General features: G+C 33.6%; 1 protein-coding gene across 1 annotated transcript; it reads right to left on the reverse strand.

Moving 5' to 3' along the window:
* Nucleotides 1-2441: 2441 nt before the first annotated feature.
* On the reverse strand, nucleotides 2442-59885 carry ERO1B (endoplasmic reticulum oxidoreductase 1 beta). Its single transcript, XM_031966946.1, has 16 exons — nucleotides 59537-59885; nucleotides 53251-53370; nucleotides 40743-40826; nucleotides 34517-34558; nucleotides 30378-30460; nucleotides 27565-27638; nucleotides 21605-21725; nucleotides 21438-21484; nucleotides 18421-18432; nucleotides 16821-16847; nucleotides 15700-15792; nucleotides 14958-15204; nucleotides 12478-12547; nucleotides 9281-9367; nucleotides 7702-7835; nucleotides 2442-5358 (listed from the first exon to the last, which is right to left on the reverse strand). The coding sequence occupies exons 1-16, from the start codon at nucleotides 59633-59635 to the stop codon at nucleotides 5298-5300; spliced, it is 1401 nt and encodes a 466-aa protein (XP_031822806.1). The 5' UTR covers nucleotides 59636-59885; the 3' UTR covers nucleotides 2442-5297.
* Between the last annotated feature and the right edge of the window lie 12204 nt (nucleotides 59886-72089).

The following is a 72089-nucleotide window of genomic DNA, read 5'->3' on the forward strand; positions in this document are numbered from 1 at the left end:
TATATATCTAAAAATATCCATAAAACAAAGACTGATAAACTTACACACTAAACCAAGTCAGTTTCTTCCCTCTCCATGAATTTTAAAATTTTGTCTTCATTTTGAGATCCACCTCTGACTGATCTTTGCAGTAATCCTAGTTCCAGACACAAGGAGGGACCTGTTAGGAACATAGCCTCAAAAAAAGATTTAACAGATCAGGGATTTAGACTTGGAAGGAAGGGTAGAGTCCATTTAGTCCAACTCCTTTTAAAGACAAGAAAACTGGGGCCCAGGTTGTGACCTTCCAAGGGGCCTCAGAAATGGGATTGAATCTTCTGGCCCCAGACCCAGCATCCTATTTAAAAAAAAAAAAAAAAAAAAAAGTCCAAAACATTCAAATAATCCTTTGCCTCTTTAACATGAAGCAGGATGTGTTTCATCATTTGTTTAGGAGGACTTCTATGAATTTTTATAAGTCGACTTGATGGCGTCTTCTTTTCTGGTATCAGAGAAAAACACATGCTTTGGAATTTAGATGACCTGGATTTAGAGCTGGATTGTGCTCCTTATTCTGCTGTTCAGAATCCCATCAGACTCTGATTTCATTTGGGGTTTTCTTAGCAAAGATATTAGGGTATCGCCAACTCATTGACAGATGGGGAAATGGAAGTAAGCAGGGTTTAGTGACTTGCCTGGGGTCACGTAGCTAAAAAGCATCTGAAGATGATTCTTCCTGTCATTTAGGCCTAGGACACTATCTAGTGCTCCACCTAGCTGCTCACCTATTGCCTCTAACACTAGTCAAATCACCGTTTCCCTGGGTCTGTTTCCCCATCTGTAAAATGAGAAGGTTCTAGCTTAAATGTTTATGATTCTCTGTTCTCTATTATTGACATTGCCCAGGACTAGGAATCTCCATTAACCTAGCAGTACAAAATGAAGTACTCACTCCATAATTTGTTGAACCTATTACCAGCACTTGTGTCCAAGTTCTTTTAGTTTCACTGAAGCTTTTTCATGGATTTAGATGGTACTTAATCTGCTAATGCTAACCATGCTAAGTAGATATAGTATTCTTGGCCCAATCTGTTCCCTTCTATGCATACTCCAAGCCAGATTTTTCCATTTGAATCTCCACTACCTATTCACCTCCTTTATTTGAAAACTTTATAGACTAATATTGGGTATTGGGTAGAAAAGCCCAGAATTTATGCCCTCCTGCTAGCAGAACCCTTGATGTCACACTGCTCATCTCTTGCTATTTCCCTGATCTTAAAGCCTCTACTTCTCACATGCCCTTTTGAGTTCTGATGATATCCAAAATTCTACTATCTAGAATCCAAACCTTAATCACTTCCATGGGTCACCCTTGCCTTAAGGCTTACCTCTTAAGAGTTCACCTGAAACAACTTTGGGCCAAGAACCTGTATTATTTTCCTTTGGGGCCTAAATTTGCAAAATTTGGTACCTCAAAAGACGGTAAATTATGAGTAGTTCTAAAAAAGTATCTAATTCATGGTAAACTATATTTTAATAAGAGGAAATATGAATATTAAAGATGTAATTCATATCTGAAGATTAGGCTGTACAATACTGTACAGCCTACTGTACTGTACTATACAATTTTTTGACAGTACTGTAATTCTCTTAATATCACAGCTACTTAAGACCTAGAAAAGAACGTTCTTGCTCCCACAAGTCCTTGGATCTATCAATAAGAATAAAATTAGAAAGAAATATCTTTATCGATAAAATTTAAAGAATTTACTTTGCTTCCAGATCCTAAAAATCATGGAACATTTACTTCTGATTTGCAGGTAAAACCTATATATGTTCTCTCTCCCATTAAAGTGGGAACTCCTTGAAAACAGATAATCTCTGCTTTTCTCTTTGTATTCACGGTGTTTTGTACATCCTAAGAACTTAATGCTTTTTGATTGACTGTTTCTCTTAAAAAACCAATGAAAACTCTCATAAGGAATAGCACTGTTTTTTCTTATTAGCCAGAATCAAACAAGTAGAGAAGTAGAAAGTGGTAAAAGAAACTAATGTACAAAACATTTGAGTTTTTGACAGAATAATCCTACCCTTCCACAAAACATGTGATTTTGTTGAAAGAATTCTAGACTAGATGGTTCATATTTCTGAAACATGGTAGTCTTATGCTTATCATTATGCCTTTTTAACAACTCAAAAGATGTAAAAATAATTGAGTCTCTTTTATGTGATAATTTAATACTCCATGCTCTATGATAATTTTGTTTGTGTTGCAGAGGGTCAGAATGTTGTTGGGGGGGATTAATTTTAAATTTCTCCCTCAAAATTTTTATTACACTAATTTAAAAACTGATGCTAATGTAATAGCACACATTTTCTGAAAGCCACTGGGGGGGGAAAACAAATATTCATCTCAAAAAAAAAAAAAAAAAAAAAAGGAAACTAGTCTTTTAAACACAAGAGACACTGCAGAAACATTTACTTTAATTCAGATTTTACAGAGTCAAGTGGAAACAACAGCAAATAATACCAGTATCATGTTCAAAACCAAAGGAGTATACTCAGGGCAGAATTTTACAAGTTTGTGATTTATCATAGACACGAGTGGTGCAAATTTAGGTACTTTAGCTACAAGATTTATTGTGAATCCCTTAAATTTTCACATAGACTAAAGTGGTTGCTGATGAAATTTAATAAAGAATTTTTCATACTCAAAATTATATCCAAAGTTCAAAAATGGCACAATATTTCACATATGCCCAGTAATCATACATGACTATTGGATAAAATCACAATGCTAAATGCCAAATAAAATGTTTTGATTTATCAAGTTTCTAAAATTCAACTCAAAAAATGGTTGAGGACTCTCAAATTTACAGTAATGTTCACGTAAGACATCACTCAAAAAAGTAACAAACTAAAGTCAAGGGAAGAGGCCTACGATTTCCCTTCCTTTCACATTTTTATTACTTTATCAACTGGTACAATCATTTCTGTCAGTTACACCATCAGGGCAGTATTTTTTATTAAGTTATGAAATAAAATAAAAAACTGAATTTAGGCAAGCATAAGACCTTGAAAATGGTTTAGAAAATAATCAATAATGCTGTCAATGCCTCACAGAACTAGGCAACCAAAGGCCTCAGAAAATTGCCTGGCATGTGAGTTGAAAAAAAACTATACCATTAGGTTCACAGAATAAAGATTTTCACAGGTAGCAAATGCCAGTAATAGTCTCCTAAAATTAAACATGGCGAAGTGAACACTATCACCCCATTATTTTCTAATGACAAACTACTATGCTGCATATATTCTTCTGCTAATGAGTAATAGTTAAAATTTAGAAAACAATTTTCTACAACTAGAAAGGTATAAACCAAACTTTCATTTTCAAGAATTCTAACATATACCTGTCTCTTTTTAAAAACACTAAAACAAATCACAGGAATTAAGAAGGGTAATTGTCCATAATAAGCAAGAATTCACCCCTCCCCCCACCAAGTAGATTAAACGTTTTTGTCTGTAAGAGATTCTGAAATAACATTCCTGAAAGGAAAATTATCTTAAAGATTACTGTGCTAACACAATAAAAATGCAATATTATTATCAGGTTAAATTAGGCTTTAAGCAGTAGCTTACAGAGAAACTGATATTGATTGTTTGACCATACTTAAACCAAGAAAATTATTAATGTATTCAGTTTTCAAAGAAGCTTGCCTTAAGTTTTCTTTCCATATACAATACTTTCAATACTAAAAGAAAAGGCTGCAATCAAATCTATTTAATAATAAAATTAAATACCACTGTCAATTGTAAAGTGATTTTATAAAAATTAGAAATTGGGTTTGGAAAAGAAACTAGTATACAATTTCACCCGTCATGTATAAAGGGTCCAATGGTAGAGCAAAATTTGATTTAAACAACTGGTTCCACTATATCATTATTAAACACATTTCAGACTTTGGCAGGCTAAGTATGGGCTTAAGGGCACTTGTTATTTACTTGGTAAAAAATTGAAGTTCTAATACACAAAAACTTTAGGACTTACCCGCATTACTACCACACATATACAAACTTCCATATTGAACACCAACATTACAACTACCACAGTTTTAAAAATTATCAAATACTAATCCTGGCCAAGTGTATTTTAATTCTGGATTTTAAAAATGAAGGTTTATTACTTCTGAGTGGTGTGGTGGCATAATGTCCAAGTAGACCACACAAAGTATCACATATATACAGTGAATTTACATATTCTTATTAGCATGTTTATATAATCTATCTAAGAAAGTTAGGCTGATAGTAATTAGGGGATTGCATAGATAATTTTTTTAAAAATAAAGTTCTTTAAAATGGTTTTTCTTTTTTCTATTTAAAACAAATTTTTGGCCTGTAACATTTGAAAACAATCTCATAAATCTACAACAGAACCTGCTTCAAGAAGTTACCTGCTAGATGCTTATTTAGTACTCTAATAGAGCATATGCACTATCTATTATTTTTCTTTAACGAAAGGGAAATGCATACATCTGTGTCTTGGTATAAGTTGGGCAAATTTTTAAAAAGAGAATATTTAGGTTCTAGGAATAAGAAAATCCTTGGACCAACTAAACAGACAAACAGATGGCTGGGAATTAGAAAGAAAACATCTGTCCAACTCTAATAAAGGAAATTCCCTTATCAATGAAGAGAAAAAGCAAATAGAAAGAGGATCTTGAATACACTTAAGAAATTCCTTGAATTACACATTTAAAGGACTCCCCATTTGGGGGCATTTCTTCTGCCAAAGAAACAAACGAGTTAACACAAAGTTAGGCACAAGTATAAAAAGAAAGGGGAGAAGACATGGAAAAATTTCTTATCACAGTATCAGCATTTTTCTTTAGTAAATTTGATATTGTTCCCTAGTTCTCTCTCTCTCATCATAGGGGATTATAACAATGCTATTAGACGGCTACATAATTTAAGGTTAGACAACTGCTTGGGGAAGTGAGACAACAAAATGAGAAAAACAAACTCTAAATAAAAGAAAGCACACTAGAAACATTCAACAGATGAAAAAATACATGAAATTAAACATAGAATCAATATAATTTACATGTTCCAAAACTATATACTTCATTCATAAATAGCTCTAATTGATAATTTCCTATTTTAAGGATTATAAATATTCAAGTTGGTGTCTGAATGTTTCCTTCAAGGGTTCAAATTCTTGAAGGGCAGGAAGATCAGTCTCATTTTGTTGAATGTCCAAGATCAAAAGTCTTTACACAATCATTTTATAGATACCTTTAACAAGTGTATAAAAGTCTTTATTATCTATTATGTTTCAATAAAACTTTAAAATTCTGCAACTCTATTACACTTGTAGAGAGTCTGTAAGAAAAAAGAATATGTGTTAGTAAAAGTTTGATGCATTGAAATTTTAATTAGTTATGTGTATATATATATATATATATATATATATATATATATATACACACACACACACACACATACACACCTATATAATTTTACATTGATATCATGTACTTTAAACAGTCTTGTTTAGAAAAATAAAACTCTTCACATTGCAAGTTCACAAAGAATTTTAAAAGAAATCTCTTTTCCTCCTCAAAATACATATGTTTCCATGTTTTACTGCCTCAGTAAGTATCCATGGAGCCCAACACAACTCCTTATACATAGGGGGTATTTAATAATAGAAAAATTTTGGATTATACTGGAAACATCTTCCTCAGTCTATCCTGTCCACTCAATACCTGTGTCAAAATACCACATTGTCAATATCTTCCCTCTCCAAATGAAGGAACATTTTCCCATGCTTCTTGACCTATATTTTTGTCTATGATAATTACCTATGTGTATTTGTGGGAATGGGGGCCCAGGCAGGATGATTTTTAAAAATGGATATTGGAGGCAGCCCGGGCAGAGAATAAGCCAAGAAGAGCAGGATTCAAATCCAGCCTCAAACACCTACCCTGACAGTGGGTAAGTCATTTAAACTCTCCAAGCACATTTTCCCATCTATTAAATGAAATGAAAATGTCTCTAAGCAAAAGCCTCAATGGACTCTAAGGCTCTAACTAAAAGGCCAACTCTAACTATAATGCTGTGATATGGCTGTGTGGTGCATGTCAGTGGAAGGCCTCTACACACACGTTGTAGTTGGTAGATCTCTCTATATGTGGTGAGTCTCTATGTTTATGGAACAGATGACAGGCCTTTGGATTATGGGGTATCTATTCATGGAGAAGGATTCAGGGCACTTAGATGAATGGACCATGAGCTATTGGGAGACTGGGGGAACAGGAATGTGTGCTCATGTATATCTCTAACTGGTCAGGAAAGACTGTGCGTGTGGGTGTTGCTGCCTTACATCCTTGGTGTCTGGCAAGTTGAGGGGTCCAGAGTAGTAGTAAAAGGAAACAAGAGGTAATTGTACAAAGTAGAGCTAGTTTCCACATCTAAAATATACATGCTTAAATTTGTAAGTACCTTCCATAACCAACTCTTTCTAGCTTCTTGGTGATGGTTTGTGACACTCCTCCTTAGTAAGAATTCTACCTACTGGCTTCTGCTCCTGATTTGTCTTCTAAATTCTACTGATTAAAGCTTCCCTTGATGTTATTTTAAGCAAACTTTGTCCATATTTAAAAAAAAAAAAAAAAAAACTTTGCTTGGTAATTTACCCTAGCCTTTAATTATTGGATATCTCTTTGAATCTTCTGCTCTTATCTTTCTGTGTATTTTTTGTCTTCATTTCTCCCCACTTATCTCCATCAACAGACTATAGATAGAATAAGCACTTACTGATCACTTACCAACTGCTAGGGATGTTGCTAAGTGCTAGGGATACAAAAACAAAAAGTAAAATAGTTCCTATTCTCAAGAAGTTTATTTTACTATTTTATTCACTGAATAGAGATTTGAGTTTCTTGTTCTTATCTTAAAATTGGATAAAGGTAATGATATGGATAGATTTTTTTCTAAAGGAAAAAAAAAAAGTATTTTTTATTTATGCAATACGTGATTCTGCTCCTCCCCCCACCTACCCCGTACATTAGTATCCCAGGAAATGGTTTCCCAACCCTGGTTTATGGCAAAGAAAGAAATTTTAATTTAAAAAAAAAAACAAAAACACACACACACTGGAAAATAGATCAAGTAAAACAGATGAAAGGAAAGTCATTGGACTGATGAAATAAACATTAGTTTGAGAATCTTTAAATGATCTCTATAAAGCTTTAAAGAGCTATAAAGCTCTAAAAGCTATAAAGCTCAATGATTATCTGACAAAATATAATGGAATTTGGTGAAGTGAAAAAAAAAAAGTTTCAATTTATTTTTATATGGACTTTAAAATATATGCAAAATAGCCCATATTCTACATTAAACATGCAACTGTACTTCTATTCACTATTTACTTTCCATCTCAGTATGAATTTACTGAAAACATGAAATAAGTTGATTAGGAAGTAGAGATCATGTGAGGCAGAAAAATATCCTTTTATAGTCCTGCTTTTATAGGGTAGATTCTGATAAATAGTTGCTCTAATAAACTCTAATCTTTGGGATGTACCTAGATATCAAAATGATATTGGATCTAGAAAAAAATGGTTTAGTTTAAATTACTGTACTAGAAATTATCACTTTTACAGCTCAAACTCAATTAGAAGGTGGCATAAACAAGATCTGTATCATGAAGATTATTCTTACCTTCCAAATGCATTTAAAAGAGCAACTATTTCTTGACGAGTGAGTTGAAAACCTTTAGATGGGCTATTCTCTGGAAGATTCTGAATTTCTTTTTCAGAAAAGAGTATCTTCAAAGCAGTTCCTAAACCCTGAGTCTAGGAGAAAAAACATTTTAATTTTATTTTGGATACAAATAGTATGTGCTTAGACTTTTAAGATAAATTTCAAGTTCCCATGATGACATTCAACAAGTTGGTGCCTAGTGGGATTAGTTTTCACTTAATTAATAAAGATAACCTCTACAAAAAGCAAGCATTTCACCAGTCCACATATTTTAAACTAAAAAGTACAAACCAGCAATGAGTAATAAGCCAAAACACTTAAAAACTTCATTTTCTACTTTTTATTTATCTACAGTTTGAGTTTACCTATGCCCTTATGGATAAGCTCAATATAAACATATAAAATTTAAATATATAAAAACAATTATCCTACATACAGGCAAATGTTATTGTATATAAGTATTTTGTTTACAACATACATACACACAAAACAACCAATAAAACTTTCAACCTAAAACAGAAAACATTTCTGAAAGATAGTTTAGAAGATGCATAAAGAATTGCATATTTGAAGACTTGCTAGATGCAATGTACAACCTTACAATTACTTTCGTAAGGTAGTTCCCTGGCACAAATAATAGTGAAATTCTCTGCTTTTACATTTAGTTCTATTTCAAAATTTGGGTTTGGTTTTTTTTTTTTTTAAGTGCCTTACTATCTTATATTTTCCCCTAAAAAATTAGATAACATTAATTTAGTATCTAAAAATAACTCAAATCTATATAGTACTTCAATATTAGCATAACATTTTACACATATCATCTAAATCACCTGATCTTCAAAACATCCTTGTAACAGCATTGCCATTTTACATATTTTACAAATAAAGCCTTGAGTTTAAGTCTCACTTCTTCTACTGAATAGCTAGTGTGACCCCAGGCAAGTCCCTTATGTATGAATGTACAATAATTTCTCTCAGTCTCAATTTTTTAGTGAGGTTCAAATAAAATAATACATGTTTGAAAACCTTAAAGCATTAGATAAATGTCAGTTATTATTATTTTTTGTTCCAGACCTGTTAATTCTTGGCATGTAAAATGTTTTTCTATTGCAGATCAGCAACTTGCCTGCAACTACCATAGAGGAGCTGCAGAGGTCACTGAGAAGCTAAGGAATTTGCAGTGTTACAAAGCTAAAAAGCTATGATCAAAGACTAATCAAAGCATCATCACCAGGAGCTGCCAAATTTTGCCTTAATTCTCTGGCAGAGACCTTTAAGTCTACTTGTATCATAATGAGGCAGCTGAGTAGGATTTTAGTGAAAGTATTTAACAAGTAAAAATTTCCCTATATGAATACATATGATGTAACACTGTATAGATTCCTCACATGTTCAGACTCATTATCATATTCTTTTACCTATATCAAAGCTCTACTTTGAAAAGAATTTTTAAAATTTATAAACAGCTCTGAACTTCTTAGTGGAAGGCATTCAGTATAATAAAAACAATTCTAAAAATAAAAAAAACAAAGATTACCTGTAGTTTCCCCCATAACCTGCATTTGTCACATCCAACACAGTCCATTATACGTGATATATTCTTGAAATGCAACCGTAATTCTTCCTGACAGATAGAAAATACTTCCATTATAATTAAACTAGACTTTTAAAATATATTTAGCTAATATAACACTAAATTTTCTTTAAAAAAAAAATTGAATGTAAATAGCAATTGTTTCTGCTTTGGCCAAAAACCCTCCCAGATTTATTTATTTAGATTTTTTTTTGCGGGGGGGGGGGGGGGGGGGGGGGGAGGACTAAATGAAAGAGGAGATTCTTTATGTCAATTGCTATCTAGCCTTAATCACTGAGCCAGGAAAAAAGAAGGAAAATCAGGGATGATGTTGAGGTAATTTGGAATATGGAGTTGAAGAGAAGAGATAGCTGGTTTGTGGCACATGGCCTCATATTTTTCAATGAAGCATTTTGCTAGATTCTCTAATGACAGCTGTTTCAATGGGGGTTGTATATTCTTAAGGAAACAAAGAATTTGTCTCCCAGAACTGTTACTGACTCTGAAACACATATAACAAAACATAAAAAGGATTATATTGCAAAACAAATCCAGATACTTTGCCAGTGTATATAATAGTTGTGCTTCTTGAAGACAGACATAAGATGTAGTTATTTCACATACTACAGTCTAGACAAACTGGTGGTCTTAATGATCCTGGACCGTGACATTCCCTAAGCTGTTCCTCCAAGCCCACAACAAATGCCCTCCTTGCCTCAGTTTTACAGAATACCTAGAAGATTTCAAGGGACATCCAGGTAGCAAAGTAGATAGAGTGCTGGTTCTGGAGTCAGGAAGATCTGAGTTCAAGCATAGGTCATTTGCCCTATAAAATGTGAGCTCCTCAAATGAATGAAAAGCATTAATAATTACTTACTACATGCCAAACGCTATACTAAGTCATTGATAAAAATAAGAAACAGCTTAGGACCAAGCAGATTGAAACCTCCTTCCAAGTTGACACTTATTCATGAACACTTGGTTTCACTAGTTAACTGGTTTCTAACTCACTCAATTATCCTATAATGTCTAACACATCTCATAACCTATTCACAAAGATTTTATTAAAAATATTTATCAAATTTTACATTGCTAAAAATCTAAGTAAATGGTAATTATAGCATTCCCCTAGACCTACCATTTAAGTAATACTTTAAAAAGGTGAAGAAATTTAATCTGGAACACCCAAAGAATTATCTGAAACAAAGCTCATTTGATTTTTAAAATATTCCCTTGAAAAACAGTAGGCAAGTTTTACTTTATTCATTCACTTACTTAAAGTGTAACTTCAACTTGCATTTAAAAACAAATGCAACAATAATGCTAATCTAAAATAATTTGAAGATATGATTATTTCCTTACATAAAATGCAAAGACACCAACTCCCAGCAACATAAGACTCAATAAATTTTAGCTTCCTTTGTTTAGGAATATTAGAAACAAATTTTTACACTCAACTCCAAATATTTTTCTGATAACATAAAATAGGGGATATGTTTACCATCATATATACTGAGTCAGAAAAAGCAGATATATCAAAAAACCGTGAATAGCTAAATTAAATTAGTTATTAACAAAAATAGTGCTCTCCTGTTGCTATCACAAATAACAGGTAGTTCCATATTAGTCAATTAGTCAACAAGTAAACAAATTTAGTTTGTTAACCATATGATAGCTAATTTTAAAAATCTAAAAATGAATGGCAGGAAAGTGAAAGGTCTCATATCTTCCAATGTTCTCTTATCAGTAACCCACTGTAATACCATTTTATCAGAACAAATAAAGTTGGGGCAATGGATACAACTCTGATCCTGGGGTCAAGAGAATCTGAATTCAAATCCAGCTTCAGATACTTAATATGTGTGAGCCTGGGCAAGTTGCTTTGACTGCTTCAAAAGAAAAAAAAGTTATGGAATTTATAAGGGTAATGTCATAATAGGTTCAGTGGATGGAAATCCCTCCCCTCCAACATATTTTTCTATAAGGGAAATATACCACAGGGACTCTAGAAATTTAGGAATGCTGGTAATAACAGAAATATGTTAATGATCTATGATATTCTCTCTTCTAATTTTTTCTGTTTCTGGCATCTTCTAAATGTATGGGCACTGGAAATAACAATACTTCCCTAGAACAGGAAGTTAAAAGGCCACTAAATGACAGATATTGAACTTGAAATCAAGATAAATTTGTTCAAAGCATGGTTCTTCCACTTCAGCTGGGTAGCCTTGGCTGTTTCTCAACATCTACAAGTTTCAGTTTATTCATCTGTAACATAAGAGAGGCCGGACAAGATAATCTCTAATATTCCTTCCAATTCAAAATCTATTCCACCACTTGGTGAATTTTAAATTTGTTGTACAAAAGTATATTCGCATGAAAACAAAATGTTCATTTCATCAGAGTTTATACATTTCTCCAATTGGATGAATATCTGGTTTAATTCCCTCCCCCCCCCCCTTTTTAATGATGCTACAAACTATAAAAATCATAATTTCCATTTAACAAAATAAACATAAAGGAAAATTTCTCTTTGGGGAATTTACAACATTTTATATAATATTTTAGAAAAGACAACAAAATATTTGTGACCTTGAAAATGGCTAACTCAGATCACAATATCATAACAAGATGTACTTGCAATAATATAACTTTGAGCTTAAAATGCTCAGCTTTCCAAATCCTTCTGATCATTAAAAAAAAAAGTTTCCATTTTTTAACTGGAAAAGTCAGGAAGAGGAAGATAACTAGTAAAAATGGGGGAGGGGGGAATGTATATTTTCTCTCCTTCTGTGTTTATTAATAGTGCCACAATATACAAAGAATCAGGAAGATGCATCTTCTGGAGTTCAAATCTGGCCTCAGATACTTACTAGCTATGCTACCCTATGAAAGTCACTTAACCCCTATTTACCTCAGTTGCCTCATCTGTAAAATGAGCTAGGGAAGAAACTAGCAAACCATTCCAGTTATTTGCCAAGAAACCCCAAATGGGATCACAAAGAGTCAGACACTACTGAAAAAATCTAATCAAACATTTCAAAAGCAGAGAAAAATATCTGAGAATTAAAAGAACAAAGGTCAATAGGAACTGAAATACGACTAATTTTTAAAATTAAAAATTTGATTTTGAAATGTTAAAGAAATATTACTGACATTACCTTTAATGATTTAGCCTCCTTTTGGTTTCCTGCAAACATGGATTTCTCATCAAAATGCATAGGGAAGGACCTGATCAAATAACAATTTTATAATAAAAGATGGATGAAAATTTACACAGTGTGCATTAAAGCTACGTAATTTTTATTGCAAAAGATAGTTTTAACTTCTAATATGACTTTAAGTTACTAATATCATGGCTTATCCACTAAATAAAAAATGTCAATTTATGTGTGAATTGTCCAATAAAAAACTTGAATCAAAATGATGGATGTACTATTATAACATCAAAACAACTAAATGAAATCATGCACTAAAATGTCATAATGAAAAATAGGTGATTAATTTAAGCCTGATACAAACAAAAGCATTTTAAAATTCTACAAAACAAAAAAACCAAAAAACCAAAGAACTTACAATTTTTCTATCTCAATGTCCAGTAAAGTTAAAAGCCTAAGATTTTTGGACAGGGCACTTCCATTTTATGTAGAAAGCAGAATAATATAACATTGGACTATATATCAGAAGTCCCGATAGGTTAGAATTACTAGGTGTATGAAACTGGGCAAGGCACTGACCTCCCTGAGGTTCAATTTCCTTAACTGTAAAATAGGGATAATAATATTTACATTACGAACCAAGGCAGAGCTGTTATTACAATCAAATCAGTTAACAGATGTAATGTGTTTTATAATAATAAAGTATTATATGAATGTTAGTTACAAAAAGCACACATCTTGGAGGATTACGGTAATTTATCCTAGTTTCAAATTGAAATGCTGGCTAAAAAATACCCTACAAAGTTTTTTTTTTCCCAAATGTTATAGCTTTTATTCTTTTTCTCAATAGTATTTTATTTTTCCAATTAAATGTACAGATAGTTTTCAACGTTCATTTTCGTAAGATTTTGAGGTCCAAATATTCCTCTCTTCTTCCCTTACCTCCCCCTCTCTAAGACAACAAGAAATCTGATACAGGTTATATATGTACAATAATTTTAAACATATTTCCATATTTTTCATGTTGTGAAAAATAAAAGAGAACAAAAGGGAAAAATCGTGAAGAAAAAAAAAAGCAAAAAAAAATAAGACAAAAATAGTATGCTTCAAACTGTATTCAGTCCCTCTCCCCAAGACAGAAAGTAATCTAATATAGATTGAACATGTACAATCCTTTTATATGGAAATATTTGTCATGTTGTGCAAGAAAAATCAGATCAAAGAGGAAAAAACTATGAGGAAGGAAACGCAAACAAACAAAGGTGAAGATACTATGCTTTGAATCATTTTTAGTCTCCATAGTTCTCTCTCTCAATGTGATGAAATCTAGATTTCAGGGTTCCTATTCGATCAGGGAACCAAATGATGAGATTAGATTCAGGGAACCAAAATGATGAGATTAGGGTTCCTGGTGTTTAGGGAGTTAAATGATGAAGTTAGTGGCAGGTTTGAGGTTCATGAGGTTTGGCTCCCCTAAATCCCCTTTAGGATTTGACACAGGATAGGAAGTTGTGGGAACCCCCTTCTGAGGGCGCAGAATGTTTTTCATAAAAATGAACCCAAAAAGCTGGACTGACAAAGAAAAGTTTATTATTGGCGGAAGTCAGCCTTTGCTATGCATGAATAGCAAGGCTGAATTCTTTAGTGGCAAGGTCCCGACTATTTTAAAAGTAAAATAGTGGAAGAGTCCTGGCAGAGAGATATAGAGTCTTGGTAGGGAAACAAGTGAGGATAAAGAGAAGATAGCACTGAAAGAGAATATCATTCCAGCAGGCAGAGGCTTGCTGTTATGCCAGGAAGAGAGAGTTTCCTTGGCATGGCATTTTAGGTCCTCTGCAAAAGGCTGAGTTTAAAATTGGCTCTTTTTATAACAAAAGCCTTAGCTACAAGCTGAGACCTGCTCCCAATGGAGGCTGGGTTTCATTCAGCTTGAGCTGGAATTTGAACAGAATTGAATGAGTCTCTTTAATTCAATGGGAAGCTTAATCAGTAGTGAGTGTTATCAATGGGGGTTGTGCCAATCTCTCAGGACCTTTTACAGAGGCCATACCCTACTAAGTTAAAATAGCCATGTATTAAGTAGAAATTCAGAAAGTGAGCAAAAACTAAAAATAGACAAGGAATGAAAGTATCTTAAAAAGTGAGCATGTGAAACATGACATTCCAGATAGCGAATGGAAAAGTTTCTATGCACAATTCAAATTTAAGAGTTCTATATTTTGAAATAGAAGTAGTAATAATTTCTTAAATGTGAAGCAGTTTCAGGTAAAATATCTAGAAATGTTTTTAAACTCCATTTCCAGAAATATTTTCAAATAGTGATGATATTCTCATGATGCTTTAAAAATCTCATTCTGCCATTTTCCCTCTACTGACTCTCACATTAATCTCCCATTTTTTCATTTTAATTTTTAAAAAGGCTATTGGCTATCTTTTATATAAAGGTAAGAAATAATTTCAAATCACTGAGATTCAATTCTTACTTTGTGTCTTGGAAGATCTCCAACAAAAGGGTTTTTGTCTCAGCATCTTCTTCTACATTTCCAGTGTAAAGGTCAACAATTGAGCGCTCAAAATATGGGGCAACCTTTGACAGAGCTCGGAGTTCAATCAAGTATAAAAAGTAGAGGTTCTTTAATCTTCTAGGACCTTCCCCTTTTGTCTCCACAGGGTCAAAGCGACGCTTAAACTCTTTGATATTGGGTCCCCAACTTGGTTTTCCCCAGGTTTCTAAACAGATAAAGGTAATAATAATATAATAACAACAACAACATTATCCTCTCTATATGGATAACCTATAACATGGGAAACATGTATTTTCTTTCTTTGCTTAAATATTAGACTTTCATGTCTCACTCAGGCTGAACAGCATAGGCTTCTTTTGGGCCTGGTTCCACCACTACCTAGTGCAGATCATCTGAGGGCTGTTTCAAACAGGGGCTGGTTTGCTCCTCCTTAGGTATTAGGTTTAATACCCACAAACTTCCCCCACCTACCCTCACCCCAACTAAGGGCTCAATATATTGATGCTAAACTTAGTGAAAATATACAACTTGCATGACCTGCTGCAGCTGAGAACTCCTGAACTTAAAGATCCAACAGCCTTAGTCTTCCTGGTAGCCGGGATTATAGTCAAGCAGCCCCATACCTAATTCACCCATTTTTCATAATTATTTTATTTAGCATATATAGAATGTAAAATTTAGTATTTAAAAATCTAATTACCTTCCAAAAGGTATTTTGCAGACAGATGTAAATTGATGCTAGCATGAAGCCCAGAAATTAGTTTATAGAATACTCTTTTCTCTAGACATAAACCTATACAGGAAGACATTGTAAGAAGGGGAGAAGAACATATTTTAGAATAATGAAAACAATAATCCATAGAATTTTAAAATTAAAAGTCAATACAGAATCCAAACAACTTTAGGAAAGCAGTCTTCTATTCATATTCTATATATTAGGAAAAAGAACACAGCTAAAATTTATTGCCTTTCTTGATTCATAGTCTCGCTGAGTGGTATATAGTAAGTAGGGGGAGATGGAGATACACACACACACACACACACACTTAAAGAACAATCGATACTGGAAATATGTGCTGAGGGTGGTCAACAGCAGAAGACTCTCTCTTTTTCTCTATATGTATGTATGTATGTGTGTATATATAATGTATACTAGATACACACACATACATACATACATTGAAACATTCATAATAGCCACTTTCATATTGGCAAGAAGAAAATGAAAATTACATAAGTTTTCCCTGACTGGAGAAGAACTGAACCCATGATGGGAGAGAAATATATTGGATTATTACCGTACTTTAAGAAATGATAAACACAAGCAATTCAAATATACATGGTAAAACCGATTGTATGAAATGATGTACAATTAAACAAAGAAAATATATAGAATAACTATAACAATATAAACTTATAAACAATTAAAATAAACCAAACTCTTTAAACACAATGACCAATCTAGCTTCTGGAGAACTGAGGATGAAAAACAGATTCCTTTTTTTCAGTAGGGATGGATTTGAAGGTGGAAAGGAAAAGACAAAAAGAAAAAGACACTTGCTTTGTAGGTACATTTTTGCTTAAATGTTTTCCTACTGAAGTGGAGCATTTAATACTGGAAATTAGTATGATTTTTTAAAAAAAGGTACCAATAAAAAAAAGGCATGGCATCCTTGATCAATTTTTTTTTCCCCAAAGTTTTTTCACAAAGCCAAAAGCAGATGAACTGTTACAGTAAATACTAAATATATATGAGAATATATTACACACACACACACACATACACAAAGTACTGATAAATTATGTTATTTAGTTATTTACCTTCTAGCCATTTGTAGAATGATTCTCCTGGAAAGAGAGATTTTGGTTAAAACTCTTAATAGTCAAACAGAAACTAGACTAAATTAAAATGACAGTATTGAGAGTTGGAAGGGTTCTTGGCTATGTAACAATTTTATTTCATATATAAGAACTCTGAAGCCAAAAGGTTTAAATGCTTGCCCAAAGACATACAGATCAGCAAGTAGCAGAGTTGGGTATTTGAATCCTGGTTCTAGATCTAATGCTTCTAATGAATCTTCTGATAAAACTCCAATTTTAAAATTGTCCAACTTTTACAGTATGCAGAACACTAGGGTAGGTATGGCTACAAACACAAGTAACATTTCTGTGCAATAACCCACAAATAATTTAATTACTTAAATTGGTTAGGAGAATGTTCCTAACCAAATGATTCCTTGAATGTATTAAAAAGTTAAGCCTTTCAAATAATTTGATAGCTTAAATAAAAGTATCCTCTGTTTACCATAAGGTAAACTTCTCTAAGCTAAACATCTAGAGTTCCTTCACATAATTCTTAGGGGCCTCAGTCTCCAGTCCTCTCATTTTCCTAGTTAACTTCTGGAAGTAAACCACTTTGTTAATTTTCTTTGATATTCACTAATGATATAAGGCAAGAAACCAGAAATATCCTGTACTCAAATAAATATATAAAAGATTACATATTCCATATCTAGAAAAGCTAAAGATGTCATAAAGAAAATCATCTAGTGAAGTCAGTTCTCTCTACCATGACTATTTCTCAGAGAAATTATTGGGGAAGGGGAGAAGTTGTAAGAAACTAAAGGTCTTTAGAAGCAATATAATGATAACATGGTCTTTTTAATATATGAAACTAGTCCTTCTTTACTCCCAAAATACAACAGGATAGCTTTATATTGTATCTAGAATCCCAATTTTGGTATGTTTAACAAAAATTCTTTACTCACTGATAAGCAGTTACCTAATAAGAGTATAAAAAAAACACATATATACAGATTATAACTGTATGTATGCATGGGTATCTGTGCATATGTGTGCACGCCTGTGTACACACATAAGCACATATACATACACGTGTGTGTGTGTGTGTGTGTGTGTGTGTGTAAGCTAGGTGGTGCAATAGATAGTGTCATGTCTCATTTTTCTGAATTCAAACTGGCCACTAGCTGTGTGATCCTGGGCAAATAATAAATTACCCTGTATGCCTCAATTCCCTCATCTGTAAAATAAACTGGAGAAAATGACACATTATTCTAGTAGCTTTTTCAGGAAAACCCTAAATGAGGTTATGAAGAGTTAGACACAAATGAAACAACAAAACAATAAATATATGTGTATGTTTACATATATGTATACATGCATATTCACACAGACAAAACTAAGGTGATGATTTAAGAAGGAATAACTGAAGTTTAGTGTTTGTTATTATATATATATATATATATATATATATATATATATGCATATGCATAGTCACACATACACACACACACACACATATACATCAGAAGATATCCAAATTTGGCCTTTAAAAAAGTTTTCTTTTATATGCTGCAGCTCCAAATATTTTCATTTCTTGAAATATCAAAATTTAACTCACCATCATCCTTTCCTGGGGGAGGGAAAAAAAATCATAGTAGTTATTTTAAAATATATAGAACAGTTAAAACTCTATTCCTATATACATTAAATATAAAAAATGAAAACATATACTACTACTGTATGTTATGCTAATAACTTTGGATTAACACAAAGCAAATGATAAGACACCCAAAAATTGAAGAATTGTTTATCCTGAGTTATTATAAAAAGTCCAATGAATAAAATTTAACCCATAATATGAATATATGAAATAAATGGCATTGTTAAGGACATACTATTATCCAGGAACTGTATCAGGTTCTAGGAAAACAAAAATCTAAGAGTCTCTTCCCTCAAAGAGTGTAACTTCTAATAAATGAAATACAACATGTGTACCAATTTTGTATATAATCTATATTATAGGAATAAAAATACTTCCAAGTATGTCATATAGACTAAATTTTCTTATAGAAAGTCACCAACTACAATTCTTCTGGTAGGATGAAGGACCACACATCATCTTACCATGTAACCTGTCATTATAACCTCCAGATTCCTGGCCAAAAAACCTTCATACTCAGAACCACTGGGCTTTTCCATGTTTTCTGCTTCTGAACTCTGTTAGAATCTGAGGTCCTTGACAACAATGACTGCCTTGTTTTTCTCTTTTAAAGTTAAGACTTGGCACAGAGTAAGCGCTTCACAAAGACTTTTTAAAATCAGTTATACATATAGAACCAATAAATTTTACATTCATTTAAACTATTTTATGCTGCAATTCCTTCATCTAATACTGCACATTTTTTTCCCTATCAAAATATACACTCAGAACTTCACTAAAATTAGAGAGTGCAGGAGATGCTCTGGTTGCTATAAATAAGAAGTGATTACTACTTAAGCCATTGCCCTGGCACAAAATAGGTATATATATATATATATATATATATATATATATATATATATATATATATATATATCTGAGAAATTCAGAACACTTGAACAGATATGCACAGTGGTTAATTAAAAAGATGATCAAAGATCATAAATTTAAGGAAGCCACTGAACAGCTAGACTGCAAAGAAGATATCTACTTTACATACCATGCTAGTACTTGTACCCCTTTTCCTTTACTTCCCTTCTCCTATATCCTCTCTCCATTATAGTTTTCTTTCTTGCCTCATTGGTTTCTTTCTATATAAAATGTCCTCCTCCTATATCTTTGTCTCTTGTCTCCGCTTTTTCCCCTTTCCCATTTTTTTTATTCAGGGTACCTCATAAAACAGAGGAAGATACAAAATATAACTTTGTCCTATTGTGGTGTCTTCTTCATGACAGTGGGAGAGAGAGAGAGAGAGAGAGAGAGAGAGAGAGAGAGAGAGAGAGAGAGAGAGAATGTGTATTTATACTTATAGACTATGAAGGGCAGAAAGTGTTAAGAATCACCCATTTTAACATATAATACAAAATAGCTCTCCATCTTGTGGTGACAACTCAATAGAAACAGCAAAAGAAAAAGACCTGAAGGGCTAAGAATTACTTAATCATCTCTAAAAATTAACAACAGTTATTATGTTATGGCAGCTAAGTGGTACAAAAGAATAGAGAACTGGGTTAGGAGTCACGTAAATTCTAAGTTCAAATTTGACCTTGGACGGTTCCTAGATGTGACCCTAAACAGGTCACTAAGTCTCTGCCTGCTTCAGTTTTTTCATTTATAACATTCCAGGGTTGTTGCGAGGATAAAATGTAGAACACTTTGTAAACATTATAGTGCTATATAAATTATATTATATTACATAAATATATATATATATGTCATATCAATGTTATTTTATTATTATGTGTAAAATCCTTATCCAGTTATCAATGGCCACAATTACTGGAGAACTGAAATTGTATCTATCTTGATATCTTTTCCATAAATGAAACCAAGAAATGAGAGCTAAGTTGCAGCTGAATGGGAAGATGGCTCATGTTGTTTCTACATGGTGAGTTAACTAAAGGATTTGGCAGAGTTGGTAAACCTTAACTCGTGATAAGCATTTGTCAAAATAAAATAAAACCAAATACCTATGTAGGGAGTAAGAAGGTAGGAAAATTCTAAAAGAGCCTCCTAAATTAAATCAACACATATATTATTCAAATACTTAATAACTGAAAAGCAAAATTAGATATAAAGAAAGGTAGTGCTATAGAGAAGATAAGGTAGTCTCTATACCTAGGAACTGATGGTTTAAAGTTCCATTCAATTTATAAGTTCAATAGAGATAAGAAACTCTCAAGAAGTAGATTATGAAGACACAAGAAGAAATTCTGAAGAACAAGAGTGGAAATCAAACTGCTATAGTGGAAAAAAAAATACAGAACAGTCCTAATAAGTTGAGTTTAATCCCTAATTTAGAGTAGCAGAGGTAATATTAGAATTTTTCTGAGGATTCAGTATTTTCCTAGTACAGGCCTATGCTGGAAACAGCTGTCTCAGACATATCTATATGTAATTAACTTTATTCCCTATGAATTCTTAGGACTAAGAATAAGCAGAATGGATAACTTGGCAATATCTCTAATTGTCTCAAACTAGTTAATAAGTGGTAACACTTGCCAGTGCAAAGTCTACCCAAAATGGAAATAAAACATTAATTTAATTCAACAAAGTTGGAAATCAGTTAATACCTATCAGAGTTGTTAGGAAGCAAAAATACTTAACAACCTACATGTTTAGGATTTTCAATTTTGTAATTGAATGTAATTTAAGACCATATTCCTATAAAGTTTTTTCAAGATATTTTGCCATCTATCTACCGTGAAAAAAATCTGACCTCTAATGATATTTTCATTTATAGATTTCAGTTTTTATTCTATATAGGATGCAGGTAAATTGTATAGTGAAATCTCCTATAAATGTATAATTTAAAAAAATACATATTCGATGCATAAATGAATAACATAAATCATTTTTATCCACCCACTAAAAAGGCAATTTTACATAAAGGGATTTTGAAGATAGTTCTAAGTACATAAATGCAGATAACCCACCCCGGCTGGGTGCCAGTGGATTCAAAGGACGATATACAGATCGAGGCCTGAAAGAAAGAAATAAAGAAAGAAAGAAAGAAAATGAGATTTAGGAGCAGAAAGTGCTATTTTCAAATCACATATACATATAAAATACTATCCTCCCTTTCCCCTCCTTTGACCATTACTTGAAACAATTTTCTTCATAGATGCTATTCCACACTCTCCATGCAGAGGGCCCTTTGTATCCTGTGTAACGCTCTGGGTTTAGCAACAGGTCCACGTACTGGGCAGCTGGAGATCTCTCATCTGAACAGGAAACAATTCTGAATTATAAGTCTTGTCTCATCCTTTATTTAAAACTGAATATCACAAAGAACAACTAAACTATGACAAAGACATACTAAATATTTAACTTTTAAAATAATAATCACAAGAAACGGTAGCATCCTATGAACTACCATGATAAAGAAGCATATTTATGAATTAGCATAACAATGATGAAGAAAAAATCACAAGAAATTATCATTTTTTAAAATTTGGGTAATATTCTTTCCTGTTTAACTAGAGATTTAAAAAATAAATTTATAAACTTTAAGAATATTTACAACTGAAAAAATCTATGAGAGGCATAACCTATTTTAATTGTTTATATTTTTTATTTTCTCCCTTAAATGTATACATACCTGACTAAATAACCTGGGAATATTTAGTTTGTGTGGTCTAAACACACAGTGAATACTTAATAAAAAATGTATTATTGCTGTTACTAAAATTTGCCTCTTTTGAGGAGGGGTTACTCACAAAATTTATGAATTTTGCTAGAAAACTGTAATTTGAATTTATATAAATGCTCAATTTTCAGTAAAACCAATGGTAAACATTACAGATAACACATATGTACAAAATAAACACCTACAATTGTCAGGCAGGCACTTCCGAATTATAGAGAACAGTTTAAAAGTTTAAAAAAATTATTCATCTTTAAAACTTTTATTCAAGTAAAAAACAGAACAAATGCAATTAAGTATTTTTTAAAAATTGGTATCATTACTATACAAAATTTTAACTGTTATAACATAAAAAAATCAGCTTTTTTGATATGTGTAGTTTTTTTTTTTAACTTTCCTTAGAATTTACTATTTAAGTACATTTTACCATTCCAATTCCTCTTTTTACACTTAGCAGGTCTCTTTGCAAACTGATGTGTTTCTATATGGAGAGTGTACCTTAGATAAAATATATGATAAATTTTATATGCATAAGCAAAACAGAGGTGCATGTGAAGAAATATTCTCACTTCTAAATTTGCAAAATAAGATTTCTTCTAATTTGAGAGGAGAAAAATCTAACCCTGATTTCAGGGTTTCAGATAACAAAAAGTTTATTCAAAATATAATTTTAAACAAATGAAAATCAGCTCAGTAAGGCTCACACAAATATTGTAAACATTTCTTTCTTGAACTTTCCTTATATAACACAATTTTAGGCATCATCTTCCACCAAATTTGTGACACCTATGAGATTTAATTTAGGAGTTACTTCCTAAATTCTAAAATTCCATTTTATTCAAATTCTCTGACCAAACTATCTTACTTAGACTACTACATTTTCTCACCAAACTTTCTCCTCCTTCAGTCCTGTTTTTAATAGCACACATTACCAAGAATTCACTGGTGACTTCCCATGGTACCATAACTAGTAAATACAGCAAATTCATGTACTATATTTTTTTATCCTAAATATAACTTCTTATATAATATTTTGATCAGTTTTCTAACATATCAGAATTATCTGCTGAAAGTATGTTCAATAAATTCTGATTCTTGGTAATTCAAATGAAAAAGTCTTGGACAGCGGTGTTTTCCTCATGCTGCCCATTGAAGGCAAAGGATTAAAAAAACTTGTCTGTATCAGTTTTAACTGTACAACTGGGATATAATAACACCTACTTTATATAAGACTGTCATGAGGATCAAATGAAGCAATATTTGTAAAGCATTTTTAGAATAGTGCCTGGTACTTTGTAGGCACTTAAAATTTATTTTCTTCATCCTTTCTTTCTCTATGAATTCAAGTCACTAACCTATATAAATTATATCTTTGGGTACTAAAGGAATTGGAAGATGTGATTTCTACATCAGTCTGATGTGTGAAAGATTGTTAAAAAAAAAAAATACGAGAGATATTACAAGACTAGAAAAGGGCAAATAAGGGAAAGGACTTGCAAACTATCAGTGAGTTTGACTTCAATTTTTCAGAAATTTTTAGAATAGATCATTAAAGAGATGGTTGGAAAACATCTAGAAAGAGAATGATTATACAGAGCTATCAAGGTCTCATTAACAACAGGTCATGTTAGATTAACCTCATTTCCCTTTATGATAGTATTACTGAACTAATAGTAGAGAGGAATGTTGTGAATATAGTTTAACTAAACTTATAGCCAAGTTTTTGAAAAGTAGTTCAGATAACTTTTGTAAAAAATGAAGAGATACATATTATGGAATAATACAAATAGAAAAATCAGAACTGGCCATAGCTGTTGTTAATGGTTATTGAGCTCCTAAAATTCTCTTAACTCTAGGCTGTTTAATATTTTTATGAATGGCTTGAATAAAGACAGAGATGGAATATTCAACAAATTTGCAGATGGAAAAAAAAATCAGAGAGATAATTAACATATTGGAAAACTGTCAGAATCTAAACATATTACCACATTAGAGTATTAGGCTAAATCTACGAGAAAAAAAAAAGCAATAGGGAAAAATAAAAAGTTCCAAATTGGGTTCCAAAAAAACCAACTGTACTAACGCTAAAAAAGACATGGCTAGGAAACAATTTATCTGAAAAAAATTTAGTAGATTTTAATGGACTTCAAGTTCATTTGAGTTAGCAGTGTTAATACTTTTGCCAAAAAAGTAAACGTAACTTTAGGCTAAATTTGATAAGTCACAAGTTCCAGGAACAGGGAAAATGATAGTTCCACTATCCTTTGCACTCATCAGACCTACATGTTAAGCATGGGTTAAGTTCTATATGCTGGAGACATAAGTGAGCTAGGGAGAACATAAAAAGAACATGTAATAATAATAATAAAAATAATAAAAGAACATGTATTCATGAGGGGGAAGATTAATATCATATGAATATTAGGAAAAGAAAAATAGAGATAGCCCAGTTTTCTGAGGAGAACCAAAAACTTATCTGAAGGTCTATAACATAGAAAAGGAATAAACATGTTCTGTTAGTTCCTAGAAGACTGAAACTCCCAAAATAAATGCAAGTGAAAAAAGGCCAATTTAAGTATTATGCCAGGAAAAAACTTCTAACAATTATAGTTGTCCAAAAGTAGATTAGACTGGCTCTAGACAAAGTGAGTTTTGCTTCACGCAGAGGATGGATGGCCACTTGTTAAGTTATATTACTGGGAATTCCTTGTTGGGACAGACTAGACTAGATGGCCATCAAGGTCCTTTCACAATGTAAAATTTTATGCTTCTAACTGCTAGAATATCATAACTCCTTACACAAAAATGTAGAGGGCTGAAACTATTGAGTCATTGCACTGAGATAGGTTCAAGCACTTCGGGCTAATTACTGATTGGCCAATACTCTATGGGCATATGCTTGGAAAATGGCCCTTCCCACTATCCTGTGCTGGCTCAACGATTGGTGTATACAGAGGATTGTAGGCGAGACTACAATATATAGATATTGTGGAGTAAGATGAGCCAGAATCACTTTTTGCGGTGGACTAGGAAGAAGGCAGTTACAGAGATTCTCTTCCATATTCTTCACTTCTACCCCTAAAGACCAAGAATAAAGACTAAGGACTTTTGCTTATCCTGACTCCGGCTGATTCTGAGGTATCCTGGGTGCTAGTGCAGTCACACAAAAATCTGGTTATTGTGTTATGAAGTATTTTCTAAATAATAATTCCTACAGACATTTGATCCATTTGTGTTATTTATGGGAAAATAGGACTTACATATTACTTTTAAAGGCCCAAAGAATTTAAAATGTGACAGTGATTTTCATCTACAGAAAATTGCTTATTTATAGGATATGAATATTCAACTTAACATTTAGGCATATGCTATGTGAAAGGCACCATGCTAGACAATAAAGATAAAAAAAATTAGTCCCACAAAAACTTTTATAATACCAGGATAAGTAAATAAAAAGTATTTTCAAGAGGAAAAGAGCACTACTTTGGAAATTAGGAAAGACTTCAATGTAGGAAGTTACAGATGAATTAAATCTTAAAGAAAGCTATGAATTAAAGCAAGAAAATATGATAAATTTCCATACAGCAGTAACATATTAAGCAAAGGTCCAAAAGGAATTATCTAGCAGGGTAGTTTAATGGGATTGAGAGCGCATGAAAGGGAATAATATTGAAAAGGGAGGTAGAAGTCAGATTGCAGAGGGCTTTAAATAACTGGCTAAGAAATTTGTTTTATGTTAGAGCCAAGAACAAATGATTTTTGAGTAGGGGGAATAATAGCTAGACCTGTGACTATCACTCTTAATTATAATTAACCAAGGCAATTGGATGGCATTAGATAGAGCACTGGACCTGGAATCTAAATCTTGAGTTCAAATTTGGATTTAGATACTTACTTTGGATAATAATAGCACCTTACCTCCTAGGACTATTACAAATATCAAGTAAGATAATAATTGTAAAGGGCTTAACATAGTACCTGGCTAAACACTATATAAGTGTTAGCTATTATTAACTAAGGTGTTTTTAAAAACAATACCAAGTTGTCAAAAAAGACAAAAGAAAATAGTCAGGATTTCACTGTAAGACCAGACAGAACGAGAAAATAGAAAATAGCAAAAATTAAGATTTTAGCAATACTTTTTCATTTTGAAAAAAAATCAAAAGAAACAAAGTTAATAACTAGCTTAGATGTAAAGATTTACTTTAAAAGAAATATGATCATCCAAAGATATTCTTTTTTTTTTTTTTTTTTTTTTTTTTTTTTTGCTGAGGCAATTGGGGTTAAGTGACTTGCCCAGGGTCACACAGTTGGGAAGTGGTAAGTATCTGAGGCCACATTTGAACTCAGGTCCTCTTGACTTCTGGGTTGATGCTCTATCCACTGTGCCATCTTGGCTGCCCCCAAACATATTCTTTTAACATTTCTCAAAGAAAATGAGGATAACCCAGCTACTGGTTAACAATTAAAGAACAAAAAGTATTTCAGCTGCTTACTATGCCATCTCTATATTCAATAGAACATACTCACAATGATGTTTTTTAGTTTATATCTAACAAAAATGGCTTATTCTCATAATTCTTTAGCATTCTTCTTTATTAAACTATATGAAACAACTAGTATATAATAATCATATAAAATCATAATCTTATAAAAATGTGCCATGAAGTAAGACTCTTCTTATATGATATATATGTAAATATTTACATATTATATGTTAATATTTACATTGAAACTATAGCTCCTTTCCTCTTCTCCATTCAGAAAACTGCACAATCCCTTTAGAAGTTTTTTGTTACTGTGCATTTGTCCAGAGCTATACAGCATTCAGCAATCCCTTACTAAAGTTCTATTCTATTATGTGATGTCTCAAGAAACTGGTTTAAGTAGGTTTGAATTTCAGTTTCCTTTTACACCCTTTAGAAAACTATGGAGAAAAACACAGAGACACCACAATTTTCTGAAGGTCTGAAACCACAAAACATGGATTTAAAACATAATTTTATTCAAATCACATTTCATTTTATCTTACTTTGTTAAATAATTCCCAATTAAATTTTACCTAGGTTCAAGCATCACTAAGCCAGCACTGAGATTGACATCTCTGATGTAGGAAATACAGAAAGAAACTCGTCCTATAACTTCACTGGTAAAGTAAAGAATGAGATGAAGAAATTTCCTCTACCAATGCAGGTTGGCACCTTCTCTGAAGTTTACTCTTTTAGAGACTGGCTTAGGACAATGAGAGTTTAAGTGACTTGACAGAAATCAATCATTATGGATCATAGATGAAACTTGAATCCAAATTTTCCTAGCTCCAAGAATTGTTCTCTATCCACTACATCAGATGATCTCCCCTTTTAATCATTTACTTTCTAAATGAAAATTAAATTTGACATAATTTAAAATTTTATTACCATCAAGTTCACAAAAATGGTCCTGTGAATCATCATATCTTGCCCAATCAATGAAAGCTTCTTTACTTTGATTACTATAAGGAAGAAATCAAAAGAAAAATTAAATTTAGATGTGAAATTTCCTTGTCTCTGTCAGATTTTTTCTTTAGTATAATCCTAAAAAAGCAATTTCAAACTAAAAATTCATTCATTAGCTGGCCTGTGATGGTCAGGTAGCAATAATAGGAAAAAGTGAATAAATATGTATTTTACACAAAAAACATAGTAACACTGCATAATATAAAGAAACTTCTAATAAAGAGCTACAATAAAAATATCACTGGCACCAATCAGATAATAATTTACATTAATTGGCAGGCTTCATTTTATTACAGACATACATGTACAATTCCTACGTATCTAGTAATGAGTCCCTTTTTCTGACTTAAACTTTTATCACGACCTCTAATTGTGGGTATTCCTTAATTTTATCCTGGGCCCTCTTCTCTTCTATTATAGAGATTCTATATTCAAAAACTCCCAAGTGTTTTACTATCATTTTTATGCATATCACTTAAAAGTCTACATATCCATTCCCAATCTTTCCCTTGGGTTCTAGTCTGTTCCATTACTAATTACCTATTAGACATTTCAAAATAGATGCACTAGAAATATCTTAAACTCATTTTAAGAAATTTTAAAGCTGAATTTATTATTTTTGCTTCCAAGTGCTTTATTTTTCCAAATTTTCCTATCTATTAATGACATCATTACTCTTCCAGTAGCATAATCCTAGATTGCTCATTCTCCCTCACCCCACATATCCAAACAGTTGCCAAATCTTGCTGTTTGTCCTTTCACAACATTCCCCTGTCTCTAAATTTTTCTCCATACCCCATAGCAACCAACTTAGTTCAGGCCCTGATCATTTATCAGATTTTATTAATCTCCTAATTGGTTTCTCTATCTGAAACCTGACCCCACTCTAATCCAAAATAGAAACTGTAATTATCCTACATCATAAACTTGAGCATATTCTTAATTATTAAGTCCTTAAAATGTAAACTCCTCTATTTAACTTTTAAGGCTCTAAACAATCTGGTCTTAACCTATCTTTTCCAACACTACCTCTACCACATTCTACAATCTAGACAAAATGGTCATCTCAATTCTTCAGTTATAACACTGTCTGCCATCTATATGGCTTTGTTACTACAATTGTACTTTTTACAAATGGAATGTAATCTTTCCTTACATATGTTTTCGCCATCTAGCTTTTCCTTTAAAATTCATCTTAAATGATCACGAAAAATATTCGGTATGAAGAAGCCTTTTATGATCCTGATGACTGATAAACCCTCCTTCTAAAACTACGTGGTATGGAAACATTTTGTATTTATTAACTATATTTATGCTCTTTATATTTTAGTTTTAACTTTTAATGAAATATAAAAGTAAGTTAATTTAGAGATTCTTTGTTTTTCTATACTTTGTACCCAATGGCTGGCACTTCCAGAAGCTTAATAAATATATGGATAACATCCTTCCAGTCTCCCAGATTTCTCACCACATCATTATCCTTGGCTCTCTGAGCTTCCAAGTTACCTGATACATATCCAATCAGTTGCCAAATTTTGCTGGAAAAGCCTCTGTAATCTTTGTCATCTGACCCCCTCTCTCCATTCACAATTATAGCATTTGTTAGGCCCTTATTATCTCATCAGGATTAGTGCAGCAGCATCCTAATAGGTCTCCCAAACTTTACTTTTACCCTATTCCAGTCCATTGTACATAATATTACTGTAATTTTCCTTAGTAATTAGTAATATTCCTTACAGATATTATCAGTACCTCTCTATTGCCTCTAGCATAAACCAAATATTCTTCTACTTAGTTTTTGAAACACATCATACCTTCACTTTAGAGTCTCACTGAACATTACTCCCTTCTTCATACTAATCCATATAGCTAAAAAGACCTTCTTACAGCTAAAATGGCCTTCTTTGTTTCTTACCTGTATTACTCATACCTCATTCTACCTCTTTGTACATGTCCAGAATGTATTCTCTCCTCACTTTTGCCTCAGAGTCCCCCTCTTAAGACAAAACTTAAGTATCATCTATTCCATGAAACCTTGTCTCATGCTCCAAGTTACTAGTGTATCACTCCTAAATTATCTTATGTTCATTTATTTATTCTTAACATACTTTTATATATCCTTGGTGTCTTCCCAATTAGAATGTAAGTGCTTTATATTTGGATCCCTAGAACCCCACATGTGGTATGGCACATAACAAGTACTTAAATACTTTTTGACTGTTCTGTTTTGTTGATCTGCCAATCCTCAATTTCAATGACTTAATGCTTAAGAATTTAACATTACTTACTACTCTTTTCTTTCTTTTTACCTGCTAAAGCCCTCTTGCTAATTTGCCAATTTGTTCCCTTTGTGAATTGAGGACTTTGCTAATCTGGCTGGCTTTTCTAACCACTGCTGAGAAGAAACCCTTGGACTAAGCTACTGCTGCCACCTACTGGTCCCAATGAAACATTATTTTGGGACTTGTGTAGCTAATCCAATTATCTAGAATTCACATTTTAGCCAAAACATATGTATACATGTAAACACACACACAGACACACACACACACAGACACACAAGCAGACCAAAGAAATCTGTTATTAGGTATTTTATAACTTCTCCTGCCATTCTTAAGTGTTAGTTGGCACTTTAAAGGGAATCTTCATTAAAGCTTGACAAAAATTCCTGCATGCATCGCACAAAAAAATATATTTCTGATTAAAAAAAGCAATGCTACTTAAATATAACTTGCCTCAATGTGCTGTTAACTGCTCCCAGCTTATTAGCTTGCTCACAGTCTTCTATTTCTTTGGAATGATTTGCTGCTTTTGAATACTGTAATAAAATACATAAGTATATTTAGCAATCATTACTTAACATTTTGAAACAAATTTAAAATTCAAGTCAGAATAAATTGTACAGAATGATGGAACTGAATTTAGTATCATCCTATAAGCAAAATCTCAAAACAAAGTTAATCAAAACTTCTCTGCAAGAAAAATACAGACTTATCTTGATAATCCTGTCAGCTGACATAATTCCTGGCCCAATTTAAAAAGTAATTGTTCTCATTACAGAAATTAGGGTGGAGGATATTTTACTTTCTAGGGAAAAATAAAATTGATTTCCTTAAACCTGGTAGTTCAAGTGGAAAATAGAAAAGTAAATAATTAGAAATTCTTGGAAATATTATATCCATCTGAAGAGTACAGTGCTCAAAAGATATTGACAACTATTTACTATTGATTACAATTTAACCTTGGAAATGACGATTAGTTACTATAGAAGACCAGAGACCATCTAGATGACAGGAATTACTGAGTTGGCAATGTCAAAGTGAATAAAACTGAGTTCAGCAAAGTATAGTAAAATCCTTTCAAGGGGTATCAGAAAATCAAGTCTGAGTAATTTCAAAAACATTATACTATTTAAGGAAAAATGGCAAAGCACATTATTTCCATTAAATATTGCCATTGCTTACAAGGAGCTAGTTTTGTGGGATGAAATTGCTTTTTTTAAAAATCTTATTTAACAATTTTTAATTTTTCCCAATTACTTAAAAAATTTTAAAACATTTTTCCCTCAATTTTGAGTTTCAAATTCTCTTCCTTCTTCCCTTTCTCCTCATTGAAAAGGCAAAAAATTTGATACACAGTATAAATGTCTAAATCTTGCAAAATATATTTCCATGTAAGTCATTCTGTGAAAGAAAACACAACCCAACAACAACAAACAAGAAAAATAAAGCAAAGAAAAAGAATCTTTAATCAGCATTCTGGTTCTACCAGTTTTTTCTCTGGAGAAAAGACATCACCTTTCATTATAAATCCTTCAGAACTGTTTTAGATCCTTGTATTGCTGAGAATTAAATTATTTACATCATATCATTATACAATATTGCTATTACTGAGTAGAATTTACTGGTTCTGCTCATTTCACTTTGTATCCATTCATGTAAATCTTTTCATGTTTTTTTCTGAGAACATCCTGCTCATCATTTATTAAAGCATAAATTGGTATTTGATCATAATCATATACAAAAACTTCTTTAGCCATTTTCCAATTGATGGATATCCATTCAACTTTCCAATTCTTTGCCACCACTTTAACAGCTACTATAAATAATTCTGTACATAGATTTTTTTTTTCCTGCTAGTATATAAACTTAGTACTGGTATTACTTGAGCAAAGGGTATGCGTGGTTTTATTGTCTTTTGGCTATAGTTCCAAATTGTTCTCCAGAATTGGTGCATCATACACAAATTCACCAATAGTACATTAACATTTTAATTTTTCCATATCCCCTCCAATATTTGTCATTTTCCTTTCCTGTCATATTAGCCAATCTAACAGGTATGAGATAGTAGTTCAGAGTTGCATTTCTCTCATCAGTAGTGATTTAGAGCCGTGCTTCTCAAAATATGGTTCAGAGAATCACAGGGGTCTCTGAAATCCTTTTTAGAGTGTTTACCAATTCAAAATTAGCTTTTATTTCTAACATGGTAAATATCAGTAAATATAAACCACATAAACAAAACTCTTTGGACAGATTCACAATAATTTTAATAGTATAAAGATACTGAGAACAAAAGCTTGTGAACCACTGATATAGAGCGTTTTCTTACATTATTAGATAGTTTTGACTACTTCTGAAAACTGCCTTTTCATATTCTTTAACCATTTATCAATTGAACAATGACTTTCACTTTTAGAAATTTGACTTTTTTTTAATGTTTGAGAAATGAGATCTTTATCAGAGAAACTCACTATAAAAATTTTTTTAACAGTAATGATTATCAACTATGTGCTTCCTTTCATGCCATTTTTCTCCTGCTTATCCTTTTTACTCCCTCCCTCCCTTCGTCCTCCTTCCCCTCTCTTTTCTTATAACAGATTACTACTCCCAACTGAATGTGTATTATTCTGTCTTTGAGCCAATTTTAATGACAGTAAGGTTCGTGTGCTCCCTCTTCAATTCCTGTTTTCCCCTCCACTGTAAAATCTCTTTCAGGCCTCTTTTAAGTCAGATAATTTATACCATACTGCTCCCTTTTCCTTCTCCCAGTGCATTCTTTCTTTTATCAACAGATTTTTATTTTCAAAATACATGTAAAGTTTTCAACATCCACCCTTGCAAAACTGTTGTTTCAAATTTTTCCCTGCCCCCCACACCCTTTCCCTAGACAGCAAGTAATCCAATATAGGTTAAACATATGCAATTCTTCTAAACATATTTCCACATTTGTCATGCTGCACAAGAAAAATCAGATCAAAAGGGAGAAAAAAGGAGAAAGAAAAAAAAAAGCAAGTAAACAACAACAAAGAAGGTGAAAATACTGTGCTGTGCTCCACATTCAGTCCCCATAGTTCTCTTTCTGGGTGCAGATAGCTCTTTCCATTACAAGTCTATTAGAGTTGACCTGAATCATCTCATTGTTGAAAAAAGCCATATCCATCACTCTTAATTTTTTTTGAGATAATCATATCATCCCATTCAACTTATACCTCTGCTTTCCATGTATACTACTTTTAACTACCTTGCTAATGAATAAGTTTTTAGGAGTTATAAATATCATTTTCCTATGTAAAAATATAAACAATTTAATCTTAGCAAATCTCTTAGGATTTCTCTTTCCTGTTTGCCATTTTATTCTGCTTTTGCATCATATATTTGAAAGTCAAATTTTCTATTCAGTTCTGGTCTTTTCATTGAATGTCCATTTTTTTCCTGATGGACTATACTTAGTTTTGCTGGATACAGGTAATCTCAGTTCTCTTGTTCTCTAAAACATCATACTCCAAGATCTCTGTGCCTTTAATGTAGAAGCTGCTAAATCTTGTGTTACCCTGACTCTACTTCCACAAAACTCTTTCTTTTTTTGGCTGCTTGCAGTGTTTACTTCTTGATCTAGAAGGTCTGAAATTTGGCTAAATATTCCTATTTTTCATTTTGGGATCTCTTTCAGAAGGTGATTGATAGATTCTTTCAATCTCTATTTTATCCACTGGGTATTTCATATTTTCTTCTGTTTTTCTCATTCTTTTGTTTTTGTTTCATTGTTTCTTGATGTCTTATATAACATCATTAGCTATCATTTACCCAGTTCTAACTTTAAAGGAATTATTTTCTTCAATGAGCTTTCATACCTCCTTTTCCAATTCGCCAATTCTGCTTTTCAAAGCACTCTTCTCTTCATTAGGTTTTTGTTGTACCATTTGACCTATTCTGTTTTTTATGATATTATTTTCTTCAATATTTTTTGTGCCTTCTCCCAAATGGTTAACTCATTTTTCACGATTGTTTTGCATCACTCATTTCTTTTCCCAACTTTTCCTCTATTTATCTTACTTGATTTTTAAAATCCTCTTTGACCTCTTCCAAGGCCTGAAACCAAATTCATATATAAATCTCTTCCTGACCCATTGTCCTACACCCTTACCATCTGTGGACTGAGAGAACCAAAAAAATGCCACTGCTGCCACTGATTTAATCACTCCAAGGACCATTTGCTGGGGCTAGTCTGCATTGGTGTGGTCCGTGTTATTCACCCTAATGCAAACCTGCCAATCTCCTATGTTGTCTTGGGCTGGAAAATAGTTTCATTCTGATTTTTTGTGGATTCTGATGTTCTAAAATTTGTTTAGAATTATTATTTAAAGGGATTTGGAGGAGAGCACAGGCAAATCTGCCTTTACTCCTACAGAATTACTCTTACCGAAATCTTATGGTTTGTACGTGTGATCTGTAACAGAAACTTGAAACAAAATTTCTCTACTGTCCATTAACTTTGTAAATCTCCAAAGTTGTCGCTATTATGATAAGTAGGTAAGTGATAAGATTTCACTCAATGAAAAAAATTAGATTAGGTCAGAGGGAAAAAAATGACTCACCTTATTAGAACTCCCAGCTTTAATTCCCATGGGAACTTTGCTCTGAAAAGAGGGGAAAAAAGAATATATTAAACTCTTAAATATTTTCAAAAAATATATATGGTTCAAGTTATCAATATCATGTAATCCTAAATTCACAAAGCACTTTTTTCAAGGGAAGGGACTAAATTTATATGCATTATAATAGTGTTCCATGTCATCTCCTGAAGTAGAAGGTAACATGTAGTACAATTTCTCATTTAGGGTTAGAGAGGTATGTTAGTGGCATATTTAAGGACATAAAGTAGTCACAATGCCTAAAATTATTTCTAGCAGACTTTCTTTATCATATTTGAACTATTTGAATTTATTGGTTATATTTGCAAATGCTAAGTTTCTTACTAAAAGGGGGAGTCATTTAAACCACCCTCTCAACATTTTGGAAATCTAAAGAAGTTGAAAGTTTCTTAAATATTTTATTTTTTGTTTGTACCTATTATTTTGTGAGTGTAGAGAACTCAAAGTGAAGCAACTTCCTCTACGAATAGACATAAATTACTACTGTGCAACTTATAGTCTTTGAGAATTATCTGAGATATTATGAAATTAAGTGATTTGGTCAGAGTCACTAAGTTTATAAGAATCAAGAGGCTGAACTTGAACCAAGACCTTCCTAGCCCTGATATTGACTCTTCTTCCAATAGGACATGGTGTCTATCCAATTTTTATTTACTAGATATTTTTTGCTGTAAGAAATTAATTACATTAATTGGTACTAGATCTCAATTTAGTAATTTACCAAAGCTATAATTTACTAAAGAAGCAAACCATATAAAGAATAAAGAGAAAATTCAGAAAATTTAATCAATTCAGTTCTAAGATTTCTTCATAAAGCTATTACGACAGTTTTTAACCCCAAATGAACAGATCTATGAATTATAAATAATTTTTCAAATACTTTTTTTTTGGGGGGGGCATTTTGGGCAAAATTCAATGCTGTTCAGATAGCAGGAGCTAACATAATGAGCTTATCCTCCAAATCCTTCAAAGAAATCTAGTTAATACACCAGATTAAATCTTCAGGGGAAAATTCACGAAAAAGTTACTTATGACTTTTCAAGTACAGGTTGGCACAGTTAGATAGAAAGGTCTGGGGATATTGGTGATGGAGAGTTTTGAAGAGGATAATAAGGGGTCTTGCAGAGCACTCCAGCTCAAATGAGAGGCCCTTAAGAGGCCTTCAAAAGGAGACCCCAGACCTGTTGTGAGCAGGATATGAGAAAAGGTAGTATGTGGCAGCTTTATTGCTTCTATGCAGTTCTGGGCCACAGACAAGGGACTTATGAGCATGCATCGAATTAGGTGGTAAGGGAGGGGTCACAGGCCTAGAGAGTATACCATGAGTGGAACAAATTTAGAAGCAAGCAAGTAGCAAAGTAATTCTAATTGGAGATACAGAAGAGGGTCTCAGTTTTAACTTCTTGCCCATTTTCAATGAAAACTGCAGAAAAATACCATGACAGGAATCCCAGATGAAAGGGAAGCCTACAATTACGTCTCTTTGAATCATTAGGACCTTCTAAATTGCTAACAATGGCTGACTCTAGAAGCAATCTACTATTGTTCAGACCCACAACCCAAGTCAAGAACTTGCAGAGATGGGAGAAAGAAAGGGGAGTAGACAGATAGCAGTCAGGAAGCAGGCTGGAAGAAGGAGCAAATTTTAAAAAGAAAAAAAATCTCATCATAAAAAAGTATTATGATAGGTGTGCTCAAGACACAAGTTCCAAAGAAGTAACTCTAAAACATCTATAAGTAAAGCCTTAAAGAAAAATATAGCTTAGGCAAAAAATCAACTAAAATTTCAGTAAGAGATTATATAAAAATTTCACCCTTTCCCCCAAGGTTTTTATAAACTGAATGAGAAATATGAGGACTAGAAGAAAAAAATGGAAAAGACATGAAGAAAGACCTGGAAAGGGAATTAACAAAAGGTACAAAACCTAGCCCAAGCAACAAATTCCTTGACTATTAAGAATGGACCAAAGAGAAGCCAATAACCTTATGAGACAACAAGAAATAGAAAAACAAAGTCAAAAGACTGAAAAAAAATTTCATAGCAAAAAACAGACTAATGAGAAAAAAAATTTTAAATCCTTGATTGCACTACATGAAAGCATTCATCAAAAATAGAGCCTACAAATATCTCAAGAAATCTTCAGAGAAAACTATAAGATCCTTAGACTCAGAGAGAAAAGTATAAAAAATCGTGGCTAAAAAGTATAAAAATTTTAGACAAACTTCCATCAAATCAAGAAGCTAGGAATGCTGTGATCTGTATGAATTATGTAAACCTTCCATCATCATCTAAAACAAGGGTTCCTAGTTGAAGGTATAGATACATGGGGTGAGGAAAGAGTGTATACACTGAATCTTGTCAAGGAACTATGGGGAATATTTGGTAAATAAATATGTTATCTAGTTGCAATTAATTCCTTTATTTCTTACATGAATAAAGATGATAAATTTAGACTACTTCACTGGGGGGCTTAAGGAAATTTGCCAAAATCCAAAAGGTACAAGAATATAAAAGAAGCTCTTATCGAAAGTAACCTTTTCTCAAGCCATCTTCCAACAATATCCTAGTATACCCAGACATAATCCCACACCATTAAAAAGAGATCTACAACCACATGAAGTCATCACTGAAGGATACTTTAGCCAGCTCCCCCTGATCATCAGAGTTACTTCATAGAGGGAAATTAATATTCTGCCTGAAATTATCCAAAGATAGTTGGATGGTTCATTAGATAAGAAAACTGGACCTGGAGTCATGAAGACTATGAGTTCTAATCTAGCCTCAGATACCTACTAGCTGTGTGATCCTAGAAAAGTTAAATTTCTGTTGATTCAGTTGCTCAATTACAAAATAGGATTAATTCACAGTTGTAAGGATCAAATGAGATAATACATGCAAGCACTTTAGCATGTAGGAACTTAATAAATGTCCATTCTCTATAGTCATCATGTTTATAGACAGTAAGGAAAGCAAATGGAGATATTGAAGAGTAGCAATGATAAAAATGGGCAATCTACAGGGGGAAAAAAAAAGGATGTAATGTGATTACTTATGAATACAAAAAGGTTTTACTTGACAAGAGCTACTTCTTCACGTGAAACAGGGATTTTAAAGAGGACATAAGGTGAGGAGGACAGCTAGGTGATAGTTAGGAAGACTCATTATTAGATTAGCTATGAGGCCCTAGGCAAGTCATTTAACCCTATTTGTCTCAATCTCCTCATCTGTATAATAAGCAGGAGAAGGAAATTGCAATTCATTGCAGATCTTTTCCAATGGGATTACAGAGCATCAAATATCAGCAGATGCAAATGATCAGCAGATGAGGTGCAGAGAAAGGAGAGCTCTTGGCAAACGTCTAAATTTTTTCAGGGAAGTACAAGGCAACATTCTCAGTTGAAAAGGTTTAAGAAGAGAAGGATGAAAAGTTTGAGGAGGGATAAAAAAGGTTTGGAAGAGCCAATAAAAAGAATGAGATAGTTAATCAATTACAGGGTGTTTAGTTGTAGTGATAGTCCAGCTGAAATTATGGGACATAAATTTATGGTGGACTGAGTTAACACAGTTTGGACTTGAAGAGTATGGTGAGCATGGTAAAACAGGATTTAGAGCTGCAAGGCAAAAAGAGAGGTAGAATGACACATTATGATCAGATAAAGGAACTTTATCCAAAATTCACAAATATGGAGGAAATTAGGGAGAAATCTGAAAAAAAAACATTTTAAGAACTCGTGAGTGTTCCCCCTTAGTTCTCTTTCTGCATATCTCAGAGGGAAGAAGGACATGAAAATTTATAAGCTCTGTACTTAAACCTGAAGTTAGTTAGAAAATTCCCTTAAGTTGAACAGTCCAGTTTCAGACAAGCTTTTGTAAAATCAAAAGTCTAAGAGTTGAGTCATAAAGGGTTAACAATAAGAAGAGCTACTAATTTAATGTGGCAGCTGAAGAACTGAATTCCCTCTCAGACAGAAAAAACTATGAAAGTTTTTCCTTCTGTGATAGCACAGACTGAATCCAATAACAAGATTTTTACTAGCAGAGTGTTCTCTGGGCAAAAGGCAATGTGAAGCTAAGAGAAAGACCATAGGTGGGACTCAACTACAGAGAACTAAAAAAGAGGTTGTGATAGAGAGCAATACTTAGAGATATCTGGGGACAAGAACAAATGGTAAGAGGAGGAAGGGAAGGGAAAGACAAGAGAAGAAGCACTTAAGTTTTTCACATAAGTACTTTATAAATATTATCTCATTTAATCCTCAAAACACAATCCTGGAAAGTAGATGCTGTTATTATCCTCATTTTACAGATAAAGAAAATTAAGGCAAACATAAGTTAACTGACTTGCCCAGGGTAACACATATAGCGTTAGAGGTCAGAATTGAACTCGGGTCTTCCTGACACCAAGCTGTGTTCTATCTGCTGGTGGCACCCCTTGGCCTCTCTGTGACTAATTAAAAGAGGAATGATGGACAGCAATATCTAATTGTGTCAGAGAAAGAGTTAGACACTGGGCCATACTTAAAAAGTTTACAGAAGTTTATAGAACCCATGAGCTTTTGTTCAACTGAATAGTTGAACAAAAGCTCAATTGACAAAGCCTTTTAAGATCACAGAGTGACTTCAATCATGATAAAGTACTGAATTACAATTTTTAAAACAAAACAAAACAAAAAAACAAAACAAAAAAAAGGAGGCAGATCAGTCAAGTAACAAGAATAAGGAAAGAGAGATGCACATTGTCAAATGTTGGTACCTCCATGATACTAAAAGGAGAAAATATCCAGTACTATGGAAGATTCATGAAGTTCTGAAAAAGAATCTAACAGAATGAGTAAGGGTAGTTAGTGAAATAATCTACAGAACTAGAGGAAAAACCTAGTTTGATATAATCCCAGAGCTACTCAAGTAAAGCGCAATGGGGATTCTAATTTGTTTCACAGCCTATTGATTACTGAATCACTAAATTATAATGCTGTAAGCATGGTTTCCTTTGATTCTTGGACGTATATTTAGGCTTCACATTGTCCCTAATCCATTTGAGGAAGATAAAACTAATAATTAAAATAAAATCTCTGGATTATCTATGTGCTTTATTTATTTATGATGTAGTGATTAGGGATTAGGATTTGAAATTAGAAAAACTTGAATTCCTGAGATGTTTACTGTGTGATCCTGAGCAACTTTTTAATCTCTCTTTGTCTCAGTTTTCTCAACTGAAAAACACAGGGGACTGGATTCAATGACTTCTAAGATCTACATCCATAATCCACAGTATCCTTATTATCTAATAATATGAATAATAAGAGAGCAATGTAAACTTCAAAATAAAATGGCCTTATTATTCAAGTCTGGCCATTTTTCTTTATATCACACAAAAAAGCAAATTCTGACTTACATACATTATGAAAATAAGCAGTATCAAAATGATTTTCTAAAGAGAGTACATGAAAAGAAAAATTTTTGTAACAAATAACCAACAATATTTTACAAATTTTAAAAAATCTAAATATTGAAAAGAAATATCTATTTTTAACTGGAGGCAGACAAAAACACTAAAAACAGATGAATAACCTGAAAATACAACTTCCAGGTATCTCTGGAGAAAAGAATTGGAAACAAATTTTCTAAGTGGTCTCCCCCCTCATTGACTATTCATACTCTTTTTTATATTCTTTTCTTATTTTTATGAAAAACAAATCAAGTCTGGGAGAAAAGGTACAGAAAGGAGAAACTGAAATAGGACCCTTTGTTTTAGCTAAAGTTAAGGGGGAAGAAAATTGCCTTTTTGTGATAAAGGCAAACTCTAAAACGTTTATTTTTAATTATCTTTGCATATTAGTGTTTTAGTAAAAGTTTTGGATGCTCCAAATACCTTTTCAGAATTGAATGTAAGAATCACTCCAAAGTTATTTTCTTTTGCATATTTGTTAACATAGTAGTTTAGATCACAAAACTAACATAATCATAATTACATAATTAGTATAAATATTTGTCTCACCTTTTTTTTTTAACAAGGGGGAGAAGGGAAATGAGACTATATAAATGGATTAGCCCAAATCCATCACTTTTTAACAGAAAAATAATGCAAAAGACTAATGTCTTTTTGATATAAAAGTAGGTCTTTTTACACATGGAAGACAATACTTTATTTCCTACTTGGTTTTATACCTCTGGGCAGGGTTCCACATGACAGTCTTTTATAGAACATTGGCCATCTTCTGCCCAGAAAGGGCATGGTCTCATCAAATTAACCTTTAAGAAATAATAAAAAGATAAAGAATAGAAAATATTAGTCAAAGAACAAAAAGTACATATCAAATTAAACTCAAAAGTCTTATTTGAAATAACTAATTTAAAATGATTGTTTCCAAGTTAACTAGATATAAACAAGAAGTACATAAGAATTAACACAGATTTTTCCCATTGTATTTTTCAAAACAATTCACAAAGCCAAACATTCTTAAACTTTATCATTGTGTATAGATAACTCTGAGTTCTCAAAATCTCAGTTGGTAAAATCAATTCCAGCAGGTTCTATCATTCTAGGAAGAAATTTGAGTATGACTCTTGTAAAACCCAACCTGAAAAATTATAGAGAAGTATATGACCAGTAAAATAAGCACCTGATGATGATTTTTTTTTAACCATGGATACCATGAAACTCAAGTCTGTGTGGTAATAGTGGAAAAGTGAAAGGAAAAGGATAGAGGGTTTTGTGGCTTGCACAATAATTTTTAGACCATCAACAAACCAATTTGACTGCCAGCATTCTAAATCTAAAGTTTCTTGCAATGACTGATGAATGCACATATTATTAGAGGAGCTGAACTATAAACAAATTTTTAGAGGTGGGGAAGGATATTACAATCAAATAAAGGGATAAATCTTTAAAGCAAGGAAATTTGTTAACAAAATTTTTTTTATTGTAGTCCCAGAGGAAACAAGAAACATCATTTCAAAAGATTTTCTGGTCATCATATAATATAATGCTAAAGTACTTTTTTAATTACCATGAAAATACCCAATTTAATCACTGTCAGTTAAGGAATGAAGTGGTAGATAAATTCTAAAAAGTACTTGATGAGACAAACCAAATTTCTGATACTTGGTAACTTTAATACAAAAGTAGGAAAACAGATGAGAATGAGGAAAAATCATGGGAAAACAGGGTTCTATAAGAAGAAACGAAAGAAGCCAAAGATTTAGATTATGAAAAGCTTTACTTTACATTCCCATATCATGAACATGTATAGAATATGGTCATTGCAAGCACCAAATAACACCACAAAACAAGGTAAGTTATAGTTAAACAGGTAGAAAAAGACTTGTTATTGATATGGGACTTATCCTTGAGTCACCTGTGTGCAATAAAAACATAAATTCCTCAAAAAGATCTGAGTTAAATTTTTTTTTTTTTTAACGAAAGAATAATGAGGGGCAGCTAGGTGGTACAGTGGATAGAACACCAGTCTTGAAATCAGGAGGACCCGAGTTCAAATTTCACCTCAGACATTTAATACTTGCTAGCTGTGTGACCCTGGGCAAGTCACTTAACCCCAATTGCCTCAAAAAAAAAAAAAAAAAAAGAGAGAGAGAGAGAGAGAGAGAGAGAAAAGGTATATGGTACACAATTTAAATGATTTAATCTTGAATTATTTCAACAGAAAATAAAAAAAAAGAGAAATGAAACAAAATTACATTAACATTATAATAACTTCATCCATAAATTTAACCAATGCTTAACACTCCATCTCCTGAACTTTCAGTTTTTTCACTGGCTGCTCCTCATACCTCAACTTCTATCCCTCCTCATCTCCACTTTCAATTCCTTGGGTTTCAAATCTTTAACTAAAGTCTCACCTTTTAAAGAGGCCTTTCCCAGTCCTCCTTAATCTTAGTGCCTTCCCTGTCATATAACAACTACTTTTCCTGTATATATCTTATTTGTGCATAGTTATTAGCATGTTGTCTCCCTCGTTAAGACTGTGAGCTTCTAGTGGTCAGGGCCTGTCTTTTTCCTAATTTTGTATGCCTAACACTTGGCACAGTGCCTAATACACAGTAGATGCTTAATAAATGATTGCTGACTGACTAAATAATGTATAATGAGGATGGAAAGATGTGTTGGGGTCAGATTTCAAATGGGATTAAAAGAAGTTTATAGTTGATCCTATAGTTAATACCTTACTGAGTACAAGAGCAAGATGGTCTAACCTGTGCTTTAAGAAATCACTTTGGCAGCTATATTGACAATGGACTGGAAAGGGGAGAGATTTGAAGTAATACAACCAATCAAGAGACAATTGCCATAATCTATCAAAGTAGCAATGAAACTCTGAACTAGGGTTCAGACAAACCTGAGAACCTGACAATTCCATTAAACCTGAGAAGACAATTCCATTAGTGGAGACCAAGCTCAATGATAGTTCTTGAGTTTGTCTTCCTCTTGCAAAAAGATAGCTGCTCTGTGAAATGTGAAACTGAGGGTGGTGGTAAAGAAGAACAACAGAAACAATTAGAGCTATCTCCCACAAACAGCCAAGGATAAAGAATGACATCCCTCAATATGGCATGGAGGCTCTACACAGCCCAAGCACCTAGATTCTTTATCTTGGCTCTGCCACTTACTACCTGAGGGATCTTGGACAAGTCACATGAATCTCTGTATCTTTATATGTGAAATAAGGGTTTGACCGAATGACTTTTGAGATCTCTTCCAGCTCTAAACTACTGATCTTATGATCCAATATGGTCACAAGCTATAGCAGGCAAGAAGAAGAAAACAAAAGAAAAATGTCATGAGATCTGGATAGGTGAGAAGGGACAGAAGATTCAAGGAATGACTAAGGTGGTAGATGAAGACAAGGCCTATGAAAGATGTCATATAAAGGGACTATTATACTGGGGCCTATAAGTGACTGGAATTTGTACACAGGTGATCTTTGAGCCTAATGGTTATACTATCAAGGACTTCCATTTTTCCTTCTTTCCTATTTTCAATAAAAAACAAAACAAAACACTTTCTTCTATAGTCTTATCAACTTTCAAGTGGGATATTTGTCTCAATATGGTGAGTGGTATCAGACAAGAGATCTCAGGTTTCCTGAGTAGAGATGGAAAAGTTTGTTAGAATCCTTACAAAGTGATAAGTCAGTTGCCTAATTTAGCATGGTACTTAGCAAATTCTCTAGCTCACTAATGTATTTAAGTACTTATTGGCGTTCACATTTTTGGGAGATTCACAAGTCAGTATTCAGTATGAGATTCACAAGTCAGAAACCCACAATCCCATTCTCTCAGAGGAGGAGTAAACCTTTGAATTCACACCTCTAAAAGAGCATAAAAAGGAGTTGAGTTAGTGAAGTGAATCAGTTCAGAAGAAGCCCACTCTCGGTGGCAGAACCAGGTTCATTCATCCCATCTCACACCACCATGGTGGCAGGCTCTCCTCCTTCACTTCTCCACTGAAAGATAGGCCTCTAAGAAAGCTAACCGGGCCCAAGGAAAGAGACGAGACTTGGAAGGAGAAAATAAACGTCTGGATTTTATCAGCTGGCTGCATTGTGGAGTGATTATTACTCAGAACTGAAACTAAGACTGCCTCCAGAAACCTCCTCAAGAAACCTGCTCTCAGAGAGAACAATCATATATTATAAAAAAGAAGAGAACACCACAAAAGTTAAAAGTAGAAAATCTTCTAAAATGTAAAATACCTTCTAAAATGTAAAATCATGCAAAAGAGAGTTTTTGACAAGAGTTACTTTTAAATTTTCATTTCTTTAAAATTGCCTTAGTACTTCTTATACAAATAAACTCAAACTAAATAAATAATAAAAAAAATTATCAATTGTGAATAGGTAAGCAGAGCCTAGTAAAAAAATGACAATTCTAAATTAATATTCATTGTCATCTCTATTTCACTGAGGTAGGAAAAGTTATAACAAAGTTTATTTGGAAAAATGAAAATTAAGAATATCAAAGGAATTAATGAAAAAAATATATAAAGGAAAAGAGGTTGAGCAGTTGCAGCCTGTGATGAAATATTACTATTCTATAAAAAAATGATAATCTGGTTGGTTTTAGAAAAACATGGACAGACTTACATGACAAACCAAAGAGTGAATAAGCAGAACCAAGAGAATATCATATACAGTGATAGCAACACTATTTTAAAAATAACTGAACAACTAAGTTATTTTGAGTTAATTATAATACAGTTATTCCTTTCACATCACAACTTTTCCCTACTGAGGTTTCGATATATCATGAGTAGGCATGAGAAATTAAATGGGAATTTTGAGGGAGCTTTGTGGAAGCCTCAGATGGCATGCAAAGGCCAGAAAACAACAAAGAGCCCATGACCAAATATTTAACCCACATTTTACAATAAGGTACTATAAGCAACCTATAAAAGAAAAAGAAAAAAAACTTAGAATTTTTTTCTTATATGAGAGGAAGGTCAAAAAGATTTTATACATATTTTCAAGACTACAGGAATGTTGAAACCTGCCCCACCATGATGTGGAAGAGATAACTGTATTCAAATCAACTACAGAGGAAATGCTATCTACCTCCAGAGAAAGAACTGACAAGCAGAAGTATGTTCAGTATAGTTCTACATAAATATATACACATATGCACACACATATAGTATGTGTATGTGTGTATAGTATATGTGTGCACATGTGTGAGAGAGAGAAATGGTGGTTTTCTGTACTACAGGGTGGGGAAGGAAGGAGGAATAAAGCTCAGAACTTAAAATGTAGTCAAAAAAATTAATATTTAAAAATCATATGGAGTTTTTAGATATACAAAATAAACATTAATTATTTTTTAATTTTAAATAAATTTAAATATTTTAAAATAAATATTAAAGAATCTTCAAACTTTATTTTAAAAAAACACAAAAAGATATGCTGACCTTTAAAAGGTATGCTTGACAATCTAAAAATATCAATATTCAAGTAATTTTCAAAAATATTGAGTACAAAGATATGTAAGTAAAAATTATTTTGGATCTATGCTAAGAAATAACTATGAATGGTGAAGTTACTCTTTATCATATTTTTATTATAATGTTCCTAAATTCTCTCTTGCATTTCAACTTTTAAAAGACTACCAAATAAAAAAATTGTTCTTTTTTTTTTTTTAATACTTCATCTCAAGTTTTCAGTGTGTCACTACAGCAACACTGTCTCTAAACTTTCTCTTTTGCCTTACTAGCAAATGACCTACCTACAGAAAAAGATGTACTAGATAAAGAGTTGGGAAAACAGTTCTTAATTCTGAGGGGATAGAATGATACAGCACTAACAGGGACTTAAATTAGCCAGTTATCTATCTTTTGTTCATCACTCTTCCCCCAGAAGCCAAGTATCTAATAATTTCTTGACTTGGTTTAATACTAATTTTATCTTCAAAAAGTATAGAAAGTAACAAGGGAGTCTACAGTATAAGATTTTCACTTTAACATGAAGAAATGCTTACTGGAATAAAAATTATGGGGACTTTGAAGGAAAATGACCACTTTGTTTTAGAATTTGGGATGGAGGAAAGAAAATCTGAACACAGTCATTCTAAATTTTAGGATAGTAGATTTCAAAGAGTTGAAAGGAATAGAATCTGAGAAAAAAATATTTCAGAGGAAGCCATCCCAGAAAAAATTTGAGATTATTAAGAATGAAATTCTCAAATCTTCCAGGGAAACAGTTCTAATAAGGAAGAAAAAGATGACTTATTTAAAGAGATCAATGTGGCTAAATAGGAAATTCACCAAACAAAGTGATTTTTAATAGAATGTACAAAAGATGAAGTAAAAAAATCTGGATGACTATAAGAATATAGCACAGCCCTGTAAAAATTCTGTAAGAAGTTAAAGCTGACAAAGGAAACTAAGAACAACAAAAAAGGTTTTTTAAGCTATACTGGGAGAAAAAAGATCAAAAGAGAGATAGGGCCTTTGGTGTGGACTAGCTGTGATAAATGACAAGAGAAAAGACTCATTCTTATCTCATTTCTACTCTGTCTGCAAAGGATGAGGCCCTTTACATTAAGAATTATAGGAAAAGAATGAGTAAGGAAGATGAAGAGTAAGGAGGCAGTAGAAAAGCTTCTACCTGCCCCAGATGGATTCAAAACACTTGGTTCATATAAATTACATCCTCAAGTCTCCAAGGTCTAAAGGATATGATTGCTGAGCCACTATCAATGACACAAATGACCATGGAAAATGGGAGAGATATCACAAAAATGGGGAAAGGTAAATTTTGTCCTATCATTTAAAGAAAGTTAAAAATATAGAATATGCAAACTATGGGTCAACGAACTCAACTTTGATTTCTAGGAAAATTCTGAAGCATATCGTTAAAGAGATGATTGGTGATCACCTAAAAAGAAAAGTTGTGATTACAGAACCAGCATGACTTCATCAACAAAAGATATTATCACAGCAACCTTATATCCTTTTTTAAGATGATTACAAAACTAGTAGATGAGGGAAATGTTATAGATTTATTTTACCTAAATTTTGGGAAGGCTTGATACAGTAGCTCATTCTATTCTTGTGTAAAAGACAGATAAGAATTAGCCAATAATTCAATCAAGATGGCTTCAAGAAAAAGGTTGGATGGCTGAACTAAAAGAATAGTTGTTAATGATTCAATATTAACATGTCAAGAATCTTCACTGGAGTATCCTGGGGACCTATACTTGATCCTTTGTTGTTTAAGTTTTTTTTGGTGACTTGGATAAAGGTGAGGGTAATATCTTCAAACTTAAAGCAAACATAAAAGAGAAGCTAATACAATAGATCACAGAGTCAAGAAGCTCAAAAATGGATCTCAAAAGGTCAGTGCAAATTGGGCTGAATCTCATAAAGACAAAATTAAGTAAGGATAAATAAAAAAATCTTATAGTAAAATCAAAAGATTACCTTTACAAGTAATAAGATGAGTGAGAAGGCATAGACTGGAGTTGTTATTAAACTATCTGGTGCTTTCAGTGGATTGTGAGCTCAATATAAATCAACATGTGATGTGGAAACCAAAAAAAACAAAAAAAACCAATTCTATCTTGGGATGCAATAAAAAGGGTATGCTCCTCTAGCACTATAGAAATAATAGCTCCCTTGTACTTCTTTAGTAATGTGTTCAGTTTGGGATACCAAAGGACAGTAAAGGGCCATTAACCTATTCCATATTAAGAGACTTGGGTATATTTAACTTGGGAAAAGGGAAGACTCAGGGGAGAGAGGATAGTCATCTTCAAGCATATAAAGGTTTTTATTCAGAGAAGAGATTTGTTTCATTTGGTTCCAGAGAGCAAAATCTGGATTATAAGTGGAAGTTTCCAAAAGGTTCAATGTCAGTAAAAATTACTAACAATTTGAGCTGCCTAAAAATGGGTTTTTCAATCCAGGGTTGGACAACAACTTGCAGGAGGATAGATTATGGTATAGATTTTTTTGATGAATAAATGAACTAAACAGTTTCTGAGGCCCCCTCCTATTCTCAAATTCTATGAATATGATTTTGTAAGTCATGAAGACAGCTGGCAAATAATGGTTAGATTAAATCCCTTTCATTCAATTTAGAAAGCATTTATGCAACCACTACTTTCCAGGAATTGTGCTAGAAATTGGGGATATAAAATTTTAAAAAATTAGTTATTGCCCTCAAGGAGCTTAGATAGGAGGAGATGTGTACATAAGACATAGTCACAAAACAGTTTTACTATGTTTAAATGTAAAAGACAATAAAGGTCAGTATAAAAAAGTAGTAGCAAATAGCTACCTGTACACTTCAATAGCTCCTAAAAATATCAATATGGATCAATATGGCACAATAATACTATATTTGTCAATAAAATTCAGCTGGGACTATGGGGGGTTGCAGGGAAATGAGACTGACTGCATGTAATTGTATAAAAATAAGCCTAACTCCTATATATTCTGTTCCCTCAAGAACCATATAGAATACAGAAACATCTCACCTTTACATCATCAATATTTTAAGAAGAGAGCTGGTAGACTTTCCAGTCAAGATTTCAGCCTAAACAAAAGACATGCGGTTCAGCTCCTACATACATATTTAAGAAAAATCCTAAAGCTTGCATCAGACCAAATATCAAAAAGCCCAGTAAAAAATCACAAGTGATTTGTCCCAAAATCATCACAAAAAGTCAACCAGAAGCCTAGAGCTGGGGAGTAGGGAGAAGAATTTCTCTTCTCTTTCTCAAGTTATGTTACACATCAGAGTGACCAAAGATTGGACACTAAAGCTAGCCAAGCTCTGTGTCCCAAGTCAGGAAGAGTAAAAGAGCTCCCCTGAAAAAACCCTTAGAGTAGGAAATAAAGCCCCACAGTGAGGAATAAAAGGGAAGGTTGGAATAGAGGGGAGAAAGGAAGGGGAGAGGTTAGCAATAACCAGGTCAGCACAATGCTCAGTATAGCAGGGGCGCGGGGGGGGATCTGAAACTCAAAGATCCAAGAAGGCTTAACTCTTGGAAGGGGGTTAGCACAAGAATCCAGAGATCCTGAGACAAGAACAAGATCAATCTCCTCACCCAAAAATATAGCAAGAAGCAGAACATGATGCTGGCACAAAGCTCCAATTTACAAGATAAAGTTGTAAAGATAGGTAAACCAAAACTCAAGTGTCAAAAATTAGTACAAATTTAACTTCACAGCAACTACAGGCTTGATAGAAAAAAATGGATTTTTCATGAGAACTACATGAATATCTAAAAGAAATGATACAAGAGATAAGAAAGAAAACAAGTAACCTAAACTTAAAAATGGAAATCCTGAAAACTAGAACAGAATGAACAAAAATCAACAGCTTTATGAAACAGTAAGAAATATTGAAGCAAAATCAAGAGACTGGGGAAAAAAAATTAATAGGGGCAAGGAGATAGTAGCAATAGAGATGTGAAAATTTTAAAGGACCATTTAACATTTTTTAAATACACAGAAAAGAACTGTAAGGAAATTCAAAACAGCAGAGGCAAACAAGAGTTTTATAAATTATGTGCAAAATTATTTTGTTTTGGGTTTTTTTTAAGCAAATGATTTAAAATGGAGATTCAGTTTCATGCAGGGATTTTATTTTTCTGTGTTCTGCTCTATATATGAAAATGCTTTTTTTGGTGTTTAAATTCAGAATAAAAAAAAACAAAATAAAAAAACTGATTTCAGCAAGGATATCATAAAAAATAAAATTGAACAAATCTTACAGACAGTAGCAACTAATCAGAAAAACAGTAGTCATTTCAGAATCAGCTGTGTATATGTAATCGTATTGCCAACTAGTTAAAGATGAAAGTAAAATTGCATCTAGAAGAATAGCTGAAGATGAGAACACTGCATACGACTAGCAATTCCAACCCAATCTATCTATACAAGTTGCTTTCCCAAAAAATGAGAAATGAAGAAAAGTAAAAACACTGACTTGATTTGAAGTGAATTAAAAATGTCAAAATTCAACACATGAAAAAAGCCAAAAGAAGCCAGAAACTTCCTCATAGCTTTTATCTGTTTACAGAAAGACATGATAACCAAAGACAACACTGATTAGAGGACAAGTTCATTTGCAAAACATTACAAAAAGGAAATGAGAAAAGACTAGAAATAGTATTAGCTTCCAGAAAAGTTCTTGAGATTAAAAGAATCTGAAAGATGCTGCAAAATCTAAATCATATCATCACCAAAGCATTGGTAAATGGAACAAGTCAGCCAATGTCTTTACAGAGATCTATAAAAGAGTGGGACCACATAGCATCACAATAATCCACACAATAAATAAGAAAGGGATACTGTAAATTAAGGATATTTGGAAAGAATGTCTGAACCTAATATGCATTATATAACCTAAGAAATACATTCTAAGTGGGACAGTTTGAGAGGCATTATTTTCAAATTACCTTAAAAAGGGGAATAGTGAGACTTTTATTCTTCCTTCTCATCTTCCCAAAATGACTGAGAAAACAATAACCATTTAACTACCTTTTCATCTTAAATATCTGAGAACAATTTATACATACATTGAGAATATCCTTGATGAAATATAAGAAGTATGCAGTCAAGTTTCTCACACTATTTTCTCCAGAAGACCATTATCTTTGTTATTATATCACTAGGAGACATAGAAAATTCAACTCAAAAGTTTTTAATAAGTGCCACTATGTACCAGAAATGTGATATGTACTAGTGATAAAAAGAGTCCCCTGCCCACATATAATTCATAACCTAAATGGAGAGACCAAAAAAAAAGCACATTTGTACAAATAAGCTAATAATAAAAGATAAAAAGGAAATAATTAACAAAGGGTAGACAGCAGAATTAGGGAGGACTGGGAAAGATGGCATTTTAATTGGAACTAGAAGAAACTTAGGGAAGTAGAGATGAGGAGAACATTCCAGGCACAGAGGATAGTCAGAGAAAGTGCTTGGAGCTGAAAGATGGAATGTCTTCTTTCTGGAACATCCAGGTGGCAGTTGTCACTAAAATGAAGAGTATATTGTGAGGAGAAAGATTCAACAAGACTGGAAAGATGGGGAGGGCTAAGAAGTTATGAAAGATTTTGAACACACAAATAGAGGATTTTATATTTGATCCTGGAAGGAAAAAAGGAGCTACTCTAGTTTATTAGGCAGAATGGTAACATGATTGGACCTGCATTTTAGGAAAATCACTTTGCTTATCGAATGGAGAACAGAGTATAATACTAAAAGTAGGCAGACCATCAGTCTACTATAACAATCCCAGAGTGAGGTTATGAGGGCCTATACCAGAGTTGTGGCATTATCAGAAAAGATGTGACTATTAAGTCCTATAAATAAATATATAATAAAAGACAAAATAAAAGACTTACTTAGCTTACTAATTTTTGCAAAGCACTTGAATGGATAAGGCAAATATGGTCTTGAAAGCTCTACTCAAACAAGATGTCTCAACTCATTAAAACTGTACAAAAAAACCTTATAACAGATGGGACCATGATCATTTTAGTCAATGAGTCATGAATTACTGACATCAAATGAGGCCTAAAACAAGAAAACATGATCACCTAAGGTCTTTTGCTAGTGCTAAAAACCCTTCACAATTAACATTCTATTAATTACATTAAGCTTGGGAAAATTGCAAAGCCTGCTCAGTGATATCCACAATAAAGTGATTAAGTCTAATCTAGACATTCACACTGACAAAACAAAGTGGATAAAATTCAGCTGGATAGACAACTCCACCCAATAAAGTGCTGTATCTTATTTTAGAAATTTAACAAATTTTCAGAACAATTCCAAACTGACAATATTTTTCAAGTGACATTAAACAATCTCAATCTCAAAAGAATCCAAATTACAATTTCTTCAAAGGGCAAAGGAAAGACATAGCAGGAATAAGTAGATAGTAGCAAATTATCACAATGATTTCTCTAAGAACAGCATAAAAGACATTATTGAGGAAATGTATAACCAGAGACACAGGTGATTTAATCATAGAGCGGAGATAAGTAAAACATATAGACAACCCAAGTGCAACACTGGTAACTATTTAGCTCCATGACAAAGACCTGGATCAAGGAAGGTTTAGCTGGCATGAAGTAAAGATTAAAAAAATTCATCTTGTAGATGCCCCTCTTTCTGACATATTCTGTAGTGAATTGCCAGCTTTTCAAACAGCTGCCATGAATCTTCTCTCCTTTCCACCTTGCCTCCCTATTCAGCCCTGATTCCAGTTTTTTGGTTTTTTTTTCTGTACTGAGAGGGCATTTCCCAATATTTGAAGGCTTTCAAATGCCCTATTTAATTGGCTCTTATGAGTCAAGATATTAAACCCAAGATATTAAAAGAATAAAAAGAATAACATAGGATAAAAAAAGAATATGGAAAGGTATATGTAACATGGGACTTTTCTATGAGATCATGAATTCAAAGTGTTTAAATTACAGTGGTTCTCAAACTTTTGTTCTTAATATCTTCATGTTGTTAAAAAAAAAAAAAAACTATTGAGGATCTGTTCAAAGAGTTTTTGTTCACATGGGTTATATTTATAGCTATTTACTATATTAGAAATAAAAAATAATTTTGAATTTGTAGACCCTCTGAAAGGTTTTGAGAGACCCCAACAATTCTTTGGACTACACTTTGAGTACCACTGGTTTAAAATGTCTATATCATAACATTCATAATGCTAATCCTGAAATCATCAAAGAAAGATTAAATTACATTCAGTATATGGTCTCAGATAATATAGAAGTACTTATAATTATATTTTTAAAAATATCTCATCAAAATGTTAAAAAGTAAAGTCTGGGGGTTAAAAATCCTTGTGTGTGTTGTGTTGTGTTTTGTTTTTACTGTTAGCAGGAAGAAAAGTACCTTGGATTTTCTCATAACACCTCTGTGACTGTTGCCCCTCCCTATTGTCCTCATCTTCCAGAAAGAAAAATTAAGATACAAAGGAATTTCATAATATACCATAATATAGCCTCTCAGTCCACTGCTTTTATAATATTACACAATTGTTTCCAAGATAGACAAAATTAATATGGTCTAAGGCTTGAAATTAACACCAACTATCATTCATGCTAAGAATATATTCAAATGCTAAAAGATTTGAATTTCTGAAAATATGGTTCTTTATGTAGTCCATATATGAGTTTTTTGAAGCAATCTTACCTTATAATAACGAAAGTAGTCCCGTTCAAGCAATTTCTGTATTTTAGGAAATATCTTATAGGTGTTGAAGTTATCAATGCTTTCTATATCACACAAGCAATCATCGAGGACTCCAGAGAGCTAAAAAAAATGAAATAAAATAAATATTCACTATAAGCAGTTATTAAAATAAAGTAAGCACATTTAAAACACAATTTCATGTCATGAAAAAAAATTTTAACATTCATTATTTGAAGTTCAAGGTTTCAACAGTTACAAAAGTTAAAGCTTTTTTTTGATTATCCTATATGTGTGTCTGTGTGTGTGTGTACATACACACACACACACACACACACACATATATACACACATACTCACACACATACACACACACAGAGTATTAAATATTGTGAAGAGCTAGAATAATTTAAGGTCTGTTGAAGAAAGAATGGGCATTAGATGCCTCTTGAAAGAAACTTGGTAGTAACAGTCACAGAAGGATAAGATATATGAACAAAGTCCCGACCCATACATCTCCTTTTCCTGAGTATTTCTGATAAGAATAGAAGAGGAAAACATAACCTTTTTAAAAATTATAATTCCCTTTCATCATTCATTAGTATTTTATTTCTTCCAATTTCATATAAAGTTTTCAACATTCACTTTTGTAAGATTGAATTCCAAATTTTTTTCTTCCTCCCTTTCTTCCCTCTCCAACACAGCAAGCAATCTTTTACAAGGTTACACGTCTACAATCACTTTAAACATATTTCCATAATAGCTATATTGTGAAAAAAGTCAAAATAAAAGAATAAAACCATACAACAACAACAACAACAAAAAAGGTGAAAATAGTATGCTTCAATCCAAAATCTCCATAGTTCTTTCTCTGGATGCAGATGCTATTTTCCATCCCAAATCTATTGGAATTATTTTGGATCATTGTATTGCTGACAAAAGCTCAATCAACCATAGCTGATCATCACTCAATCTTGCTGTGATTCTTGTGCAGTGTTCTCCCGATTCTGCTCACTTCACTCAACATCAGCTCATGTAAGTTGGAAATCATAATCTTTGAAAATTGTCACATAATAAATAAGTATTTGATGGAAACATTTGCTGAGGTATTATGGATAGTGACATAAGAGGATACATTTTGTTTCAAAATAAACCGCAAGTCAACTTTATATGTCAGGTAGTTGCCTTAATAAATAGGATGCTAAATGTCAAAACAATTAAACTCTCTTGGATAATGAAATACTAGATATTTTCTATTTTACTAAAATTTACTACTTTACTAAAAGAAAAGTCAAGTAATCTAATATATGCTAAATGTGATAAAAATATAAGTAAATCTAATATAGACATATATATTTATACAATTATCTTGCTGAACAAGAAAAATCAGGTAATAAAGGAAAAAAATGAAATAGAAAATAAAATTCAAGCAAATAGCATCAAAAGAAGTGAAAATGCTATGATCATCATATAATCTTGTTTTTGTGGTGTACAATGATCTCCTGGTTCTGTTCATTTCACTTAGCATCAGTTCCTCAGTCTCTACAGGCTTCTATGAAATCATCCTGCTGATCATTTCTTAATAGAACAATTATATCCTAGAACATTCATATATATCATAACTTCTTAATAAAATTTTTAAAGAAAACTGGTAAAGAAAAGCAAACTACCATTGACTCAGAAATAGTCTCAAAACTTCTCAAAGGAATCTTCCAGATCCAATATTCTAATTGTATCAAAGATTAGAACATACTATTTATTCATTTATTCATATATACTATATGCTAGATATTAATGAAGGCACAAAGATAAATTTAAAATATGATTCTCAAGGGCCTGATAATCCAGTTGGGAGATAAACTACATGCACAAATTACTAACACAAAAATGGAAACAGTCCAAGAGTTAAGGAAAAGAGGGGCTCTGTAAAGAGGACATTTGAACTGGACCTCAAAAAATACACAAAATTTTACCAGGTCGAGATAAGTAGCAATACAGTAGCAAGAAAGTCAGCCAGAGAGACAGGAAGGCTCTAGGCTCAAGTCCAGTCTCTGACATATACTGGCTTTAGGAAAGTCCCTTATAGCCTCTCAATACCCTGGATAATCCTGTAGAATATAAAGTTGCAGAAGATTGCTGAAAGGAAGTAGCAAAGAGTTTTTCTCATTTTCTTCATAAAAGGAATTCTGTATACCAATGAAATCATAAATCAAAAAACCATTCCATCTACCCCACCCAAAAAAGTGGTAGAAATAAAAATAGAAATGCAGGAAAACAAAAGGCATGCTTTGAAAATGGAAAATAATTCTGTTTAACTGGAGTTCTGATACCAAATATATCTTAAAATTACTAAGTTCTATCCTGGATAATGTCTGCTATCAAAGCCCACTCCCAGTAAAGCATCTGCGGCTGCCCTCTGCCACAGAAACCCATTCCCAGGGGAAGATGCTGGAAACCCTTTAGCCTACAACTACAGAATTAAAATGTTGAGTTTCTTTTACTATTCCCCAGCAGTTTTCAAACCCATTTCCCAACTCAAAGTTCGGAACTCAAGATTCAAAGTTCAGGTTCAAGGTTTTTTATCAGTTTTACTTTAATTACTTCATGAACTAAAGACCTAAGAACCTAACCATCATTTATCTATTGTCTTTATTTTAAAAAACAAAATTATCTAAGTCATAGTATTTGATGATGAACATTTTTACAAATTTTTGGAAAACAATCTTTTTAAGTTTATTGCTAAGTAAACTATAATATGGAAATCAATGCAAATATAAATGAATACCAAAATGCAATACAAGTTATTGCAACTGCCAAAGTTTCAATCCAGGAAATTTCTATTTCGTAAAGCAAACTTGTAGGTCACATATATCAAACTCATTTTTCTTCACAATCTGATTTCTAAATCTATCAGTTTATTCCTGAAAATGTTGTCATGCATTCCAATATGCAGCTGACAAAGGGTAAAAAACTGCATTTTTGTCAGGACCACTTACACGGGTGAATTTTTCCTTGTACCATAACCAAACCTGGTAAGCTTAGCAGTTACGTGGTATAGCACAGGACTTCAAACTTTTTTCCACTCAAAACTCATTTTCACTGAGAAATTTTTATGTAACCCCAAATGTATAGATAAAACTGGTATACAAATCAAATATTTACTGATAATAAATCATAATTTTGTGAACCTTACATTCAGTACATGATCCCATATAGAGTCACAACTCATAGTTTAAGAATCTGGACCTATTTGCTTCAGTTTCCCCAACTGTAAAATGGGGATAATAACAATACCTATATCATAGGTGGTTATGAGGACCAATTGAGGTAACATTTATAACGTGGTTAGTACAACATTCAGACAGCACTTTCCTAAAGAAGAGACTTTAATGAGGTTCTAATACTCCAGGAATATTAAAACTAAAGCTAAAATGCTAACTATTTAATGCTCAACATCAGTGCGATAAGTTGCTCTCTACTAACGGGGTCCCCAGGGCCATGAAGACACTCCCAACCCAAAGTTGTCCTAATTCCCTCAGATTTTTTTTTAAGTACTGTATAATAATGACTTTTAAGGGATTCCATGACCTAAAGAAAGAAAAGAACTCTTTGGGGAAAGTTTATTTATTCTTAAATTATTTAGATAGGTACAAATGTATTATTGCTTTTCTTTAGCCTTCTGAGTAAAATAAAAAACTTAAGGGTTACACATAGGCATATAAACATATATACAAATGAAAGATTTTAAATTTAATTTTGTGAATGCAAGATTTCAAAGATACTCAGTGTCTCTATGAGAGATTTATAGTATACCTAATTCATCCCAGTCTGACAGAATGGAACATTCAATTTTCTTTTTTACAGAAAGATTTACAGTTTTATTGTACTCACAGTAGCTTCAGAACAGGCTGCTGTATACTGCTTCAAATACTTTTGCATTTAATTTATAATCAAGGGAAACAAAATAGAAAAGAGTATATTGAAATTTATACTACAATGGGAAATAAATTTTACCTCTTACTGCAAAAGGAAGCATTCAAATTTATGTATCGAATTCCATGAAATAGTTCATATCTTTGGCTCATTGCAAATAACATTAAAAAAAAAAAAAATACATTCTCTCCTGTCACTTAATGCAATGAAGAGAAAGGAAAAACTGAAGTAAATAATTTTCAAATTTGGGGCTGTATAAAGAAACATTTTAAATTTTTGAAAACTTTTTCTTTGCTTTAATGGACTAATTTTCAAATGTTTCACACTTCAATCCACCTACATACCTCTTTTAACTACTGCCTTAATAGTTTAGACATAACATGTATACTTATTGTGTATCTAATTTATACTTTAATATATTTAACATCTATCTACTGGTTATCCTGCCATCTAGGGGAGAGGGTGGGGAGGAGGGGAAAAATTGGAACAAAAGGTTTGGCAATTGTCAATGTTGTAAAATTACCCATACATATATATAACTTGTAAATAAAAAGCTATGAAATTTTTAAAAAATAGTTTAGACATAAAACATCCTGAAATTTACAAATTTCATGTTTTTATAATAAACAGGGATATGTGAAAAGTCATGATCTAATGCTTCTGGATTGATACCTGTATTAGAAAGCCAAAACATGCTCCATATTTATTATTGAAAAAAAAATTTTTTTTAAAGAACAGAAATAGGAAAGTAATCCTTAATACACTATGTTTCCGTGTATCTAATTTATATTTTAATATATTTAACATCTACTGGTCATCCTGCCATCTAGGGGAGGGGGTGGGGGGGTAAGAGGTGAAAAATTGGAACAAGAGGTTTGGCAATTGTTAATGCTGTAAAGTTACCCATGCATATATCTTGTAAATAAAAGGCTATTAAATAAAAAAAAAAAAAAATACACTATGTTTCCATTAGGAAAAATACCATAAATAAATATAAACTGAGAAATCAAACTGTCAAATGTAACTTGTATTGCAAAATTATATTTTTCATCCTACATTAACGGCACAATGAAGAAAAGGTGATATCAGCTGAAGAAAAGCTTATAAGATCTAATAATAAATATAATCTCATTATCTAAGTAATAAAAATGTTACAACTAAAAAGGTAAGCAAAAGCTTTCCAACCAATTTCAGATATTTATTTAAAAAAAACTGTAATCAGGAATGAAACTGAATAAAGAAAACATCAATACGTTATATAAATACTAGGTATTATTTTATGGGCAGCCTGGCAATCATAAGTAGACCTTCCTACAAGCCCCATACACAGACCTTTCCGCAAGCTTTATGAAAACCTCTGAATAATGTCAAAAGCACATGTTTACACTCACAACCTTACAATTGTGTTCCATTTTCAGGTGGCAATGTGCTTTAATTGCTATCACTCCATCTTCCTTCATTACAGGACCATCTGGGACACCTTGTTTTTTTTTTTTTCCCTCTTAGCAGCTTCACCACTTTTGCAGCAGGTGCAAAAAATAAAATAATAATAATAACAAAACAACAACAACAAATTTTAAAAACGCAAAGTCCAGGAAATCAAAGTGGCAGCCCATTCAATAGCTACTCAAATGATAAAAAGAAGTAAACATCTCTTTGGAGCAATGGGTCACCGAGCTCAAGGGCACTAAAAACAGGACTTCCATAGTCAATACTGGGAATTTCCAGATAAAGAACTTCTTTGATACCCCAGAACAGCTGGCGAGACCCTCAGGCTAGCCTGGCCAGGCCGCCTCAGACCTGTTTCCCGATGCTGACCCACCCCGGGGACCCAGCCGGACCCCCGCCGGGGGCTTGGCTTTGCTGCGTGGACACCACCTCCGGCCAAGTGAGGGAGCCAGTGCGGAGCTGGGGGCAAGACGCCACTTCCTACCTCCAGGGGGAAAACTAAGCAACTGGACTCGAGAAAAGGGGGCCCAAGTCCCGACCCTCTGGAGGGAGAAAGTTGGAGGAAGAGAAGCCCTCCGCTGCCGCGTCTCTCGTTGTCACCATCTCCCCTGGGGACAGAGGGATGGAGATAGAGGGAGAAGGGGGCGCAGTGGGAAGGGAAAGAGACTGTCTCTCCATCTCCCTTTCTTCCCCTCCTCTTTTAAAAAAAATCCCCGCTAGTAACTCATCCTCTTCCTCCTCCTTTGGTCGCCATTCACCGTCCCCTCTTTCCCCGGGGATGTCGCCATCCTAGCAAACAGTAAGCGCTTAATAAAAGAGCTGATTCAGGAGCTCGGCTTCGAGACGGGGGTAACCTCCTCGCCTGGGGTCTCCGGCCCGTCCTCCCGCCGGCCCCATCTCCGAGTACCTGGGCCTCGGCGACGGTGCTCAGGCAGCTCAGCGTCACCCACAGCTGCACGACGACCGCTGCCCCGGCCCGGCTACGGCGGCGGCCAGCGCGGCTCATGCTGCTCTCGCCTCCTTCCTTCTTCCTCCGCCGCGGCCGGAGCCGGGGGGGAGGAAGGGCCGCGCCTCGGCCCGCCCGCGCCACCGAGGCGCAGAACGACGAGGAACGACGACTAGCCCGAGAAGCCCGGCGGAAGAGCCCCTCGCTCGGCGGTCAACGTGCCCGCGACACCTGTCAGGAGGCTGGAAGCAAGTCTCGCTAGCCGCCCACTGGCGGCGGAGCCGAGCCCCACTCCCCTCTGCTCCCCTCCCCTCCCGCAACGGGGCCCCGCCCCCTGCCTTGCCGTGCTCTTCCCGGCCGCTCCGTGTGCGCGGAGAATTGTGGGACTTGTAGGTTATTGCCGTCCCTAAAGGAGCCCCAGGCTTGGAGCCGGAAGCCCTCGCCGAGAGAGCCTGGGAACTACAGAATGGGTGGGAACTCTGTGGTCGGCGGGAGCGTGAGGCCCTGCCACGGCCTATCAGAGAGGACCACGCGAACCTCCAAAACAAGAGGAGGTGGCCGCATGGGTGGTGGAAGGCTTGCTGCCTGTTACGTGAGAAGCCTCAGTTTTTGCGCCACTCCGCCCATTGAGTCATCCGCGCGGTGTGGCCCTTTGTGGAAGGTGGATTCCAAAGGCGGCTACTGTTTGCTGTCACGTAGACGCCCGCCCCGCTGTCCCCTGCACCCTGGTTTCTGAATTTGGCCCTGGTGTCTTCCCAGACAAAACAAAGCAAAAGGAAGCCTCTCCGAGACTATCAGCGCAGAGCCCCGGAGTCCACCCCTCCCGGCAGCTGACCCCGGGATCTCCCTAAGCCCTCCTCAGTCCGCCGGCTAACCGCCCCCATCCCCCAAGAAGTCCCGCCATGTTTCACGTTGCCATTCTGGACCTGGGAAACGAAAACCGTTCCTAGCCAGGCGTGTAAAAGGGAGGCCAGGCTTTACTCTCACTGTGCTGTTTGTTGTGGGGACCTCGATGGCTTAACCTCCTTGAAAGCGAGCACCTCTTGGTTTGTTTTTGTTTTTATTTTTTTGTTCTCCAGTGCTTTGAATGGCTCCAGGCACACAGTAGGTGCTTAATAAATGCTTGTTGAAGTTGTGGTCCATGATTCCTAAGTATTACTTGTATTTTTTTTCTTCAACATGACTATGATCTCTTCTGTAAGGCCGTAAGTGTCAATCATCTTGAGAGCCTCTGAAACTAAAAGCATCTTCATATGTTCTCTGTAATGTATTGAATGAAGAAAATAAAATTTAACGCCTACTATGTGCCGGGCACTGTGCTAAGCACATATTTTTTTTTTTTTTTTTTTACCAATATATCACTTGATTCTCAAAATTTCCCTTGCAGGTAGGTGCTATGAATATCCCTATTTTATAATTGAGGCAGATATAGCCAGAATCATACTGAGGTTTCCTTTGAACTCAGATCTTTCTAACTCTAGGTGCTATAACCATTGACCTATCTGGCTGCTTCATTGAATGCACATGCAAATTACGTCTGCCCTACATTGAACAGTCACTTTATTTGATAATGCTGTTCCTTCCCATTTAAACCTATAGTTTTGTTTGTTTCTATCAGTCTACAAAAACATGTGGAAAAGTTAACAATGACCTATGGTCTAAAAACAGGATTTTTTCCCCTCAATCTGCACCTCTAATACTTCTTTTGACGTTGTTGATCAACTACACTCTCTGGTTTCTCTGATACTTTACTTTTATGGATTTCCACCTCCCTTCTCTGACTCACTTGTTTTCTCTTAATCCTCCAAATTTCTTAACTGAGTATCATTCAAAGGTTCATTCCTCAGATGCTTTTCTGTCTTCAATTACTCTCCAAGAGAGCTTCATCACACTCATAACTTCAACTACAATCAGTAAATGTGAATGACTATGTTCATGTATGTACCTACTATGTTCATGTATGTACCTACTATGTTCATGTATGCTTTAGAAGATATTATAGGTAGTGTTAGTAGTTTTAGCAACTTTAGTCCAATTTACACTTTTGAGTGACTACAAATCTCTTTCTCCAGTTTTAATTTGCTTTCTTTTATCTTACCTTTTCCCCTTTTCTTTGGTTTCCCCTTTCTCCACTTTCCTAAAGCACACACTGTCATATGAAGGAAGGGGAAAATGGAAACCATTCAGTTTAAGGATTCTTATAACAAACTTAATAATTGCCCTACTCCATACCTTAGCATATTTATACCTTCTTAATTTATATTTAGTTAAACAAATTTAGTTTGTATTACCTAAATCATTATAAGAGCTAAAGAAGTCTTGAGCCAATTTTAAAGCCCCAAAGATTTGCCAACTGAGTAAATGTATATCATATTTACTTAACCTCTATGAGGCAGTTTCCTTATCTGTAAAACGGAGCTAATAATATTTGTAGTACTATTTGTAGTACTAATATCTGTAGGCTATTGTGAGGATCCAGTGAAATACTTGAAACTGCTTCGTACAACTTAAGGTGTAGCTAAACAATCAGCTATTATTATTGTATTGTTATCAGCTATTAGTATTTTAATAACATTTCCCCCAATTACATGTAAAAAAACAATTAAAAAAAATTCTCTCCCCCTCTTCTTCCCATCCTTCCTTTCTGGGATGGTAAGCAGTCTTATATAGGTTATACATGTACAATCATGTAAAACATTTCCATATTAGTCATTTTGTCCAAGAAAACTAAAAAAAAAAAAAAGAGGAGGAAAGAAGGAAGGAAGGAAAAGAAAAATAGTATGCTAGAAGAAAGAACATTAGCTCTTTCTCTGGAGGCAGATAGCATTTTTCATCATGAGTCCTTTGGGATTGTCTTGGATTATTGTATTGCTGAGAATAGCTAAATCATTTACAATTCTTCATTGTACAATATTGGTGTTGCTATGTACAATGTTCTTCTGGTTCTGCTCATTTCATTTTATAAGTTCATGTAAGTCTTTCCAAGTTTCTCAGAAATCAGCTTGCTTGTTATTTCTTATAGCACAATACTATTCCATCACAATCATATACCACAACTTGTTCAGCTATTCCCCTAGTTGATGTGCATCCCTCAATTTCCTATTCTTAGCCACCATAAAAAAGCTACTATAAATATATTTGTACAAATAGGTTCTTCTCCTTTAAAAAATATATTTTTGCTATACAGACCTAGCAGTGGTATTGCTGGATCAAAGGATATGCAGTTTGATTGCCCTTTGAGCATAGTTCCAAATTGCTTCCCAGAATAATTAAGTCAGTTCATAACTCCATCAACAATGCATTAGTGCTCCAGTTTTCCCTGCATCTTCTCCAACATTTATTATTTTCCCTTTTTTGTTATATTAGCCAATTTGATATGCATGTAGTAGTACCTCAGAATTATTTTAATTTGCATTTCTCTAATCAATAGTGAATTAGAGCATTTTTTTTTCACATGACCATAGGAAGCTTTGATTTCTTTGTCTGAAAACTGCCTATTTATATTTATTTATCAATTGGGGAATAACTTGTAATAACTTACAAATTTGAGTCAGTTTTTTATAAATTTGAGAAATGAGGCCTTTTTCAGGGATGCTTATGGTAAAAAAAAAAATTCCCAGTTTTCTGCTTTTGATTTCTTTGTCTGAAAGCTGCCTATTTATATTTATTTATCAATTGGGGAATAACTTGTATTCTTACAAATTTGAGTCAGTTTTTTATAAATTTGAGAAATGAGGCCTTTTTCAGGGATGCTTGTGGTAAAAAAAAATTTCCCAGTTTTCTGCTTTGATTCTAATTTTGGTTGCATTGTTTGTTTTGTGTGTGTGTGTGTGTCTGTCTGTCTGTCTTTATGTAATCAAACTTTAATCAAAATTATCCATTTTATATTTTATAATTTTACATCTTTTTGGGTCCTATATTCTTCCCTTATCCATAAAATTGAAAGGTAAACTATTCCATGCCCTCCTAATTTGCTTATGTATCACATTTTTTATTATAATTCATGTACCCACTTTGACCTACCTTTGTAGGCTTCTTAAACTTTTTCCTAGTGCAACCCTTTTTGCCCAAGAAATTTTTATACAACCTAATCATATATATATATATATATATGCCTATAAAACAGGTATACAAATCAAACATTTACTGATAATATATCATAATTTTATGACCCCCCCCCCCACATTCAGTTTCCAGTTTTCCTGGAAGTTTTTATCAAATGAATTTTTGTCTCAAAATCTTTGGGTTTATCAACCGTGGATTACTATGGTCATTTACTACAATATATTGTATACTTTATCTGTTCCATTGATCCACCACTCTATTTCTTAGCCAGTATTTCTTTTGATAATTACCAGTCAGCTACTAACATTATTGTTAATATTATTACTTGAGCAACTGAGTTGGAAGATAGGTTATCTCTATCCTTTTTCCAACTCCCTTCTTGTCATCCTTTCCTCTCCATTACCCAGTATGGTTTTTAAGCTATCTTAGTATGGGACAGCTACATCCAAAAGGCAAGAATAACAGCAAGCTTTTGATTTTAGTTGGATTGTTGCATGTGACTTCTGAATTAGGATGAACATTCTCATTTTAAGTATAATTAGGAATATCATGATTCCACCATGGACATCCAAACTGTCCTGCCCTCAGAAGAAATTGACCTGTTTGGAAACACAGTTTTTAATAGGCAGATGGCTTAGCACCAGAATACCAATTTCCAGATAATTGATAAGAGGTTGAGAGTTGGCAAAAGATTGGCTCATAAACTCTGACATAGGATGTTATACCATTAGCTGCTAAGGATACTTTATGGAAGCCCCATATTCCTTTTCTTTTCCCATGGCCCTCCTTCCCCCACACACATCAAAACTTACTTCCCATTCTTATAGCACCCTTATTTATCTCAGGGGCAATGAGTTTTAGCAAATTAATTAGAGAAACCAATCTGTTATGTTAACCACCTAATGCTGTATTTCATTCATGTAAAAAAAAAAATATCTACAACCCAGTTAAAATTCACAATTTTCCATAAGGTACTTAACAAGAGATGTGAATTTTAGACACCTTGGCTGGTAGGGGATATATTTTTGGTCAGCTTTCTGAGAGTAGGGACTTTTTAAAATTTATATCCTAATGCTTAGGATAGTGCTTGACAAATAGTAGCACTTAATAACTAGTAGTTCTCATTCATTCATTAATGCACCATTAATAGTATTAACCATGAAACATTTACTAAATACAAGAGCAAAAATAACAATCATAATACATCTATTAAATGGGAGGTAAAAGCAAGAATAATTAAAACTTTACATTCCACCCATAAATCTTAAGTCGTAATTAAATGAACAAAATATTCACCGGAGAGGGGAGGAAGAGGCACTTCCATGCCTAGCAGGAGAGCAGAAAGGCTCTTGTCTTACCCAAATTTATAAAAAATGAGGCAATTCACTGGACTGCAGATGTGAATGTCTATGGTCTTTTTTAGGGAGTAGTCAGTAAGATCTGTCTCCTCTTGGGTAAGACAAGAGCCTTTCTGCTCTCCTGCTGGATGAAAATGCTTTTGTACTACTTTCTTTTACTAGATAAATCAACTTCTTTGCTACTCTCAGACCTCTGAAGAATGTTAAGCTTTTCAACTAGTCAGCAATCTTAAGTCTGGGACTTAAGTTTCCCAGGTCTGCTCCTACGGCTGGACATTAAAATAACATTATACTCTTTCAAAGAAAAGCAGATCTCTTTTTATCTGAGATTTGTAAAACCACTCTTATTTGCCTTCTATGGGTGAAGAGGAGAGTTTTTTTCCTCTAGAAATAGAGGATAGTAAACGGCAAAATACACAAATGTATGAGAAGTTCCCCTTTTTCTGAAGCTGAAGGTCTATGGAGAAAAAGGATGTTTTTTTCCCAGCAAGCTCTTTACCCACAACCAACAAGTATCCTTTCCTCTGATCAGGTCTTTTAAATAGTATAACTTTTCTCCAATCATATAAGTTTCCTTCATCAAATGCAGAAACTGTAGTCAGTTGGTCTTATTTCAGCTAGTTTCTAAGTTCCACACATTTTGTGTTCTGTGTTTTGTTTTCTGATATCTTGGCTTCTGTAAACATGTTTTCTGATTAGCTTTTCTGACCTTTCTCCTTTACTTAGATTCTTTCACTACTGACTCTACTCTTTCAATTTGGTTTCTAATGTTTCAAATCAGAGTCTCCTCCTGAATAATGACCAATCTAACTTAGATTTTTATCTTTCTTCAGTAATCCAATTCTTTGTGATCTCAAATCTACATTTATGTCATATACAAATAAATAAATGAGAAATCATGACATAAATAGCTGTTATATAATTTTCCTCTGGTCTCCAAATAATTTAATTCAAATGTTCTTAACAATAATCTTGAAATCCTGAAAAATGCCATTTTTAGATTAGCTGCTTGCGGGGGGGGGGGGGGGGGGGGGGGGGGAAGGGGGATTGTACTATTATCATCTCTGCAATCAGTTAGTGCCTATCTCTTTAAGAAATTCTCTCTCAAGTCTTCCAAGAATTTTTTTATGAAGGGCTTTGATTTTTCTCTCAAGTAAAATTTCAGTAAAATATGTAAACTATTGTCTTTCTCATGTCCTTTTAGCAAATATCCACATGAGAAAAAGGTGGCATTGTTATGCCTATATATGTGAATAATGTAGTATTCCATATTAGTGGTGAGTTCATTTTTTAATTAAATAAATTCAACATAAAAGTATCATTGAAGTAATTTCTGGGTGTTTTGCCTACCCCAACTGGGAGTTATAATTATAGTTTGCTGTGGCATGATGTAATTACCAAATTTAGATTATAATTATTTATAGATTATTTGTGAATTATAGTGTAAACCTATATATTTAGGATTAGAAAATTAATCCTGAAAGAGTTTGCCTGTCAGAAGAAACAATATGGGCACTTGGTTCCTTTTGGTTTTTAATTTTTATCTTAGAACTTCCTGTACCCACATTTATTGCTCCATCAAAAGTTACTTTCTTTCTTTTTAAAAATTATGTTGCAGTTCAACTGTTTTTATCTTCACCTCAGGCAGGGACAAGTTATACTTAATACTTAACCAGAATTTTTTTGGTCATCAGAGTTTATCATATGAAAAAGACATAATAGAGAACTACCTGCATAAATAATAAATAGGATGATTTTAGGGCTTGATAAGTTCATTGATCATGGAGCATAGCAGAGAGTTACATGTAAGGGAAACTTCATAAAAATCTTTTTCATTAAAAAAAAGAAAGTGACCAGGAACTGTGAGTTTATTTCCTTGGCTATAGGTGCTCTCTAAGTTTGAGCCCATTCTAGGAATCTTGTACAAGGAGAGAGGATGTCCCTAGTTTGGAAAAATACTTCTGTAACAACTGTCCTTACTATACATGCTTAATAAATTCCATTTCCAAATATTAACTTTGTCTTTGGGGAGCTACAGGAGCCCAGAAGGATTTCCTGTTCTCCTGAAGATTAGCTAGTCATACCTTACTACAGCTGCTGGAAAATTCATTTCTTATAGCTGCTGAGGAATAGAAGAATATGTATTCTTGAATCACCAACTTTTTTTCAGGTGCCAATCTTTCCTTGCTGGATAGAATTCTGTCTTCTTCTCCTCATTGCCATCTCCAACCTTCTGCAAAATGATCTGGGAACAAGGATTCATAATTCATGTACAATCTTCTCTCTTCCTTTACCTGTGTCTACAACTAAGCCTGATTCTCACCCCAACCCATACAAGGACCTTGAAAAAATATGTGACCAAGAAAGTAAATAAATTAAACAGAAAAAAAGAGAAGAAAAAGGATTGGTAATTGGATAAATTAGATAAAGTCTTAGTGTAAATGGATTCTAAGTTGAGGCAGTTTGTGTTTGTACCTGGGCTTGTCAGGAATCTACAAATTGTTAATCAAAGGCAACTAAGGCAAATAGCTATATGATTATCATATGTAAGAATGTCTGAAGGTGCTTATTTTGTCTAAAGAAGAAAAGATTTGAGGGAACATGAGAGTAGTCTTCAAGAATATGAAGGGCTTTCATGCCCTTGATTCCAGCAGGCAGAGATGGGAACAATATTTTAAATGTGTGTAAGGAAAAACTTTCAAACATCTGGCCAAAAGTAGAATCAGATTGTCTGTTTTAAAAGCCATACTGTTTTCCTAGAAGCAATAGTTAAAACTGAACATAGAACCAACTGATTGATTTAAGATTAGGAAAGCAGTACAACAGGTCTGTATATTGTTACTTTATTTATTTAACTTACATGTAGAGGGCATCAATCAGAATGAATCAAAAGCCAGAATTAAAGTTGCTAGGAAAAATATGATCTCAGATATGCCGATGATACCACTCTGATAGCAGAAAGTGAAAAAGAATTAAGAAGCTTCTTGATGAGTGTGAGAGTATAAAAGCTAGTTTGAAGCTTAATATTAACAATAACAATAAAAAAATTTAATAGCAACTAGTTCCATCACTTCATGGAAAATAGAGGAAGAAGAAATGGAAATATCGGCTTCTATATTTTTGGACTGAAAGATCACTGCAGATGTTGACTGCAGTCATGAAATTAAATAATGCTTCTTGGAAGGAAAGTTATGGCAGATCTGAAAGCATATTAAAAAGCAGAGACCTTCACATTGCGAACAAAGATCCGTATAGTCAAAGTTATATTTTTTTTCCTAGTAATAATGTGTGATTGTGAAAGTTGGATTACAAGGATAGTTGAGAGCTGTACTTTAAAATTGTACTAGAGAAGACTTTTGAACAGCAAGGAGATTAAATCAGTCAATAGTTATAGAATTCAGACTATTCACTGGAAAGACAAATACAGAAGCTTAAATATTATGGCCACATAATGAAAGAAGGATCTCATTGAAAAAGACACTGATATTGGGAAAGATTAAAAATAATAGGAGAAGGATATGACAGAGGTTGAGAGATAAGATTATGAAAGCAATGAATATAAGCTTTAGGAAATAGAAGATAAAAGGGCTTCATGTGCTATGGTCTGTGGGGTTATAAAAAGTTGGATATGATTGAACGACTGAACAACAAACAACAGTTTCTCTAGGGGTCTTTCCAACACTAGGAATAATATAATTAGTAGATAGAAAGGTTATTCAAAACTATCAGTCACATGGATTCTTGGGAACTCTTCTAGTTTAATAATATAAAAATCCATCAAAATGACATCTTTAAATTGATAATAGCCAAGAATAAAAGCATAGCGCAGTAGAGAGCTCTAGACTCATAAACTCAGAACCTGAGCTATCATCCCACCTATGAGATATATATGGATAGGTCACTCAACTTTTCACTGTTTCAAGCAATACTTTAACACTATTAGATGTTACAGCTGCCTACCTGCATTGGTAAAGGATATTTCTTCACAAGGATTTTCCTATATTAATGATATCAGAAATTCAAACTGGAAGAAATTCAAATCACACACACACACACAAATCCCCTCTAAATAGACAAGACACACAAACATTCCTCTAAATAGACAAGACACACAAACATTCCTAAAAAGGAAGTTAGAAATGTATTACCAAATATTGAATGTGTTACATTCAATAGACTACACAATAGACTCCCTTGCCCAATTGGAATGCTCAGTTTTGAACCAATACTTTTATTATGCTACTTAAAAGAGCTACTTTCTACAAATTGAAGCTGATGACATGATCCACAACTGATAATCTTGGAGGATTAGGAGAAGCCCACCACTGGGGGTTTCAGCTAATAGCTTTAGAGAAGAGATACTTTAATACTCAGAGATAGCTTTATGAATCTGTGTTGGTTATCTAGTCTACTTCTGGAGGACTGATTCATCAGTAAGAGTGGAAGCTGAGATAAGGATGCCCAGGGCTTACATGGGCTTATTGTTCAATAGTGTGCAGCTCTTCTTCACTCCATTTGGCATTTTCTTGGCAAAGATGCTGGAGTAGTTTGCCATTTTCTTCTCCAACTCATTTTATAGATGAAGCAAAGCTGAGGCAAACAGAGTTAAATTATTTACCCAGTGTCACGCTAGTGTCTGAGGACAGGTTTACACTCACAAAGAAAAATATTCCTGACTTCAGACCACCTATTCTAACCACTATACCATTTAACTGCCCCAGAAGTCTAGGTCTGTGTCTAAGCTCTGATCAGGTCTACCTCCAATCAGATCACATGCTATCATGCCCATTTTCTGCTCAGTCTTGTTCTCTTGAGAACTGGGAGCAATATCATGTTTTAGGCATTTCAAGCACTGACAGATCTGAAGGTCAGTGAAGCTGTATGTACTTTCCAAATGAAAACTTTTAAATCAAAAGAGTACTGTGCCGTTCACAAGAGACTGCCACCTCCTTGAGCCAATCAATGTGACTCTTTGGTACTCTGTATTGTTCTGGCTGGAACCAAAGAGATGAAAGATAGATTATTAGGTCTCTCTCCCTCATTCTCTACTCCATTCCAAACAGCTAAAAGATAATTTGGCACAAGCTGGTAATTATAATAATGCTGGGGATAGCTAAGTAGGCAAGCTCCTAACAGTTCCCTTGATTGATGATATATCAAGCATGATTAATATCTACTAGTTGATTATGGATCTGTAGATATAAAGATGAGGTAGTTTAGTTTCAACTATAACTGAGAATATTGCCAGGAACAGGCAGGCCACTAACCAGATGGCCTCCGAAGAACTTCCCAGAGAGATAAGTGGTCTTCCCTCTTTGCAGATTGATAAATAGACATTGGATGACATTAACAGAGAAATTACAAAAGACAGGTTGGATAAAATGGCCTTGAAGGACCCTTCTACTACTATATTTTCTGTGACCCCTTTTATGTGATAGTAGATGTGACAAGGGGAGAGAGATGAGTTGGGAGAGGGCAACAAGATGAAAACAGGATGGTACATGAAATATCTATCCTGGGAGATGCTTAAAAAGGACTGATTCTTAAAGAGTTGATACAGGGCCTGTTAATAAGTATAAACATACGTGATGATGATGATGATGAAACTCTATAGTAGTATCAAAAAAAACTCAATATCAATATTGCTTACAGAGCTGAGAGAACAGAGCAAAAAGAAAAATTGAGAAATTTTGGTTTAACTGTACAGGAGCATACAAAAATCTTGAGTGGGAATTGTCACCCATTTTGTTTAATTGTCATATGTTACTATAATAATCATGCATGTAACTAAATGTGTCTGATGAATTTTGAATTTTTTTTCATAATACCGAGAAGCAAGGTGATGTCATGGATTAAAGAGATGGCTTTAGAGCCAGAAAAACCTGGATTCAGAACTTATCTATGCCACAAACTAATTGTGGGATCCTGGAAAAGTCACCTAACCCCTTAATGTTCTGGACAACTCTCAAGACTGTAAGTTGCAGAGGAAGTGCTGATGGATGTTGGCAGAGGAAATTACCTCACCCAAGAGGTCCCTGATAGCAATGAAATTACACATTCAGTATGCTTCCCCCTTGCTTACAGGACTAAACTCTGTATTTCTAGGTTTAGTTTTCATATTTATGGTTCATATAGAATGGCTGTTTGCTCATCTATTCTCAACTTTACAAAATTACAAGAAAAACCAATGAGGGTTCATGAGATGGCTGGTTTTTACATAGGTAATACTAGTGTTGGCAACAAGAAATCCATCCCAAGCTCATTTTAGGGAGTTCAGAAAGATGCTTGTCCCACACACCCAAACAAAAAAATCGCCATGTGGTATAGGGGCTTAGATTGTTAACCTCAGACCTTTCTCATTCTCTCTCAGAAATTTCTGTATGGTCTTAAATCAACTTCTTTGGCTGCTTGCTGAACTGCGGCTCCCTTGGCCTTTCATGTCCTGCCTCTAGGCTCTCTGCTAAGCAGCCCATAACTTTGGTAACCGAACCCTGACACTTCCCTAAATATGAACTTTTCAGACTAAATAAGACTCAGTCTGTGCCATGAGGGACACCACGCTTCAGAGGATAAGAAGAATGAAACCTGACAAAAGGTCATCAGATTTGACAGTTATGAGATCACTGTTATCCTTAGAGAGTACAGTTTTTACTGCTGGATAAGATCAGAAGCTAGATTTGAGAGGAATTGAAAATGCCTAAGAAATATATTTCCTGCAAGTAAAAGGATTGATCTTGTTGAGGAGATGGGCTATCTCTTAATCAAAGACCAGGATAAAAGAGAACATAGGGAAAGATGCCAAAGGTTTGCAATATGTAAACAAGGCAAAAAGAGGAAGTTCCTGGTTAGTGGGTTCTGTTTTCTCAGTGAAGCATAAAACAAGATTCCTGGCTGAGTGGGAAGGGGCAAATAGTGTGGGAGGAGTAGAGAAGGAAAGGACTTGTCTAGCCAGAAAAAAAGGAATTAATGGCTCATCATATATCCTCCAGGATCAATATTGGTCACTAAAATTAATCTAAGTTTAGGGTTGTTTTCATTTATATAATTAATGGTCATGGCATATGTTATTCTCCTAGTTTTGCTTTCTTTGC

The sequence above is a fragment of the Sarcophilus harrisii genome, chromosome 4, assembly GCF_902635505.1.
Source record: "Sarcophilus harrisii chromosome 4, mSarHar1.11, whole genome shotgun sequence".
Classification (NCBI taxonomy): Eukaryota; Metazoa; Chordata; class Mammalia; order Dasyuromorphia; family Dasyuridae; genus Sarcophilus; species Sarcophilus harrisii.

What these genes read in the sequence shown, in the direction of transcription:
- ERO1B (XM_031966946.1), bottom strand. Translation starts at nt 59,635, where the DNA reads ATGAGCCGCGCTGGCCGCCGCCGTAGCCGGGCCGGGGCAGCGGTCGTC. An exon ending in GCACCGTCGCCGAGGCCCAG is followed by an intron (nt 53,371 to 59,536) that starts GTACTCGGAGAT and finishes CATTTTTTTTAG; the next exon opens with CTCTCTGGAGTCCTCGATGA. An exon ending in TATGAAGAAAATTGTTTCAA is followed by an intron (nt 21,485 to 21,604) that starts GTAATGGTCAAA and finishes TCTTTCTTTCAG; the next exon opens with GCCTCGATCTGTATATCGTC.